Source organism: Puccinia triticina, chromosome 6A (genome assembly GCF_026914185.1).
Source record: "Puccinia triticina chromosome 6A, complete sequence".
NCBI classification, from domain to species: Eukaryota; Fungi; Basidiomycota; class Pucciniomycetes; order Pucciniales; family Pucciniaceae; genus Puccinia; species Puccinia triticina.
In genome coordinates, this window is record NC_070563.1 from 6,111,289 (window position 1) to 6,181,135 (window position 69,847).

At 45.7% G+C, this 69,847-nt stretch overlaps 6 protein-coding genes across 6 annotated transcripts; 3 read left to right on the top strand and 3 right to left on the bottom strand.

Annotated features, from left to right (window-relative positions):
- Positions 1–2,668: 2,668 nt before the first annotated feature.
- Positions 2,669–7,290, bottom strand: PtA15_6A693 (uncharacterized protein; the record flags this gene model as incomplete). Its single annotated transcript, XM_053170425.1, has 14 exons — positions 2,669–3,088; positions 3,148–3,283; positions 3,352–3,568; positions 3,691–3,749; positions 3,817–3,847; positions 3,940–4,016; positions 4,097–4,164; positions 4,237–4,259; positions 4,349–4,565; positions 4,645–4,689; positions 4,787–4,841; positions 4,905–4,968; positions 5,074–5,232; positions 7,266–7,290. The coding sequence occupies 14 exons, from the start codon at positions 7,288–7,290 to the stop codon at positions 2,669–2,671; spliced, it is 1,596 nt and encodes a 531-aa protein (XP_053021618.1).
- A 9,890-nt stretch (positions 7,291–17,180) lies between these two features.
- Positions 17,181–17,429, top strand: PtA15_6A694 (uncharacterized protein; the record flags this gene model as incomplete). The annotated part of the gene is made up of 1 exon (XM_053170426.1): positions 17,181–17,429. One exon carries the CDS (start codon positions 17,181–17,183, stop codon positions 17,427–17,429), a length of 249 nt encoding a protein of 82 aa, XP_053021619.1.
- A 13,989-nt stretch (positions 17,430–31,418) lies between these two features.
- On the bottom strand, positions 31,419–31,931 carry PtA15_6A695 (uncharacterized protein; the record flags this gene model as incomplete). The annotated part of the gene is made up of 1 exon (XM_053170427.1): positions 31,419–31,931. The coding sequence occupies one exon, from the start codon at positions 31,929–31,931 to the stop codon at positions 31,419–31,421; it is 513 nt and encodes a 170-aa protein (XP_053021620.1).
- Positions 31,932–34,670: 2,739 nt separating this feature from the next.
- Positions 34,671–41,734, top strand: PtA15_6A696 (uncharacterized protein; the record flags this gene model as incomplete). Its single annotated transcript, XM_053170428.1, has 27 exons — positions 34,671–34,815; positions 34,898–34,923; positions 35,000–35,067; positions 35,153–35,229; positions 35,322–35,352; positions 35,422–35,480; positions 35,560–35,776; positions 35,866–36,001; positions 36,074–36,227; positions 36,369–36,496; positions 38,607–38,920; positions 39,008–39,027; positions 39,111–39,269; positions 39,368–39,410; positions 39,499–39,553; positions 39,638–39,682; positions 39,740–39,959; positions 40,042–40,067; positions 40,149–40,216; positions 40,301–40,377; positions 40,457–40,487; positions 40,551–40,609; positions 40,687–40,903; positions 40,993–41,128; positions 41,216–41,444; positions 41,511–41,638; positions 41,711–41,734. 27 exons carry the CDS (start codon positions 34,671–34,673, stop codon positions 41,732–41,734), a joined length of 2,892 nt encoding a protein of 963 aa, XP_053021621.1.
- A 5,450-nt stretch (positions 41,735–47,184) lies between these two features.
- Positions 47,185–48,599, top strand: PtA15_6A697 (uncharacterized protein; the record flags this gene model as incomplete). The annotated part of the gene is made up of 6 exons (XM_053170429.1): positions 47,185–47,302; positions 47,401–47,579; positions 47,661–47,874; positions 47,978–48,117; positions 48,246–48,343; positions 48,410–48,599. The coding sequence occupies 6 exons, from the start codon at positions 47,185–47,187 to the stop codon at positions 48,597–48,599; spliced, it is 939 nt and encodes a 312-aa protein (XP_053021622.1).
- An 891-nt stretch (positions 48,600–49,490) lies between these two features.
- Positions 49,491–52,755, bottom strand: PtA15_6A698 (uncharacterized protein; the record flags this gene model as incomplete). Its single annotated transcript, XM_053170430.1, has 16 exons — positions 49,491–49,970; positions 50,048–50,183; positions 50,272–50,488; positions 50,551–50,609; positions 50,679–50,709; positions 50,802–50,878; positions 50,961–51,028; positions 51,105–51,127; positions 51,210–51,429; positions 51,500–51,544; positions 51,610–51,664; positions 51,742–51,784; positions 51,870–52,028; positions 52,096–52,115; positions 52,219–52,611; positions 52,685–52,755. The coding sequence occupies 16 exons, from the start codon at positions 52,753–52,755 to the stop codon at positions 49,491–49,493; spliced, it is 2,097 nt and encodes a 698-aa protein (XP_053021623.1).
- Between the last annotated feature and the right edge of the window lie 17,092 nt (positions 52,756–69,847).

Genomic DNA, 69,847 nt, shown 5'->3' on the forward strand with positions numbered 1-69,847 from the left:
TTGTGTTGAGACTCAATGTGCAAGTGGACGGGAGGTGCATGGAAACCAACTGACTTCTGTGGCTTCAGGATCAGTTGATAATAGTCTCCAGTAAATGTATGCTTGGTCTCTTATGTCAGGACTGTTGCTCAATTTGGTGGCCAATTACCACACTTTCTGGACCAGACTTTGTGCGCCTTCTGGTTTCTTCAGGAACAACTTTACAATCACTGTGAGTGTTTGTAATTGAACCTTTTTGATCAAGCAAGGAAAAAAAAGTCAGTTGGCTTCAAGTTCATTGAACCCCAGCCAAACGGAAGCTTTTTTTGTAGAAGCAACTGGAAATGGATCATCAAAAAATTTATCCAGAAAGGTAGCATTCCATCTGCGTTGTCAATTTTCTCAGTGTAGTCTCCCAAAATCCAAATCATAGAGACTTTGCTTTCAGGTTCATCAAGGTCATCCAAGTTTGTGCACAGTGTGGGAATGATGCCTTCAACCGTGAAGGATATTTGTGAAAGATGTCCTGCCAATTTCCCAATGATTAGTCAGTCAATAATTATTGGGCAGGCGGATAGACTGGAACTGGAAATGGGACATACTTTGATGACAATGATGGCTTCTTGGACTACGTAGGTCACTCAAGTCAAGAATAGATCAAGTAAAAAAAATTACACACCACTCCGCCGGGTCATCAATCTTGATGGCACACTGTCCAATTGCCCATCCTGACAGGCTGAGCTGATGGTGATTGATTCAAGTAACTGACCAAGTTGGGGCTCAAGATTGGGGTCAGTTGCTGCCAGTGTGGTAGGCTTGGTAGGCTTAGAGAGAAGAAAAATAACAAGAAATTACTGACTTTCAACTGGGTGGGTGATTGTGAGCAACTGATTTTGGAGGATGGCACTGTGCAGTGGTTTTGTGGGCCGGATAACCCTAAAACCTAACCCAAGCACCCAACAGCTGACACTGATGTGTTCCCATCAGCTCCATCAGAGATCTGTGGATGTAATTTTTAGTAGAATTTGAACACTGAGTGAATTTTATATTTGAGATAAGTAACAATCCGCGACAACAAGACTCTGACTCTGAAAACTTGCAACACACCTGCGTTGTACGCAGTGATGATTTTTTTTTATTGATTTGGGATTTGGTTTGTGAAGGAAACACGCAAGAGGAATTGATTAGTCTCTTCTTCACGGTTGAATTGATATAAACATGTGTTTTTTATTTTCATGTTTGAGAGAAGAAAGGAAACAAAGAAAGTTATGAGATAAAAACATAAGTGAACCTGAGTGAATTTTATATTTGAGATAAGTAACAATCCGCGACAACAAGACTCTGACTCTGACAACTCGCAACACACCTAGATGAAGAAAAAGGAAAGAAATGGACAGATAAACAATAGTGAGATACGGGAAATTAGATATTGATTTTGATGTGATAAGAACGGTAGGTAAGATGCATACCTGCGTTGTACGCAGTGTTGATTTTTTTTTTTTATTGATTTGGGATTTGGTTTGTGAAGGACGCGTGCAAGAGGAATTGATCTATGGGGGTAATGGGAGGATGAGAAAAGGATAGAAAAGAAAGAAAAGGTTTTGATGGATAAGATTGGTTTCAGCTGAATTTGGTTTCTTGGATGGGATGTTGGAGGCGGATGAAAAATGGTGCTTACTAGTCTCTTCTTCACGGTTGAATTGATATAAACGCGTGAAGAAAAGACTATTAAGGTGTGCAGATATTTTTGGGTCTTGTAATTGAATGATTAGGTTTACGACCGGTACTTTGTCTGATGAGAGTGAGAATTGAATGAGTTGCTGCATAGTCAGAATGCGGAGCCGGGATATGCATAATCTAACAGTGGATTCCTTGTGTTTTTCTCAAGGGAACAACAAGGGTTTCACATCAAACACAACATCTGTGTTCTTGTCGGCACCACCGGGAATTCCAAGGGTGCTGTGGATTCTTTGTTGGTGGAAACAACGAGGAAATCATGTCAAACACTCTTGCTGTGTTCTTGTTGGCTCCACGGTGTAATTTCACCTTGAGCATTGCACACTATGAATATTCAAGTATCTGACTACTTACAAGTAGGGAAGAGGGAAAGAGGATTTAACATAAAGAGATTGTTAAACTCAGGAGAGTACACGGTAACAGGATAGCTAATTGGAGAGAGGTGAAAGAAAGAAGAAAGAGAGAGAGAAAAGAAAAAAGAAAAAAAAAGTGAAAGTGCCTAAAAAGTGAAACTACAAGAGCGTGCATAAATCCAAGAAATGAAACCGGCCTGTCTTCATGATGATTTTTTTTTTTTTTTTTTTGTATGCACAAACTGCCTTGCCAGGAAGGACCCTTGGCATGTATCAAAGTATATTATTATGCGTTTTGCTTCCTTGTTACGGACTGACCCAAGTACTGGGGATTGCGTGTACCTTCTTTGACTACCCTTGTTGGTCTCAAACAGAAGCATTATTTTTCTTAATTAGTCAAAGTTGGGTAAGATGTTTATATTTCTATCTGGGATTTTAAACTGGAGGTATAAAGAGCAATTCAAAGTCAAGAGCAAGGAAGATACAATTTCCTAAGCAGAGCGGAACGGGTCATGCCAAACGACCACAAAATTATGTATTTGTTTTGCATAACTCCTTGTGCGCCCGACAAATCCCCGCAGGTTACGTGATTGAATCCGCTAGTTGCTTTTCTCATTCTGCCAATCCGTTTTCAAGAAGACTGGTCTTGAGCGCTTACCAGGAAGCCCATCGGCACTCACTCCACGGACAGAGTACCACCCACCCGAGCGACCGCGATCCCTCATGGGTTCCATGGACGGCAGTACTTTCATCGAACCCTCTCCAATCAAGTTACCCAAAAAATCTTTTCTCCTTCCGTCAATCAGTGAGTGAAAACCGTGACAACCTAAGGTTCTCTTCCGGCACCATTTTCTGTCCGTCCAACCTTTGTGAGATTCATCTGACTTCGATTTGAGGGGTGGCATGTTGAGTGACTCGGTCGGCCTTTCGGGATTTAAAGGAATAAAGATCCCGCCTGGTTCGACGTTGTCTGGTATAATGTTTGAAATAAGGCTGAAGTCGCGACCCCAACCTTCAGCCTAACAGAACTGCGTCAGCCTTGGGCCTTGCACTTATTGTGTCAATCAAAGTTCCCCACCCCAAATATTTCGTACCCAGCTGCCCAGGCTTCACCTCTCCAAGAAAGACCCGCGTGTGAGCCGTTTGTAACGATAAATGCTTCTGGGCGGCCAGGGATCGGCTTGGGAGGAGGTTCAACCCCGAGGATCGTGTAGCTGTGCAGTCATGACGCGTTCAAATGTAAGTTGCAAAAATCATCAAGCCGCTTATTCATGTGACCCACCTAGCCTCATAAGTTGAACTAATCACTTCATTCTCATGGGTGTCGAATTCATTTGAGGTTTGCTTGGGCCACCCAGGAACATGATAGCCATGGATGTTGTGTCCTTCTCCATGAGTAAGAAACCCACTCTTCTCCGAGTGCGGCAAAAGTGACCAGGCTAGTGCCCCCGCGCAGGTCATTCTCTTATATACTTGTCTCCAAAGACTCGCATCAGAATCTCCAGTTTATAATCATGTCCATTTCCGCAAATAGTTATGCAGTGCAAATCAAGCCAGATAAGTTTTTAACAATCAGAACGAGAAGTGCATGCTGATGTTTGCTTCGGATTCAATGACTTACAAAAACCGTGTTCCCCGATAACTAGCGTCTTTCCGTAAGCGCGCACCTTGGCATTCAGCCTAATCACAGATCCAAGTATCCCTTGAGCCATAAGACAAGACGGTTTTTACAATTGACACAACCCACATATCGAATTGTTCCGCGTCTCCTCTACCATCTGATCTGGCCAAAAAAAATGTTTACTGAGTAAATAGCCTCGGGAAACAAGGTCAAGATTTTTGTAGATAGTGAAGCACTTCACCGACTAACAAAAGTGATAAGAGAATAGATCCACGTATTTCGATTCTAGTGCCCCTTGTTCCCAGGCGATCTCTGGGTGACGGGAGCTGCATAATCCCCTGTCGACTGAGCACAGCAGCAGACATACATGACTTTACAAGAAGGTATGCAATGAAGTTTGACCTACAAGCTTCCATCCATCACAAGAATCTTTGAGGCTAGCTTTTTGAGGTGCTGGCAAACCTCAATAGTCCACTATTTTTCTCGGGGCCAGTCAGTTACATCGCCGCAAACATAAGCAAAACAAGAAAAAGAATCTAGACTGACTGCCGCGGGCACAGGCCGTGAACCTGAGAACCATGACGGAAATTGGTTAGCTTGCGGCTTCTGCTGTATTCTAGAAAAAGGGAATTTCCGAAAATTAGCTATCAAGACCTACTCAGGTTCGCGGACTGCTTCCAGCTCAATTCATTGCCTGTCTCGAAGGCTAATATGGTGTTGTCATCGCCATATCTATGTCCATTGTACGTATTCACCCGATTGAGGAAAAAAGTTATGATTTTTTTGAAAGAATCGATCATGTTTCTATCTTTGAAGAAATCTGTCTTTTTCCCCGCCTCCTTATAGCCGTATATGCCGTATCTGTGTCTTATCAACTTTATATCGGTTCGAATTTGACCAAAGTTAGCTCATTGCTGCCTTAACTGCCAAGGCCCCCAAGTCTTTGGGGCGTACATCATTGAAGTCTCCAACGTAATTCGAGTCTGGATTTTCGTAAAACTGAAGTATGAGGGAAATTAAATTAGAAATATCCAAAAGTAATACAAAATCTCAGGCCTTTGTTCATTGGCATCAACTTTGCTAAGCTGCTACCTACTTGGTTGATTATAGGTATTATCAGCTTGACACGATAATGTCGGGCTAAATCCAGCCTGTTGATGGGTAAATTCAAAAGAGCTGAGTTGAATCATTAACGGTCGCAGTGGATTACAAACCGGTACAGCGAAAAGCCGCACATCTGGTCCATTTTCTTCCACTGATCCTCATTATATATCCAATCTTTGGTAATGCGGGGAGGGGTGAGGTAATAAACCGCATCAGAATATTATCCAAATCTCCTAGAAAGTAAAAAAAGATAGAATTCTCATGAGAATATTGGTTTACCATTTCCTTTCTTATCCCAACCGGTGATATGTCCGGCAGAGGGCGGGAGTTTGCCGTGTTCCAAGGCATCGTTGGCAATCTGCAAAGTATATGTTCGGGTGACCGGATTACCGAAGGCAGCAACACTTTTCAAAATGTCACGTCCTTCGTATTCTCCTCCTGTTGATCAATCGATTATATCAGAACACATTCTGCAGATTACGGGGTGGTTACACATGTCATATGTTACGGTATACCTTCAAATATCGTCGGGGCGCTTGAAAAATTAGTGTCATGGAGGTTCAATCAAATTAAGGATATGAAATATTAGAAAAAGCATCAGCCCAGCTGCATCAGGAGACTAATGGGTGTATTCAACAATTGCCAGGCTGAGGAGGGAGGTCATTGACACACTTGAAATTTCTGAAATTAAACAGCTTTCCATTCAGATAAAGATTCCCATCACCCGGTGCATAGACAAAACCAGATCCAGAGCGATCAAATGAATCAGAAAGCCTTCTTTCGATTTTTGAGCTGTGATCTAGGACATTTGTATCACATGTTATCCTTTTGGCCCATATCAACGCGAAAGAAATTAGGAGTCTTTTCATTCCCGATAATACGAGTCACGGCGGGGCTTTGCCTTCAGGTGGCAGGACTCTGGCTAGTAAAATGAAATGTGCTCCTCAAAAATATAAAAAAGATCTTGCTTTTGGGGAACGAAATCAGAAGACCGGCGCAGAAATAGATCGAGAGCCAGTATACATATGTATGGACAGCTTTCGGGGCAGGCGGTTGAATTTGCTGAATTAATTCTCTATTTCTGAAGGCTTGATATAGCTTCAGTCAGATCGATATCTGCGTGCCTTGGTCAGCTTTTAACCCGCGGATTCTACATACTGGCTGAACTTTGAAGGAGTTTGAGTTTCTGGGGTATTGTTTAGTTCGGCAAAAGGCAGACGATGTAGGAGTCCAATATGACTGATGGTGGAAGGGATGTTCTTTGGAAAAGGGATTGATTGGGTCAAGATACGAATCGTGTGTGTCTGATCTTTAACGCCCAAGGAGACAGGGGGCCAACAAATGAGCTCTCCAAGCACAAGAAAGCTTGGTGTGGATCGCGGTCTGAATCCCAGAATTGTACATCACCTTGAAAGACTCCTGTGACAAGACCTTGGAGTAAGAGGCGGCACATAACATCAACGCCTGTCGTGTCTGATGCATCCGCTTTTCCTGCCAGACTTATTTGGTGATAAGTATATATCTCTGTGTATTCAATTGCCTCCGACTCAGCTCCGTTGCCTTTGCATCGCAGATGGAGCCGGTCAGCAGGCGTGAAGTTTGTATGCATTGCCGGCGAGATGCCAATGACTTCTTTGTGTACATAACAGCTCCACACATATCATATGCCCTGATAGTGATGCCATTCACTGTTCACTTGGTCTTAAACCTATTGATATACTTATCACTGCCTCATAAGGTAGTTTTGATCTGGCCTACCCTGGCGCATGCTGACACTCAACAAGGCTGCCCGGGGGTTCGAGAGGGGGCTCTACATAGGTCATCCCAAACACTAGAATCTCAACCAGGTGGACCCCGATCAAATCAGGTTGACTTGCAGCATTTTTTTTTGCTTCAAACCCCTGATTTGAGAGGAGTTATGGCCGGGGTCCGGGGAATCTTATCCCAAACAGAAAACCAGAAGGAACAAAGAGCTTGAAGTATGTATTTACTGGGCTTATAGCCAACAAAAGATTTTTTTTGAAAACCTATGAAGGAGGGACTTGTGACTAATGTGTCAAAATTGAACTGGAAGCTTGGGGTTTTTTGGTGGGTAAAATGTTGCTTTAGTAGGGGGATGGTTGCTTTGCTTTTTGAGGTTAATGTTATTCAAGTTTTGATTCATATTATGCTAATTCAGTGTGGCATGCAGAAGCTAAAAAGGAAATTAATAGAGAGGGGAAATGAGAAAGAAGTCATAATGATTGAGTCATGACTTAAAGGTGAGAGAAGTGATATTCTGAGTTACTCAGAAGGTTACTTTTCTTTTCAGATGTTTGGAGGACTTCCCGTCAACTTGGAATAAATCTGTAATTTCAGATTTCAAAGGAAAATCTGAAATCTGGAACTGCTCATCAGACCCAAGTCTCTTGTACTCTCTTTGGGACTGAAGACACTGTCATACTAACCCAGAAACCCAACAACATGTTTACCTGCCCAATGGAAGGCTGTGAACATCAGACAGGCCTTGGGGACCTAGATTGGAGGACTTCCCGAGAACTTTAAATAAATCTGGAATTTCAGATTTTGCAGAGAAATCTGAAATCTGGAAATCTGGATCACTTTGGGGATCATTGGGGACCTAGATTTCCCTGCAAAATCTGAAATCTGTCAGCTAAGATCTGACTTTCCAGATTGACAGGAAGTCCAACGGTGGGCCGCTACACTACACTACGCTACAGGGCCACTTAGCGTTAGCGTAGCGGCAAAAAGCGCCCGCCCATTTTGAGTAGCGTTAGCGCACTGTTAGCGCTGCTACGCTGCGCTACGTTTCAGCGGCGCTAACAGGGCGCCAATTGTTTTTTAGTGTTAGCGCGCCGCTACATTCACTACGCTATGCTACGCTGCGCTACAGCGCTTTTAGCAGAAAAAAAGGCCTTTTTTTCAGCTGAAAGCACTGTGGTGCACCGTAGCGCGCGCTCTTTTGCGCCCTGCGTGTGTAGCGTTAGCGCAATTGCGCGCATCTGCGCTAACGCTACGCTAATAGCTAAATTAGCTGCGCACCCTTGGCGCGTAGCGTTAGCGCAGAGAAGGCGCAATCCGCTAACGCTACGCTAAAATTTAGCGGAATTCCGCTACGCTAACGCTACGGTTAGCATAGCTGGCCCACCGTTGCCCTCATGTACAAAATTAAAGTAAAAGTCAACTTGGTATTATTGGGTTTAGAATTTTGGAATGTGGTAATGTTGCAGTAAAATTAGTGAAACCCATTTTCTTGGAAATTCTGTAATTAATTTGAATTTGGCTAAAAGAATGGTGATAAACTAGGGACCGGGGTTCAAGCCACGCTCTGTGCGCGCGGACTTAGCAGAATGGTTGAGTTAGGACTTTGGGGGGACTCACGGACGGACTGAACAGTGGGGACTGGCACTGGGTGAACTGGGGCAGCGTAAGTGGATGATGTTGGGTCGGACACGCCAGGTACTGGGGTTGGTGGCAAGTCAGAGGGTGTGGGAGAACAAGCGTTGGAGAGGTGCTAGGCTGGAAAGCAATGCATGTGTAGTTTGGCGGGTGCGGGAAAGGAAGGACACGGGCAACGTTGGCTGGGAGTGGAGTTATGCTGGAGGAGGGAGTAGATGAACAGGGACCTTTTGGGGTGCTTTTCTCTCACTTCATGATCTATCATTCCACATACTACTCATCTTATGGTATTATTGTAGTTAGAGCTATACTTGCAAAGCCTTTTGTGTATTGCTATAAACAGAGAGTTTTTACCACCCAAATCTTAATTACTTACAGAGTTTTACTGTGTGCAAGCGGAGCAGCTGAAGCTTACGTAGACTAGGCGGATCATATCAGGCTCATAGCGGAGTGCTGAAGAGATCTTTATGTTGCAGAAACCCAGTGCCGGTAACCATTCAAACCCTAGTTTTCTAGGAAAGGAGGCGTAGCACCACTTCTTATCAGGTAACACACTTTTATTTTGAAAATATTTAGGCTTAATTTTACAGATTTACTTTGCATGCGGAGGGAAACTTGTTGCACACGGGAATTTCCGTTGACTCAATGTTGCTTGACGTTGGGCCCCTCTCTGTGCGCACCACCAGCTCCCCACAAGAAACTATCTGCACACAGGGGTGCCGTGCGGTGACAGGCGGCTGGGTTTGTAAGAGTCCCGTTTGGACTCTTCACTAAAGGCTAAGGATGGCGCTGAGAATTTGTCTCAAGAGATTCTAGCGCCCAAGTATCATGTATTTCAGGAGTAAGAGCTGACTCAGAGAGAATGACAATCAGTTCCCTCCTGACAGGAAGAAGAAAAGGAAAGAAAGAAAGAAAGAAAGAAAGAAAGAAAGAAAGAAAGAAAGAAAGAAAGAAAGAAAGAAAGAAAGAAAGAAAGAAAGAAAGAAAGAAAGAAAGAAAGAAAGAAAGAAGAGAGAGCAGCTTACCTGACTCAGAGAGAATGACAATCAGTTCTCTGCTGAGCCAGGTAGGAGAGGAAGACAGGCTATGTATCTGTATGTGACATCTAATGGTTACTTGTGAACCCCAAGGGATGGAGGGGGTTTACAGGGTTGAGACACTCCGGCCATCCGGAGGAATCAATCCTCTTGATGACTGGTCTATTCCAAACCATTCACACCTGGAGGCCTCCAAGGGGTCTCCGGGTCTGGTTTCTAAGCGGTGGCTGTGAGCCTGAGTCTCTATAGTGACTGCAGGACACAAGAAATGGGGGGGCAATAGTTGGATTTCTTGCAACACTGGGTCGCTACGCTACGCTACGCTATTTCAGCGCTACGCGTTAGCGTAGCGGCAAAAAACGCCCATCTATTTTGCATAGCGTTAGCGCGCTGTTAGCGCCGCTACGCTGCGCTAATTTTCAGCGGCGCTAACAGCGCGCCAATTCTTTTTTAGCGTTAGCGCGCCGCCACAGTCGCTACGCTACGCTACGCTACGCTACGCTGCGCTACAGCGCTTTTAGCGGAAAAAAAGCCCTTTTTTCCCGTTAAAGGCGCTGTAGCGAAGCGTAGCGCGCGCTCTTTTGCGCCCTGCATGTGTAGCGTTAGCGCAATTGCGCGCATCTGCGCTAACGCTACGCTATCAGCTAAAATAGCTGCGCACCGCGTGCGCGTAGCGTTAGCGCATATGCGTGCAATTGCGCTAACGCTACGCTAAAAAATAGCGCATTTGCGCTGCGCTACGCTACGCTAACCGCTGTGGTTAGCGTAGCGACCCAGTGTTGTTTCTTGGGATAAAGAAAATACAACTATAAGAGAAAAAGAGAAAGAGAGAGAGAAACTGAGAAGGATCAGGATAAAGAGAAGTACTAGGTTATTCTAGTGGGAATGCACGTCCACTGGCAATGCTACTCTTCAGAAGAGTGCTGCTAATCTGTGCTAAGAAGTGCTACAGCTTCCTCTCAGGAGGGTATCTGGATTAGATAAGTTTAATCCAGCCACAATTTTTTAGCTTCCTTCTGGATAGTCAAGGTTCTTAAAGGGAAACCTGAGGGACATCCCTGTAACCTAGATTTGAGGCAAAGGCCAAATGATAATAAGGGACAGCCCTGTGATCAAGAGTGAGGCAAAGGCCAGTAGATTTGGAGGGACAGCCCTATGATCAAGGAGAAGACAAAACCAGCAGAAAGAACAAATCAAGCAAGACACAGAGTTGTACCTCTGAGATAAACAAGGTTCAGTGAAAGAGGTTACTTACTGTCAATATCCTAGGCGCCTGTGACGGTAGGTATACTGGGAGTATTGTAAGCTCTTTGGTGGTGATCCTGGGGTTATCTGGGTGGTGGTTCTGGTGTGCTGAAGTCTGTAGATCCGCCTCAGGCAAGGGGGATCCTGACTACAAAAATTTTCACAGTTTGCTTATGTAATTTACATATGTACATGTGGTTTGGCGCACCTGGTAGCGCTGACACGTCACAACTGCGCATGCGCGTCACAACTCAATAACTCAGGGAAGGAGTATAGTTACAAGGAATTGATGAGTTGTAACTAGGGTTAAAATTGCATGAGGAAACAGAATATGAAGTCAAAACAAGGTTATCTCTTAAGATAAAAAAGATATAAATTAATTCATATGTAAAAAGTAGAAAAAGGCAGACTTTAGGTCAGCTGAGTTGACTCTAAGGCTGACATTCCCTGCCACCAAAAGGGTTGGATTTCTGTAAGAAATTAAACCACAGGGGTAGACCTCTTCTCACTTCTGAATTTCCTGAGAAGGATAGCAGAGTCTGGAATGTCCTTCTCAAGAAGCCATTCATCATGATCAGCACTCATACCTTTGTATCTAGCTAAGTACATCATAACATCTCTGTTCTCCACTCTTAATCCCTTGTCTCTGAGAATCTTCTGTATGACTTTACTCTGAGGAGTCTTATCCATGGGGGGAATAAAAACTTTAACTTTCTGTCTCAAGGGGAACTTATCTGGATTGGGGTCTTTGTATGGTTTCACCAAGCTGACAGGGAATGTAGGATGTTTCCTGCTGAGCTCTTCAGTCAGAATCACTTCTACAGCATTCTTCCCATGTAAAGCTTTCACAAGGAATGGTCTAGTAAAGGAGTCTCTCATCTTCTTAGGGCCAGACAAGTTGTTGAAGTTTGCTGTGGATATTAAGACTTTATCACCAACTTTAAATGATGGTTCTTTGTGAGTCTTGTCCCATCTTTCTTTTTTGTAAGATGTAGCTTCTGTTGTGCATTTCTCAGCATGTTTTCTAGCTTTCTCAAAGATCTTCCCATAGGCAAGAGCAGTAGGATGAATGTCTACAGAGTCTTGCTTCAAGAAATTTCTGGGAAGGTTTGGGATCCAGCCTTTCTCCAGGATGGCAGGAGGTTTTCCAGTGGTAGAATGTATGCTTGTGCAATATGCTAGTTCAAGGATTGGAAAAAGTGAAACCCAGTCATGAGTGTAACCATCATTGTCTTTGAATTCTAGACCATAAGCACAGAACCTCCTGATCATATCTTCAAGTGTTTGAATCATCCTTTCAGCTAATCCATCAGTCTGAGGGTGGTAAGCAGTGGAGAAGGAGAGTTTTGTTCCTAGCATACTATGTAAACCAGTCCAGAATTCAGATGTGAACTTAGGGTCTCTATCAGAGATGATGATTCTGGGGATGCCAGTTCTAGGCATTACTCTGTTCCAAAACAGTATGGCAGTGTCCATGGCAGAGTCATCCTTAAAGCAGGGTACAAATATTGGGGTCTTAGAGTATCTGTCCACTATTACTAGACAAGCATTGAAGCTAGCAGCTCCTCCAGGGGATAAGGAAGTTACCCAATCCACATTAATAACATCCCATGGCTTTGAGGGCTCTTCAATTTTCATCAGCAATCCAAATCTCTTGCCTGTAGCTTTATTTGCTTTCTGGCATCTATCACAGGAAGAGCAGTATTCACCAGTGTCTTGTCTCCAGTTAGCCCACCAAGCAGTATCAGCTACTTTTTCTAAAGTCCTATCTTCAGAGAGATGACCAGAGTAGACACTGTCATGGCATTCATGCAAAATGGTGTTGATGCTTTCTTTGTCAGCTAGGACTAGGACAGAGTTGTGTTTCTCTCTGAAGTAGATGAGGCCATCAAATATAGAGAATCTTCCTTCATCATATAGCTTTCTCCAAGGATCTTGTAAAGAGTTTTTTAGCTGGGCATCTTTAGCATCTTTCAACAAAAGCTCTGACAATATGGTAGTGTTCTTGTCTTGCTTGTAGCCTTCTCTCACTGAGTCAAAGAACTCATTCTTGAAAGTAGAGACATGTATGCCCATGATGGGGAATCTATCATCATCTTTGTCTTCTGGGTCATAAGCAGGGTTACTAGGATCATTTGGCAAAGCCCATCTGCTCAGTCCATCAGAATTTTTGTGAATATTCCCATCTCTGTGTATTATGGTCATATTACCTCTGTACTCCTGAATAGCAATCTGCCACCTGAGCATATGTCTGTTGGGAGTCTTCATGTTCAGCAGTGATCTCAAAGCTGTGAAATCTGTTACAACATGAAAGACACTGCCATCTAAGTAGTAATGGAGTTTTTCCAGAGCCCAAACTAGACATAAGCATTCAAGTTGACTAGCACCATATCTTGTTTCACTGTCCTTCAGTTGTCTGGATATGAAAACAATGGGTCCTTCTTTTCTCACTCCATCAATGACTTGGACTTGATGTAAAGCAGCACCTAGACCAGTCATTGTCAGCCGGGCTACCATTCTAGAATAGAGCCCCGCCTGCAGCTCCGGTAGCGCAGCCAAGAGCACAGTAAATTAGGTGCAGAGTAGACCGCAGCGCGGACCTCCGCACAGGTTAGATTAGTTTAAACATTTTTTTACAACAAATAGCTTCCTAGAGAAGCTAGACACGAAAAAGACCGCTGCGCGGTCCAGAACCTCATTGTACAGCAAATCATAAAAATATACATGTAACAAAAAAGGAACTAAGTAGAGAAAGACCTCCTTAGAAGACCCAAGTGGTTTACAGCATCCAGCCACTGTTAGCTTGGAAACAGGTTGCGCCGGGTAGCGGCAAAAATAAATCAGCCATGTAACACAGAGTACTACAGTACTCGATTGTGTAGAAGCTACCGTCGCCTGTAGGCGGCTAAACAACAAAAGCCACGTGAAACAGAGTACTTCTGTACCTGATCACGTGAAGAAGACAGCCGCCTGGAAGTTAGCGCCAATGAAAACGAGTTTCCAATGGCCATAGCACCTCAGAGACGGTAACTCCAAATCCCAAAGGTTCTGGAGTTCGCCGCATGTATACCGACATTTATCCATCCTCTACGCGAGAGCGGAGGATGGATGGAGCGTCAGGTTGAGTAGGAAGGTTCCGTAGAACCAGCGAAGAGGCCCCGTTGCCTATGACTCGTCTCCACAAGATACGGGTCCTACGAGTATCATGAGCAGTAAAATTGCTATGCTCTCCGATGAGATGTATTGGGAGGATAGCTAGGAGTTTACCAAGCCAAAGAGCTCGCCAGAACCGCATAAAAGAACGGGCTCTGGAGGACTCTTGCTCCCCAGAATTGTCAACTGTCTTAAACCGCACATCAGCGCACACCCTCGCCAACCAATTGTTTGCCGACCTGTTTGCTGTCCTGCTCGTGTTAGAACCGTTCTTGATTCACTGTTTTTCTCGCTGGACTCTCAGTAAGTCCAGTCTCTTTTCTCTTTATCACCTTGGGAATTATTCCCTATCTATCTATTTGGGGATCTGTTGAACTACCCCCGCTTGTCGGACCCCAGACAACACAGGATCCACTACCCCTGCTCGTCAGGCCCTGTAAGAGCCGCCCCAGAGGGCACCATAACCATTCCGCTGCTCTCGCGGCCCCTCCGTTACATCCCATTAGGGATATAAAAACTTTAGAGCATCTCCAGCGGTCCCTGGATCGCGCAGACCCTGGGTCACGGCCCTGGACCACATGTAACGGGGTATCCCAGGCTCGGTCCACAGCGGACTCGCCAGAAATCGAGACCCGACAAGAGGCTGGACCAACTCGTCGTCGGCAAGACCACACCTTGCCCGTCAAGCCACACAAGTAGATGACCAGCTCCTGGTCATCCTTTCGATCCTCGGAGTCAAACGCCCGGTCCTCCTATTGATGACCGGCCATGCATCGATCCCGGTCATCGATAGGATGACCGGTCATTATATTGATGCCGGTCATCGGTCTTGATGTCCGCTCATTTATGTTGATGCCCGGCCATCGGCCTCGATGACCGGTCATGGGATCGATGACCAGTCATGGGTATCAATGACCGGTCATGGGTATCAATGACTATTGATGCCCGGTCATCGATAGGATGACCGGTCATTGATACCCATGACCGGTCATCTTATCGATGACCAGTCATATGTGGGTATCAACGACTGGTCATCCTACCAATGACCTGATGTGAGGATGGGCCGGTAGGTGATGTAGCGTTTGGTGTAGCATGCGTGGGGTGCGAGGTGCGGCCCAAGAGGGCCAAGTGTTGGGTTGGTGCAGACTCGCCACAAGTGGAGGGCTGTGGCGAGTTGAGGCGACTCGGGAGGCATTTGGCGAGTCGTATAGCGAGTCCGTTGGACCCCAAAAACTCGCCCGACTCGCTAAATTGGGGTCGCGAGTCACGCTTTAGCGAGTCCGTTGGAGATGCTCTTAACACCATCATCCTACCGCGTCTACCGACGCGCTCACTCGCCGTAGTCGCTCGTGTAGCTAGAGGACTTCGTGTCTTGGCATCACCAAGCCTGACAGTCATGCTAGCATCTACATATAGTGTGAAGGGATGTGCCCAATCAGGAAACAGTAGCAATGCAGCTGTGGTCAGTTTCTCTTTTAACAAGTTGTAGGCTACTATTCTATGATGAGTCATCTCATATATGACATCAATCCTTGCCAGTTCAGTTAGAGGTTTTGCTATCTCTGCAAACTTCTCAATGTGTTGTCTGTAGTAACCAGCAAAACCAAGAAATGATTGCATTTCTTTCTTGCTACTAGGCACAGGCTTTTGGAGGACAGCAGCTACTTTATTCTGATCTATCCCTATGGCAATGCCAGAGACAAGATGGCCCAGAGCTTTGATCTGATCAAATCCAAAGTTACACTTCTTCAAGGAGATTTTCATGTTCATGTTAATGACAACTTTCAGGATCCTGTCTATCCTATTGAGGTGTTCCTCCCAAGTGTTGGACATAATGATGATATCATCAATATAGATAATGACCCATTTCTCATCAATCTCTTTTCTGAACTCAATGTCCATCATTCTATGGAAATGAGAGGGGGCATTCTTGATCCCAAAGGGCATTCTCAGGTATTCATAGATTCCTTTGTGCATAATAATCCTGAGTAGGTGTCTAGAATCTTCTGCAATGACATTCTGGTGAAAACCTTTGAGTACATCCATACTAGTCAGATACTTAGCTTTGGCCAGGTTGTTCAGAGTCTCACTGATCTTGGGAATGGGATACCTGTCTGAAGCAGTGTAGGAATTCAAAGCTCTGAAATCTCCTACCATTCTGGACTTCCCATTGTGCCAGGCAATGATAACAGGAGTAGTGATCTCTACTACTTCATTATGACCAACTTTCCTTAGAACATTCAGGTTTACTAGCTCTTCAATGTGTTGTTCAAGAGCTTCTCTGCTTTTGGGGCTGGCAGGATAAGGAGGTCTTCTGAGCAGAGGAGGATAGGGTCTCTCAGTTTTCAACTTGATATGAACTTCATGACCCTTAATGGCACCAAGGGGCTGGTTGGTGTTGGAGAAGGCAAGGTTGTTATTGTAGAGGACTTCAAACAATTTCTCCTTTTGCTCAATAGTCAACTTATCACTGAACTTGGCTTCACAGAGTTCTTCTATAATAAATTTTGGGGCATGCTAAATGCACCCCAAGCTTTTGCTTCATGTACACCAAAGAAATGGGGTACCCAGTTGGGTACCCCAGTAAGCTTGGGGTACTGGTAAATACACCCCAGTTTGCATGGGGTATTCACCTGAGCACCCCAAAATAGTTGGTGTACCGGGACACAGAGACTCAATCTTGGGGTAAAACCTCTTATACCCCAAGTAAATTGGTGTGCACAGTGCGCGCACCCCAAAAGCAACCGCTGGTCAACAGATTTGCACCCCAATTCAAAAATTAATGGGGTGCATCCCCGAGCACACCAAGAACTTGGGGTGCATCTTGGGGTGTGATTGAATTTGTGGGGTAAATTAGGGAGAAAACCATGAGTGGTGTACAGGCTTTCATTGTACTTGAAAAAGTTCAAGTTCTTGAGACAATTTTTATTTATTTATATATGCATGTATAGTCAGCAAGAAAAGAAAAATTAAACACCAAAAAAACAAGAAAAAAAATCAAGCACGGGCAAGGGACTTGCAGAAGAGAGCAAGGCCCGCCTGGATGTGAGTCAACCAGCTTTTGGCATTTTGTGAAGTCACCCGGGTTGCCAAGACGGGAGGGGGGATGGGTTTCACACCATCATTCCCTACCACATTGGCCAAAACCCAATGATTATCATTGATGTGGAGTAGATAAATTGAGTCTGATTGGCCTGAGGGACCAATGCGTAACGGAAGGTAGGTGCGGCAATCTTTCAGAGAGAGGAAAATGATTGGACGTCTGTAAGTGTTGGCGAGTATCTGACTGTGATCCAAGCTGGAAAGCCATTTGTTGGGCTCGATCCTTGTTGCCTCTTTTTCCACCTGAAGGTTTTGAACAATCCTTTTCATGGGTTTGTTGCCGCCCTGTAGTTTGGAGTAGACCGCTTGGTATTCCGTCGCTTCCTTGAGCATCTCCTTCCTGACACGGAACCACCCATCTTCTTGGTAACCAAGGGCTTTGGCCACACAGTGAAATCCACAATTCCCATCGCCAGCGGGATTGAAAATATCAAGAATGAACTCTTGGAGATGTACGGGAATCTGGGAAATGTAGTCAGGCTGATCAAAGCTCACATCAGTCATTTGCAGACACCAAAACATCAGACAAATGATAATGAAAAGCTTTACCTTCACAGACACTGTCACTCCTGCATTGGACGCTTTGACAATTTTGCCTTTAATGCTGTCACCTTTATTGCTGTCATTGTCATTGACGTCATCATCATCGTCGCCATCACTGCCATCGCTGGAGCCGGACTTGTTGCTGTATTCAAGTGATTCTTCTTGTTCGGAAGATCCGATATCATCGCCGCCTGTTATCTTGACTCTTTTAGATTTCATTTTTGTGGATGCCTTCAACGCTCGTTTCTTAGCCATGTGTTCGTGTTTTAGCTTAGCTTCAATAATCTCAAACCCCAAAGGATTTCTTGTCGTGGCAGTTGTAGATCGTTTTGATTGTTTCTTTGCAGACGGACGACCTTTTGTGTTTGTTTTGATCTCGGGTGCCTGGATTGCAACGGCAGTATGAGTTCCAGCCACAATTTTGTTGATTTGATCGATTAAATCAACGAGTTTGCTGGGCTGTTCGTGCGAGAGCGAAACCATAATTAACTTCATTTCTTCATCCAAATCGAGTTCAGGCGTGTCCGATTTCTGCATGGACACAAAGGTTTTGAACAAAACAGCTAATGAATGGGCTTCTTACGGAGGAAGAAGATGTGTACCGTTATCTCTGGATTATATTTCAGGTGCCACTGAAAGTGGAAATCTTTGGGAGCCAATGCATCCCCCCGTTTGAAAATCTCAGCCATGATGTGCAGGCATGGTATGCCAAGTCCAATCAATACTGTATGCAAGCACGGCTCGCTGCGATCAAAGTCTTTGAGACGTTCAAATTGCATCAGGCACTCCCTGAGTGGAAACGTCGAGATGTTTCCAAGGAGTGGGATGAAGCTCTTGGGAACGTTGACCAGCGTCTTGACCGTATCTCGACCAATCGACTCGTGAACCTGGTTGATTTGGGTGTCAACTGCCAAAACTAAAGATTTGAAGACTGAGAGCAAGTCGCCTGTCAAATTCTTGATGAACGATTTCAGATAGGCATGGCCCGATTTGACTCGAGAGGTATTGAGGTTTTGCAGATGGGGGTACTGACAAGCCCATGCTACGATAAATTTCTCTTTGAGCGGAAGAATCGTTGATTCAATGTATTCTAGGACAGCGGGGCGAGATGAGAGGTGCTTCTTCAAAGCGTCCAATCGTTTGATATAGATTTCCAGAGTTTTGGCTTGGGTGACTTTGCCCCACACGGACATAAACTCCTTCCATGGATCTGGTTTGGGTTTTTCCGGGGTCTTGTCCTTGGTCAATCAAGGCTTGGGTTTTTCTACACGAGCCGGGAAGTGCTTCTTGCAATGTGTTGTGATGTTATTGTTAAGGTGCCAAGTACAGAGATTGGCTTGCGAGTCAGGAAAAATTTGAGCCAAGGCGCCACGCAAGGCGTTGTTGCAATCAGTGACGAAAACTTTGGGGATGCGTTGAGGTCGCCATACGTGCTTCTTCAGGCAGTTGACCGCCCATAAGTAACTTCCACTGTCTTTGTGAGCCATGAAACAAAAGCCAATCAAGAAAGTTCGGTTTGAAGCTGCTTGGCCGATGATATGAAGCAAGGGCAATTCATACTTGTTCGTTTTGTAAGTTGAATCCAAAAGGGCGACATGGTGGTTGATCCGAGCTAGGTGGATGGAGCCGGGGTGAGCAAAAAAAAGTGTTCTGATTGCCCCGTTATCTGCCACCTGAACATTGAATGACCAGTTCAATTCCTTCAAAATACACAAGAGTGCCTCGGTTGGTGATCGACCGTCCAAATCCTCCCGGCTTATTTTTTGAAGTGTGTTGCTAACTGTCTTATTGGTCGCATAGGTTTCGTTATCAGACGTTTGGAGCTGGAGTAGGATCTGTGCTGGCTTGAGGTTTGACTGGGAGAGCTTTCGAATTTCCTCAACTTGTTCGGGGAGGAGCTGTTTGTGAGCGGAATGAGAGGAGGGTGCAGCCGATGCTTCATGGTTGTGTTGGCCATGTCGAATTTCTAGACTCCAAGTCTTGTTGGTAATTTTTTTGCTGGTGGGAATCAAGCCTTTAAGTTCAAAGGGGCACCAAATTTTTGAGGTGGATGTTTTTTGTCCAGACAGATTAAGGATTGAGCCACAAAATTCACCAGATCGATCACACCGAATGTACACGTTTTTGTTGGCGTTGGAGCGGGCTTTGAAGATCGCGTATCCGTGCTGTTTGGCCCAGTTTTGACAAAATCTGACCAAGTCGTCCATTGAGATAAACTGGGCGCAAGGCGGAGGATCCAACGGTTCTGAAACGCAAAAAGATAGAATAATTTCAGCTTTGGTATTGTATCTATGGGAGAGGGGAGAGTAAAAGAGCAGAGAGATTCTTACCTCCAGTGGTGTAATTGAAGTCTTTTACATCAGTCACCACACCAATTTGAGAAGACTGGCCTTCGAGTTTGTTGGTTGCTTCGTTTTCATTCATTTTCAAATCTGCGGTGGTGGCGGTCTCACAAGCGGGAGAAGTCAAATCCTTGTCTGAGGATGAGGACTCATCGGATTGTTCTGATTGGGCCAATGGTGCAATAATTGGAGGCACTTGAGCTGGAGCCAACGGAGGCATGATTGAAGCCGTGGGAGGGATAATTGGAGCCAATGGGGGGATGATCGGAGCCAAAGAAGCAGGGGGGACGATTGGAGCCGAAAAAGCAGGGGGGATTATTGGAGCCGAAGAAGCTGAGGGAGCTGAAGGGCCAAAACTGGCCAGAAGCTGTGCCATCTGCGCCCAAACCTCTGGAGGTACCGTGATACCAGTGGTTGATGGGGTGCTGGCGCCGGTGTTGGACATATCTGTTGTGAGAGGTTGATATCCTGCTTCACCGTCGCGGAGTGGTGTTAAACCGGAGGGTTGGTGCCTGGGTGGTGCTTGTTGGAATTCGACTCACCCTCATAAGAGGAGTACCCCTGGTGAGTAGTACTCTAGTACACTCACCAAAGAGTTCATAATGAATATTAATATTCATTATCCTCTGCAAATCTGTGACAGATCCCCTGCACAACCCAGATCGCAAGAAGCCTCGCGCTATTGCACCAAGCAGTGACAACAGCAACGTCACCGCTCAAAACTTAGTTGATTTGCTATCGACAAGCTCCTTGTGAGTTGCAGACTTCACAAACTCAGTCGAATGAAAAGCTAATCATCTTTTCATTCTTCTTTAGATCAACCAATCCCGAAGTCCAAACCAAAACGAAAGATCGAAGCAGTCAAACGTTCACGAAGACATCGTGAGTCGTCTGACGCTTTCTTTCTTCTAAATCTCAACCCAATGAAGAAGTCTCTGACTCTTTGATTGTCTTAAAACAGATACACGAGTCTCGCGGACCGTATTAGCTCGTCGATCATCGACAAAGATTAAATAAAGACTAGATCGTTACAAATATGTAAAGTTCTTTTTTATCTTCTTAAAAAGAAGTTAGCCAGCTAAATTAGAGTACTGACGATCAATGTAATTGTTTTAATCTTTAGTGCTTTTAACCAGATACATCTCAATCTTGTTCAGTTGCTAGTCACTCGACTAAGTTACGGACACAGACAAGCATCTTTGAGCAGATTAAGCATCTGCCTTCAGGTAAACACCTTTGTTATTTTAATAGAACATTACTATTATATCTTTGTATTTCTTTATCAGTCATACTTATAAAAGAAATACATCTTCAGCTTTTACAATTCTCTCAGTGCTGTGTCAAGCTTGAGAAGCTCGGTACCCCAGGAATGTCTGGTTTGGTGTGACACCCCAAATATATCTGGGGTGCCCAGCAGCACACCCCTTTCACAGGGGGGTCACTTTATCAAGGCTGGGGTGCGGGTTATATGCACCCCAGCGGGATGGGGTGCAGGGGCTTTGCACACCATTGATTTTTATGTGTTTGGGGTACTCCCTGACACACCCCAACTTTCATGGGGTTTGAGGGTATGTACCCCAACCTCACTGGGGTAAGCGCCTGTACACCCCAATCAATTTGGGGTACATATGGGATGCACCCCATTTTGGTGTACATGGAGCAAAAGCTTGGGGTGCATTTAGCATGCCCCTAAATTTTTGCAATGGAGGATGGGACTTCTTTACAGCAGAAATTTCATTGGAAGGACTCATTTTCTCTAGATGATGAGTTCTTCCTCTTATTTTCATTTCCAATGGTAAAGAATCTCTCTTTTCTGTTTGTGATGTCAAAGCCATAAAGAGACATGTAATCATTTCCAAGGATAAGGTAGTTTATTCTTGCATTTTTCATAACTACAAATTCTGCTAGAATTCTAATGGAACCTTTAGTGTGAGGAAAAATCAAAGCCATTTCTATTATGCCCATTGGCTGTAATTGATCACTACAGCTGTGAAATTTAGCATGGTTGATTGGCATGAGCTTGTTTTCCCATCCTGGTATTATAGAGTCCAGCAATTTGTTGCTGATGATTGAGCAAGAAGCTCCACTATCAAGAAGACATGAGTGTTCTCTGGATTCAATTAGGACAGTAGTGAGATTTGCTTTTCCAGTAAGATGAGCTTTTCCTCTATCAGGTTTACATTTCATTAGTCTAGCATCTTCTATGTGGGAGGACTGGCAGGATTTGTCCCAGGTCTGAGGTTGATGAGTTTCAGCTTGAATTTCAGCAATGGAGAAGTCTTGGTTTATCTCACACTCTACACATGTTCTCCAAAATCAAAATCAACTAAAGGATCATAATTGGCACCATTTCCATTGTCCATGGCAAGAATCATGTGGTTGGTTCTATGATTCTCTTCCTCTTCATCCAGTTCTGATTCAGACTTATGTGGTTCACCTTGATTTTCTCCATTGTCACTCTTGGGATCATCATCATCCTCCATTCCTACATTATTGATTCTGTTCTTCTTCTTAGGGCATTCCCTGGAGAAGTGGCCAGTTTGTTTGCAGAAATGACACATAAGTTTTTCTTTCTCAGGGGCAGAGACAGGATTCTTTTTGGTAGAGGAGTCAGATGGCTTATCAGCTTTCTCAGGGGCAGGATTGTTTCTCCATTGGGATCTGTTAAGAGGGTTGTTAAGAGGGTTATAATTGTTTGTCACAGGCTTGTTCCTTTTCATGACTCTATCTATGACTTCTTCAGCAATTATGACCATATTCTCAAAACTCATTTCAGTAGCATCTCTTTTGTATCTGCTTTTAATAGCATGCTCAAGGTTTGGAGGGCATTGCTTCAAGATTTTCTCACAAATAAGATACTCACTGAGTTCAGGTTGATAAGCCTTCAGTCTTTCTCTCTGATTACCAAACCATTTATGGATTTTCCTTCCATCGTAGGCAAAGTGATCATTCTCAAACTCTTGTTGCATTTTCCATTTCCAGTTCTCAGTGCCAAACTTGTTTCTGATGGCATTCTTCCACCAAGCCCAAGATTTGTTTCCATACTGGTCTCTGATGCCTAGGTACCAATCCCTTGCAGTGTCAGTCAACAAGATTGTTAATCTACTGATTATCATGTTATCCAGCATCAAGTAGTCTCTAACCAGGATATCCGTGTTTTTAATCCAAAGTTCATGATTGTAAGGCAATTCTCCAGAGAATTTCTCCCAGTATCCATTCTTAGGGATACCTTTCCACAATTCCTTCCTCATTTCAAAGTCTATTGCACCATGATCAATGTAGGGGAATTCCTCTTGGGCCTTTGCATCAGGAGTATTGCTTGCAGGCTTGGGAAAGTTATCTCTTGGAGGTCTCTGGGGTTCAGGAGTAGGAACAGGAGGAGGGGCTCTGTGTTCCTGTTGTTGCTCATGGTGGACATTCTGGAAGGGATTATTGTATAAGAGATGAGGGGGTTGGTCTCTGTCATCTGGTATTATCAAGGAATCCAGCTTTGAGCTCACAGAGTTTATTACAGAAGATATGTCACTGAATCTTCTCTTAGATTGCTCAAATCTGTTGTGCTCATTGGCATGAAGGTCATTGATCTGATTACCTATGGATGTAAGATTGCTGCTAACTTTCTCTTCAAAATCTTTCAGATTTTGACCCATTGTATCCATGTTAGAATGACATTGGGATTCATTTACCAGAATTAAATCTTGAACTGTCTCAAACTTCTCATCTATGTGTTTCTTCAGTTGTTCTAACACATTGTTATTCACTGTGGACTTCTCTCTAGCACTTTCACCTATGTTGTTCAGGATTTGATCAAGCAAAAAGGGAATGAATTCATTTTTAAACAGATGAAGAATGGAATGATTCAGGACATCTTTAAAATTGCTGACACAAGATTCAAGAAGAGTACCAGGAATGGTTTCAACAGTACCAGATAATTCAGAGAGAAATTTAGAGAACAGGACTTGTAATTTTTCTTCTAGAAAAAAAGGACCATTTCTAGACATTTCAGAGTTAAGATTATTGAGGAAAAATTCTCTATTTGAAGGATCAGAGAGATTGTCAATATCTAAGCTGAGGCCTAGTGGGGAATCACTACTTAAGGAACTTTTAGGCAAAGATTCATCTAATAAGGGCCTCTCCCCCTGGCTCTCCTGCGTCCATAGCCTCTCCTCACTCCTCTTGTGGCTCTCATTAGGTATTCTCCTATTTCCAGAACTCTCTGAGTGTTGTCCTGAGGGCGTCTCCAGTTCCTCCCTGATCCTCTCCAGTTGTTTTGAGGATGAGGGGGGTTGTGGCCTACGAATTCTTGTGGCATTTGAGGATAAGGGGGTGGATTGTAGCCGCCAGTTTGATGATGCGGGTTGGGGCGGAATAACTGAACCACCTCTCGCTGTATAGAAGCTGGTGGCGGCCTCACTTGGAGCGTCTGCGGCGGTGGCGGCAGCGGCAAAGGAGTTCCTTGGTAATGCTGGCTCTCTAGGCGCGGCTGGGATTGAGGCTGTGGTTGAAATTGAGCCTGGTTGGAGGGGATAGGACCCTGGAACTCCTGCGCTATAGCCCGTAGTTGAGAACCTGTGGGTTCCAGCGTTGGTGTCACTAGAATAGGTTGCTGACTGGTGTGCGGCACTATAGCTAGCTGTGAATGAGGCTGGTTCATTTGCGCCGTGGAGTTCTGCAGACCTAGGCCGTTGTTCTGATTCATTAGAGAAGCCTCCAGGTTGTGTAGCTCGTCTCTGGGTATCCATTCTTGACAAAGACGGATACCTTTGTTCCTCCCAACCAGTTCTATTATCATCTCTTGCGTTAGAGAAGCTTGGGAGAGAAGGCGCCTCATGGTTAACGTGTTCTGCGCCTCCCTGGCGCGGACAAAGAGGTCGAATTGTTTGTTGAACATGCTGATGAGGCTGAAAAGCTCCTCCTCTTCCGGGATGAGGTCCATGGGCCCGGAGGACGCCTCCCGTTGAGGGCTCTGAATGTACGGAAGGAGGGCTAGATTGGGCGGCGCCGTGGGTCTCATGCCCTCTTGGTTGATAGGCTGGGAGGGCGGTTGACTCGTCTGAGGAAGGTTCACCGTCAAGTCTATCTGTTCCCTGTTGATAGGCTGCGGAACCGGCGTGGATCTGCTCAACGCTAGGGCTATGGATGTTTCCCTCGGCTGGTATAGGGCCGGAGGGGTCCCGGTATCAGGGGGGAGCGGCTCCTCTTCCGGGAGCTTGAGGAAATCCTCCTGTAGAGGCGGCAAGGCTGCTTCTAGCCCTTCGAAGCCGTTCTTTGGCGGCTGGGCTAAGGCGGTACCGGTGGCGCAGCTCTTCGGAGAGGTCTCTGCCATTTCTAAGGTGGGGAGGCATGATGATTACGTGTAAGAAAGGAGAGTAATTAAGCGGGAAAAGGAGGATTAAGAGTTGAGTAAGGTTAAATACCTGAAGATCTGGATTTAGCGGAAATCCTTTTGCTTTTCCTAGTAGTAGAAGACGCTTTCTTCTTGTTTTCTTTTACGCTTGACTTTGCTGAGGAATTAGAAGTCCACTCGGCTATGTTGACGGGAGCTACGGTCTTCTTTTGTCTAGTTTTCGGCGCTTTTGCGGTAGCTATAGGGGTCCACAACATGCTACTGATTAAGTTGCCGTTACATGGATTTGATACTATTTTGTCGTCGTGGTTTTCTTTGTCTGCGCTAGTCTGCGCCGTCAAGAATTTTTTTACGTTCAACTGCGGTAATTTTGAATGAGAAGCAGGAGAATCTTTTGAGCCTACTCCGTTTTTCGCTATCTCTTCTTGATCCGAAGATATAGAGGGTTCTGGGGAGGATAAGTCCGACGAAGGGATAAATAGCGGCGCGGAGGAGTCGCAATTCTGCACTTTCACGAGTACACAGGGCGTAAAAAAATTTTTCAAGGGTTCAGTTAGGAAATTTATCAGTATAAAAGTAATTTTGGATAATTTTAGAAGAATTTTAGCGTTAGTAGGATATGTAGAAAAATTTTTAAAGTGATTTTTTCGAATTTTTTCGAATTTTTAAGAGTTTTTTGTTTGATTTAGTCAGGATTATCAGTGCTTTGGCTTTATAGCAGTCTAGAATTATGAAAAGGTGAGTAATTTTCCCGATGAGGCCCCCAATTGTGAGCCTGAGTCTCTACAGTGACTGCAGGACACAAGAAATGGGGGGGCAATAGTTGGATTTCTTGGGATAAAGAAAATACAACTATAAGAGAAAAAGAGAAAGAGAGAGAGAAACTGAGAAGGATCAGGATAAAGAGAAGTACTAGGTTATTCTAGTGGGAATGCACGTCCACTGGCAATGCTACTCTTCAGAAGAGTGCTGCTAATCTGTGCTAAGAAGTGCTACAGCTTCCTCTCAGGAGGGTATCTGGATTAGATAAGTTTAATCCAGCCACAATTTTTTAGCTTCCTTCTGGATAGTCAAGGTTCTTAAAGGGAAACCTGAGGGACAGCCCTGTAACCTAGATTTGAGGCAAAGGCCAAATGATATTAAGGGACAGCCCTGTGATCAAGAGTGAGGCAAAGGCCAGTAGATTTGGAGGGACAGCCCTATGATCAAGGAGAAGACAAAACCAGCAGAAAGAGCAGATCAAGCAAGACACAGAGTTGTACCTCTGAGATAAACAAGGTTCAGTGAAAGAGGTTACTTACTGTCAATATCCTAGGTGCCTGTGACGGTAGGTATACTGGGAGTATTGTAAGCTCTTTGGTGGTGATCCTGGGGTTATCTGGGTGGTGGTTCTGGTGTGCTGAAGTCTTTAGATCCGCCTCAGGCAAGGGGGATCCTGACTACAAAAATTTTCACAGTTTGCTTATGTAATTTACATATGTACATGTGGTTTGGCGCACCTGGTAGCGCTGACACGTCACAACTGCGCATGCGCGTCACAACTCAATAACTCAGGGAAGGAGTGTAGTTACAAGGAATTGATGAGTTGTAACTAGGTTTAAAATTGCATGAGGAAACAGAATATGAAGTCAAAACAAGGTTATCTCTTAAGATAAAAAAGATATAAATTAATTCATATGTAAAAAGTAGAAAAAGGCAGACTTTAGGTCAGCTGAGTTGACTCTAAGGCTGACGGTGGCTCCCTTGGGCCCTTCCACTCTGCCGCGCCCTAGTAGGCACTGCGGTGGATCCACCTAATTTCTCTACGTCTAGTAGCCCTGGCACTACTAACTGCTTACATGGTGAGAGTTCCAGAAGTCAGGGAGTGACTCCCCAAGACTCTTGTGTGTGGTTTGGCGGAAGGATGGTCCCCGATCCTTTGTGCTGCGCTCTTGTGGTGCTTCTCCTGGTACCAAGTCTCCCAGAAGGGGGGACCGGACAGGGAGGAGAAGGCAGGGGACCGGATCCTTCCGGAGCAGAAAGTCCCTGGAGGGTGTGTGGGCAAAGGCGCTAGACCCCACGTGTGAAGATGAGTGCCTAGACCTTCCTAGAACTTGAGCAGGGTGGGCGGGTGGTTGCAAAAATTAACTTTGATCTGGGCAAGGGTGAGAGCAAGTAAGATGACACTGATGGGGGTCTGGATGGAACAGCATGACGCTTGGATCAGGTGGGGAAAGCTCTGAGGTCTTACTGGCCTTGAGTCTTTGGTCTGGAAGCTGGCAAGGCTGAAACGCTGCGCTGCGCTACAAAAAAGCGGTCTTTTAGCGCAGCGCAGCGGGGAGCCTCTGCGTGGTCAGCCCAAAAAGCGGTAGCACAGCGCCAGTCCCGCTACGCTACCGCTGAAAATAGCAGGGGCCCGCTTTTTCCCCGACCCAAAAAGCGGTAGCGCAGCGGACGGGGCCGCTCCTTTCAGCGCCGCGCAGCGGCCACCAAAACAGCTGCGCTGCGCTTTTTTGGCTGGCAGCGGGGGAGCGCTACACGGCCAGGTCAAAAAGCGGTAGCGCAGCAATGGTTCTGCTGCGCTACCGCTGAAAGTAGCGGGTTCCCACTTCTTGCCAGACCCAAAAAGCAGTAGCGCAGCGGGCGGGGCCGCTCCTTTCAGCGCAGCGCAGCAGCCATCAAAACCGCTGCGCTTCACGCTGCACGGCGCTTTTTGAAGCGCAGCGCTTTCACCCTTGAAGCTGGCAACCTCCCCTAGTCCCTGTACGCCACTATCTCCGCCGGTGAGGTGTGCAATAAATTGAGCAGTTGTCCAAGCCACATACGTGCTCTGGACTGGCGTGTACAGAGAGTGGCTAGATGTCTCCATGGACTCTACCCACCTCCTGTTACACTCCCGGTAACACAACATCATTGATATGAATGACTGGCATTCCGGTCATCAAGAGGACAAATCCCTCTCAATGACCTGACCGGCACAGACTGGTCATCCAGAGGGCATCGGGAGTGATGTGCCTTCTTGATGACTGCTCTATTCCCGTCATTGAGAGGATACATCCCTCTCAATGACCAATCTTCTCCGGTCATTGAGAAGATACATCCCTCTTGATGACCGGAACAGACCGGTCACCAGGAGGAATCAATCCTCTCAATGACTGGTACAGTCCGGTCATCAAGAGGGCATCAAAAGGAATCACATCCCTCTTGATGACCGGAATAGACCGGTCATCAAGAGTACAAATCCCTCTTGATGACCTGCACAGACCAGTAATTGATAGGACACCAGCCTCTTGATGACCAGAACAGATTGATCATCCAGAGGATTGATTCCTTTTGATGCCCTCTTGATGACCGGTCTGTACCAGTCATTGAGAGGATTGATTCCTCCTTTTGAACAGCGTTTTCTGGTCATTCAAAGGGTGGTTTCCTCTCAATGACTGGTCTGACCATTCATTGAGAGGGATGTATCCTCTTGATGACCGGAACAGATTGGTAATTCAGAGGATTGATTCTTCTCAATGACCAGAACAGACCGGTCACCAAGAGGGTGGTGTCCTCTTGATGACTGGTCGATACCAGTCATTGAGAGGAATGTATCCTCTTGACACCGTTCTGCACACAGACCGGTTGTTGAGAGGATTGATTCCTCTTGATGACCGGAATAGAGTGGTCATTGAGAAGGCACATCACTGCTGATGCCCTCTGGATGAGCAGTCTTTGCCGGTCATTGAGAGGGCACATCACTCTTGATGCCCTCTGGATGAGCGGTCTTTGATGGTCATTGAGAGGGCACATCACTCTTGATGCCCTCTGGATGAGCAGTCTTTTCCGGTCATTGAGAGGGCACATCACTCTTGATGCCCTCTGGATGAGCGGTCTTTGATGGTCATTGAGAGGGCACATCACTCTTGATGCCCTCTGGATGACCAGTCTGTGCCGGTCATTGAGAGAGATGTATCCTCTCAATGACCGGTCTATTCCGGTCATCAAAAGGGATGTGGCCTCTCAATGACCAGAATGCCAGACATCAAGAGAGATATATCCTCTTGATGACCGGTCTGTACCGGTCATCAAGAGGGATGTGTCCTCTCAATGACCAGAATAGACCGGTCATTGGATTCCTTCCAATGCCGGAGTGTCTCAACACGGCCGCCTGTTGCCGCACGGAGTTGGGATTGGGTAGCTCGATGGGGGTGTCAGCCAGGATAGGAGGAATAGGTTGGACAGTAGGGTCTTTGGAGACAGGAGGAGGCTGGGCTTGGGGGACGGGCTCATCAGACGTGTATGTCTTGGGCAACAGGGTGGAGTGGAGAGGCTCATTGAAATGTGGTGTATGGTGGGCCAACTGTGACTCCGAGCCAATTGGCTTCTGGTCCCATGTGCGGATAGTTTCTCCGGGGGAGCTGGTGGCGCGCACGGAGGAGGGCCCAATGTCAAGCAACGTTAAGTCAACGGAAATTCCTGTGCGCAAGGTAAATCTGTAATTTCAAGCAAGTATGTCACCCAGGAGTAGCCAAATTTGGTGCCACAGGAAGCAGGAATTCTTGGTGTGAACCTCCCTATTTCAAACTGGTCATCTACCATTTTCATGTCTTTTTTATCCTCATCTTCTACTAACTTAACAAATTACCCCCTATGCAGGACTTGGTGACCGCCGACAAGAGTAATGCAGGAGTGGGCAGGATGAGAAAATTGCAACTGTGGGCAGTGAGCTCACTTCTCTGGGAGCAATGACAGGACCCACCCCCAATATCTTTTCTTGGTGGAAATTGTGCAGGTTTGGATGTGCCAGTATGTATCTGCAGAACTCAAAATTAACTCTGCACTATTTTAGTGGAGATTTTCCAAGCTTGATATACCCAACCCATTCCCATTTCCATTAATTAGGGCCTGTACCATACACGGCGGGGGTACTTCTTGCCACGCCCGTCCGTGGAACCCACGGCAGAAGGGTAACCCGTGGAACCAACGAGGATCGGCTTGGTAACCCCTTGGTAAGCTCGTTGGTTCCACAAAACGGGTTTTTTCCACGTGGAACCAATGGGCTTCACACTTTTCCCCGTCAGTTCCACAATGTGCCTTCCTGGCACGCGTGGAGACCATGTCAGCTTGTTGCTCACGTTGGTTCCATGGCATTTTCTTTTTTTTTACTTCCAGCCAAGACCACCTCAGGCTGGTCCTGAGGTTTTGAAAGTCCAACAAAAATTGATTTTGAAGAGAGGAAAAAAAATTGAAAAACAAAATTTAACAAAAAACCTATCACAAACCCAATTGCAAACCAACGTTTGGGGGGTTGATAGCGTGTAAAGAAGCAGAGCTCCAGAATGGGAAATGGCTGCGTTGTTTGGCACTCCCTCTCATCCAGGCTCCCTGCCATGAATGTGAGTTCAAGTCCCAATGGTGACAGTTTTTAACAAGCTGCTCCCGCTGAATTTTTCAGGCCTGCCTACGTGACCACGTGGATTCCACGGGTACACATCTGTAAATATCCGTGGAATCCTTGGGGCCATCACAAGGTGCCCCTGTGATCCACTTGGTGGAGATCACGTGAACGTGTGGACCAGCAGCCGCTGGTCCAACCTCACGCAGGGGCACTATGGGGAATCCACGAGGATTCCTCAAGATATCCTTGTCAGAGCACTCCCCGTGTGTAGGGCATGAAAATTGAAATTTTCCAAATTTATTTACCTCAAAATTTCTTGGGACAAAAACTGAGCCTGGCCGAAATGTAGGCTGGAGCCCAAATGTGAAGAATTTTAACATTTGAACCCTCCACTAGTTTTCAATTTTTGTGTACAGGGCAAAAAAAGTTGAAATTTTTCAAAATTGAGGCCCATGGTACAGGCCCTTAATGTAACAACTGTAAGCTACGAGTTTCCAGTACTTTCATTGCCTTGTCCTAGTCCTACTCTGAAAAACGGCTTGGAAACACACCCCTCGCGCTTTTAACACCTCCGACATGCGTTTTTGGTCTTCAATGGGCCCTGCAGACTCAGATGCAGTTACCCACAAAGAACATATTTTTCAGCAAATAAGCAGGTTGTTCAGTTTCAGATGCGTGTGGGTGTAGTTTTTCAGATGTCCTCTCAGTCCAATTTTGAAAAGAAAAGAAAGAAGGAAAAACTGACATCTGGACCCCATACGTGCATCCTGAACCGAGACGCATTTCAAATTGGGCAGCCATGTCGGAAGAGTATCCAAGTCACCAGGGGGGTCAGACTGGCGACCAATCGAGAAGGCATCAAAAAACGGAGCAGGCGGCAGTTCAGACCTCGCAACAGAAAGTTTTACAAGGGATAGGGAGGAGTGTAAGGAACCGGGGGCCGACAAGACAGCCAGCAATAAGCAAGGTTTTCAGCTTTCTTAAGGCGCAGGAGGACTTCATAACGATGTCGAATAGGCCCCGATTTTTAGTAGGGTCATCAGAAGTTTCAATGCTTGCTGGGATCGAGTGCCACGCAGAATCCACATCAATCATCAAGATTTCAAACCAGGGTTGGTGCACTCTGTTAGGGTTCGATATAAGCCGGGCCGGTCGAGCCTTGAGGTTGGACATAAGATTTTGAGCGTAAACAAGCTCTTTGCAGAACTCTTTAAAATCGACGAGAGTTCGATTTCGTCCAAGTCCGGCTCTGTCAAGACAACTGATCGTAAGGCATGATTCAAGATTGGTATCGCCGGGGGAATCGTTGACTCCTCCGTCTCGATTTGCGGGCCCGATAGTATCCTAAAGTCGATTGTATGTAGAAATTTCCACTTTGAGAGTAAACGATCGATGGCCTCATCGATTCGCCAGCTGAGACCCTTCTCGGGACGGTTTGACCAATGCCCAGTGGTTGAAAATTCTTGGATCCGCTGCCGACTTGCTAAGGCTTCGAAGATTGACTCTTCATCTTCACCGAAGAAGAAATGATGAATTACAATGCATTCGATCAGGGGACAGGATCGGATGAGTTCGCTAGTCAGAAAGCTGTAGCCCTGTGTCATCATAGACCTATCACGGCAGTCGAATCGTATCGCGCGAACATCGCGCCAATTTGTTCAGGCAAGGAGGAGCGTCCCCAGACCGCTGAATGCCCCTCATCTCGTCCTCCTGAGCGCTATGCGCATCGTGGTCGTCCTCATCTAGGGATGGCCCAGTAACCGCCTGGAGGAACGAGTCCATCCGCCAGGAAGTCGACAAGGTCACATCTCTGAAGAGCCTCGCCTGGGCAAGTTGTCGAAAGGTGCGGTTGACTATCGATAGATGTAATAAGGGATTTATGCAGAAACCTGCAGAAACAGATTGATGAATGTTGAGTTTTCATTCATCTTCATTTTCCAAGTGTTTGACAAGTTAAATGACTTACTACCGCGGTTCCATGATGGGGCTGTCTATCATTTAAAATTGAAATAAGTTCGAGGGTTTAGGCTGGATCATGTACTCTTTGTGGCTAAGGAACACGTGAGGCAAGAAAACGTGTAACGTACATGTATTTTCATCTGGTTGAGCTCGCTCTGATAACACCGATAGCACTCTCCCAAGTGTTCGCTATCTGGCCTGGCGATCTCGTCATGGTCAAGCTTATGATGGTCATACCCACCACAAGGGCCCTTGAATCGCTCCCTGATCGCTTCTAATTGTTTGCTGGTGATAATCCGAATAGTTGAAATAGATTATCTTGTCGATCAGCTCGGCTGGCAGGTCGCTTAACCTGGCCATCTTGAGAAACCTTCGAGTAATCTTATGGATATGGATATGTAATTTTGAAGCGGTTAACGGTGGGACAGATTCAAAGAAGCGGTCAGCTAGGGTTAGGTAGATATCGAACTTACAGGTTCCGGCTCGGGAGGCACCTCTGCAAAAAGTTGGCGCCGACATGACGCTGCCCGGTCTGTGTACACAACACCTGCAGGCTGCCATGGTCCGTGAACAACCATCAAAGTGAACCAACAGATTGCAAAAGCATTCCATTCCAGACATTCAGATTCATCCGTCCATCAACCGTCCTCCCAAGGCGTCCCAGCCTATCCCAGCGAGGTGACCTGATGTGACACATGAGGTCACATGCCAACAACAGTCTGAACCACTGGAGACCACTGGTGTGTAGATTTGTGAATGGTATCATTTTGTATGTATTTACGCTGTTGCAATCGGTCACAATGTCAATTGACCTCCATGAGATTCAGAGAGACCTCCCATCACTGTCCACTTCGTTCCTATGAATTTCATTCGACAACATCTCGGCTCGAGGAACTCCCTGGGCAAGAACAGCCCAGAAGCAACAGCCAAGAATCTTTAGAGGTTCAGTTCCAGTAAATGCTCATCGTCAAATAGACGCACTTGCCGTGCGGAGCCCTTAGCGTTCAAGGATCGCATTCGCTCTATTACAGAACACCAGCACATACGAGACATCTTTGCGGCGCACCTCTTGGCACCGCCATTAAAGCTGACTCAGTCGACCCTAACAAGGCCCTTCCCCGACTTTCATTACCTACCTTATACGCTCTTTAATACCGGCTCTACATACCAAGCGAGATTCGGCAACAACGAAGCGTACTTGCCTCTCAACATTCACTTTTCATAGAATTACGGCAATCTGAGTCTAGAACGATGATCCAGACACCGGCAAGATACGTGCTATGGGGGTTTTGCGTTTGGTACTCAGCAGTTAGCTCAATGTCAGAAGCGAGAGAGCCCTTTGGTTTTCCTACTGGTTCGCCCCTAAATGACACCCGTACTACTGCTACCAAACTCGACCGGAGATACCTGCCTAAGCCCAGATACACCTCGGCGCGTGGATCTAGGCCTGGGTTTGTCTCAGCGCCCGGGGATGGGCATTTTTATCTTGATGGAGAGCTGTTTGATTTCAGAAGCTTCAAGTGAGCAACATTTTCCGATGCAAGTGCATGTAATAGATGCCGAGAATTGGCTTGTCCTGATACACATTTTGCATTTCCATTGTAAGCACCCCCACTCTACTCGATGGTGCGTAACAGGTCCCTCGTTATGAAATAGTTTACGCGAAATGTGTTGGATTCCATGCGACTAAAACCCAAACAGGTGTGGAGTTCCGCGCACGCGATTTAGTCGAAACCATATCAGCATTTGGAAGCCCGGTTTCGCGTACATACACTTTACATGTGGCCAACAGCAATTTCAAGGGTGGCAAACAAAATCCGTCTTCGTCACACATCCTTGGATGGGACAATTCCGCTAGTGGTATGTACCATCTGCCTCATTTGCTTAAATTTCTCGGTCGCAAAACAATTGTTAACTAGAAATTGAATGAACCATGTAATGATGACTCCGCTGTGTAAAATTAGATTGGATATATAACGAAACAAATTGGAAGAATATAGATCAAGCGTAAGGATACATTTAGTGCCATGGTCATGTTAGATGCCTTTCTTTATCTCACAATTCTTCTGACCTGCCCCACCGTGCAGATTGGACCTGGCGCGCCAACATGGGGTCAAGCTTATCATCCCAATAATTAATCAAGTAGGCAGGCCTTGTGGGAGCGTTTTGTGACTAGTTAATTAGACTAATGGTGGCATCCAAATTTAAGGACTACGGGTCTGACGATTCCAACTGGGTCGGAAATTTCAATGATGTATGTTCCAATTTTGTCACTTTTTAGCGCGCTCCCGTCCTCATCAATTTCTCCATAGTTGGTTCGACATAGATACAATATCGAAAACTATACCGTGGCACAACAGGCAGTGGATTGGTTTACAGACCGCGAAATGATTAAGTGTTTTAAAAAAATCATCTCCTTCTATTTAAACCGAATCAACACCTTCAACGGAATCCGGATTGGTAGTGACGAGACAATACTGGCGTTTGAGACGGGAAATGAAATGAATTGGGGATATCAAAACGGGTCTGACGGTAAGCACCACTAATCCGTGATCTCGAATATGTGCGACCCCGTAATTCATATTCTGCCATCCAATGATGAATCATTTGATAGCTCATGATAGGCCTGCTCCGGCAAGCGTGAGTCTATTTTTTATCTTGTTTGTTACAATCTTTCCCTGAATGGAATTGAACATAATTGGATACAAAACTACAGTGGACGATTGAAATCGCGCAGTTCATCAAGTCACTTGCCCCAAAAACTCTAGTAATGGATGGCAGCTAGTATGTCACTTTTTTCCTACGCTTGAGGCTCTCAAGTTTTGTGGTTTCTCTCATTAAACGACTATAATCCGTGATTTTCGCTCAGTTCCCGCAACCCAGACCTAGCGTGGGAAGAAGAAACACTCGCTTCGCCGCATATAGACATTTATTCTTACCACTTCTGTGAGACATTCAATTCTATCCTATTTTAGTAAGGCTGGGCGCTCTATCGGTTTTAAACAGAAAAATACGAATTCTCCTGGTTGAATATGCAGATGGGGAGGGTGACACTCAGGCTTATCATGCGTAAGAAAACTGTCATTATACAAGACTTACTGCCTTGTCAAACTCACTGACTGCTAAATGTTAATCCAGCCTGGAAAACCAGGTGCGGGCGCACGGGAAGACGTTCATCGTCGGTGAACATGGCTTTTGTGAGACATCCGGATTTGCCGTGAAAATTGTTATTCAATTTGCGTTGTGGAGCGTCTTACTATTTTGTTTTGACAACAGATGACAAAGTCGCAGTATGGGAGGCATTTTACAAAAATGTCACCTGCCCTGGTGCTCTTGTCTGGTCAATGCGTGGACATTCCGAAAATGGGGGCTTTGTCACGCACGGCGAAGGCAATAACATCTACAGCTATCACGCTCCGGGATTCAGGAATCAGACCTCCGAGAACTTTGACACCCAAGAAGCCGATGTCATTTCTTTGACTTATGATGCCAGGTGCGTATTAGATGATTTTAACTATATCGTCATGAACCATCAACGCGATAGCTCACATCAAACATTCTGATCATGGTGATATCACGTAGCTACAGAATCCTTGGGCTGAGCCCTCCTCGGAAACCAATTCCTGCGACCCCAGACGCATTCCTCGTTAGCAATGGCACACATGCAGGTATTTCATGGAGAGGAGCAGCTTGGGCGCAGGAATACCAAGTGCTTGGTGTAAGCACGTTTTGACAGAATACCCCCACAGATCTTTGGATTTTCATTAGCTGACGAGCTTGCTTTCACCAGGCTGTCTTCCAAGATGCACAATTTAGCATTATCTCAAGATACACGCCCGACAATTTTGACGACGGCCAACTTTTTGTACCACTCGATCCCACGGATCCCACGAAGCCCATTCATATCAAATTACCAGAACCGATACCTCATCAATCACATGCAGGTTGGATTGACACCAAGTGGTGCCCCCCGGGATCATCTGCTCCGTGTGGAGACATCCATTTTGACAAACAAGATGGTGATTTTCCGTACTCACTTTTCTTGCAGAAGCTGACTGCCTGACTATAAAAGGTTTTTTTTGCAGACATAAAACCTCCTATCACGTACCGGCGTCTGATGCCCATGACTGCCCCAGCCGGACAGATTTCAACGAAAAACCGCGATCTAAACCCCGCCGCTAACAACAGTTTTCCATCCGGTGGTTGGTTCTCGGTGCGTGCAGTTAGTGCCGATGGCATTCTGGGTGGTGTTTCCGAATCCATTTTTCTCAAATCACAATGGCAGGGGTATCTGGGAGAGAACGAGTGGAGTTGATGCACTTACTATAACCTTATCTTTCCAAATTGAGTTTTGCCTTTGGCATCGCACACTACAAATTTATGATTTCTACCTAGAAGGTTCAAGTTGTAACAGTTTTCAATACATTGTGAGGACTTAAGTTCTGTAAATAGGTGTTGACTTGTGGTGGGACTAATTTGTTTTAAATATTAACTTCCACAGAGTCATGGCTAATTCTTTGGAGAAGCTATATCTTTTCATTATATCTTCGCTGTTATGTACATCACTTTACTAAAGCGTTAGGGGAGTATTCATTACCTTTTATCGAGTTTTGAGCGCGAAAGCAGACGCGAAACACTATTCCACAGCGTGAGCCATTTGACTCGATCTCGGAACCACAAATACATACCTCATAGATGGAGCGGATCCGGTCATCTACCCTGGGACCTACTCTCACTCTGTCTTCCACAGCGGGCTTGTTATTTGCTTGTTCCACTCTTGCCTGCCCTCTGCCAGCGGTGGACCAGCCGGACTGCTGAGTGTTTGCAGTTTAGATAAGAATATTTGCAACTTTTGCGAAGAGGCAACTTTGCTCTTCATCCATCAAAATTATATCCCATTATATCCCATGGCAAGACATAAGGGTTCATCCAAGGCCAAGTGACCCGGGTGTGGCGAGAAAAAAGAGGTGGAATGGTAATGGTATGGCATGATCATTGACATAGACTTCACAACTCCTTTTTTATGATTTTGGCCTATGGTATTGCACACTATGAATCTAGGTAATATCTTTGTGAAAGAGGAGAAACACAATTCTCACCCAACACAACTATGCAAAACACGCTGGTGAGATAAAGGAAACTGAGAGGATTTCGGAACATCTTGAGAAAGAGAAAATGAGGAATAAGAGAAGGGGAGGAAGGGGCAGAGTCACCAGGCCAAAGCTCGGGGAATCAATGTGTGTCTCGTAAAAACCGTGCTGAAGCCACCTCAGCTTTCCGCTTGTTGAGGGTTTTGTCGAGCTGTCCCGCATTGAAACGGATTCTGAGATGTCGCAAATGTTTCCGGAGAGTCACCCGTTGGGTATTAGCCTGTGGACAGAAACTCATGAAGTGGAAAACCGTTTCCCTAGCCCCATATTGGGGCAGACAGGGTGGAAAGTCGCAAGTGCTTAAAACATGTGTGTGGTTGAGGATTACTTTTTCGATGCGGAGTTTATAATGGCGTGATGAGAAAGTGGTATGAAATACGTAGAGGACACAATTGTAGCGGGCGGCCTCGTCAACCCAGGACTCAGTTTTGTCGGAATGCCATGTCCTTCCTAATTATTCTTCTACATATTTATTTACAATCCGAAGTGAATGGGGCAACCTATGTACGACCCTTCCAAGGAGGCGGGCATGAGTTGGCCACCACATACCTCCAACACTCTTCCCGCTCTACCTGCTGTCCGTGACCAACCATCCAAGCGGACCAAACACAATTGATGATTGCAAAAGCACTCCATTATTCATCCCTGCACTTCCCTGCACGTATTTCCATCGGTCATCCCAGAGCATCCCAGAGATGTGACCTGATGTGACACATGAGGTGACATGCAAACGGGCTGGACCACTGGTGTGTAGATTGAGTGGTAACATTTTGTATGTCCATATTTATTTAAGCGTTTACCAATAGGTCACAATGTCAATTGACCTCAAAATGATCTCGGAGAGACCTCCCATTACTGCTGCTTCGTTCCATTGAATTCCCATATGCACATTCCGCAACAGCTCGTCTGAAGAATTTTTTTGAGTAAGCAACATTCCGTCAACGAGATTCAGTTCCAGCGAGTCCTTAACGTCAGATAGACAGATTCGAAAATACGAAATCCCTGGCGCTCCAGGATCTCATTCGCTCTAGAAGTTTGAAAACAGTACGTGAAATTGCTATCGGGCACTTGCTCCGCCATCAAGCAAAGTGAGTCAACGGAATCCCACCAAGGCCCTTCGCCGACATTAATCAACCATCACATACGCTCTCTAATACCGCCTACACTTTTCAGACGAAATTCGGCAAGAACGAAGCGTGTTTGCCTCTCAACGTTCTAACTATGATCCAAGCACGAGCAAGATGCCTGATATGGGGGTTCTGTCTTTGGCGATTAGCAATAAGCTCAATGAAAAATGCGAGAGAACCCTTGAGTTTGCCTGCAGGTGCGCCGTTGAACGACACGCGCAGTGATACCAAACTCGTCCGGAGATACTTGCACAAACCCAAGTACACCTCGGCGCGTGGATCTAGGCCTGGGTTTGTTTCAGCGCCTGGGGATGGGCATTTTTATCTTGATGGAGAGCTGTTTGATTTCAGAAGCTTCAAGTGAGCTACGTTCTCCGCTACAAATGTATGGAATAGACGCTTGAGAATTGGATTATCCTAATTTACGTGTTACATTTCCATCGAAAGCACCCCTACTCTACTCAATGGTGCGTAACACTGAACAGGCCTCTGGTTATTAGTCGACACAAAATTTGTTTAATGAATTGCTGGATCCGGCCTACTCAACTAGGTGTGGAGTTTCGGGCACGCGATCTAGTCGAAACGATATCAGCATTTGGCAGCCCGGTTGCGCGTACATACACGTTACATGTGGCCAACAGCATGTTTAAGGACGGCAAGCAAAATCCGTCTTCGTCACACATCCTTGGATGGGACAATTCCGCCAATGGTATGTAGGATCTGCCTCAGTTGTTTGACTTTCTGGGTCGCAAAACAATTGTTAAGTGGAATGAACAATGAAATGATGACTCCGGTGTGTAAAATTAGATTGGATATATAACGAAACAAATTGGAAGAATATAGACCAAGCGTGAGGATAGATTTAGTGCCCAAGTCCAGCTAGATGCATTGCTCTGTGTTAACATGGCAATCCATATGACCTATCCCCACTCGTGCAGGTTGGACCTAGCGCGTCAACATGGTGTCAAGCTTATAATCCCAATCATCAATCAAGTAGGCAGGCTTTGTGGTTTTTTTTTGCGACTGTTGTTGAGGTAAATTGACTAATGCTGGTGTCCAAATCTGCATACCTTTTAGGATTACGGCTCTGATGATTCCGACTGGGTCGGAAATATCAATGATGTATGTTTCAATTTCTCGGATTTTAGCGCGTTTGAATTCTCATCAATCCCTCCACAGTTGGTTCGACATAGATACAATATCCAAAGCTATACCGTGGCGCAAAAGGCAGTGGATTGGTTCACCGACTTCGAAATGATTAGGTGTTTTAAAAAAATCATCTCCTTCTATTTAAACCGAATCAACACCTTCAACGGAATCCGGATTGGTAGTGACGAGACAATATTGGCATTTGAGACGGGAAATGAAATGAACTGGGGATATCAAAACGGGTCAGACGGTAAGGTTCACCAATCCGTGAGCTTGGAGGTGTGCAATCCCGTGGCCCATATCCTGACGCCTGATGCTTAATCTTTTGATAGCTCATGACAGGCCTGCCCCGGCAAGTGTCAGTCCAAATATTTATTTATTTTATTTGCTGCAATCTCTTTGTGGATGGATTTGAACAGAATTGGGTGTATAACGGCAGTGGACGATTGAAATCGCGGAGTTCATCAAATCGCTTGCCCCCAACACTCTAGTAATGGATGGCAGCTAGTATGCTACCTTACTTCTAGCATTGAGGCTCCTGATTTGTTGCGTCTCTCCGGGTCCTGAAATTATGTATGATTTTTGCTTCAGTTCGCGCAATCCAAAGTTAGCGTGGGAAGCAGAAGCCCTAGCTTCCCCGCACATAGACCTTTATTCTTTCCACTTCTGTGAGGCAGTCGATTCTATTTTAATCTAATCAGACTGATCTTTGCGGGTAAAGAACTGAAGGTTTATGAATATATGCAGATGGGGAGGGTGAGATCCAGTCTTATCGCGTGTAAGAAAAATGGCTCTATTCAACTGCATTGTAACACTCACTGATTGCTAAATGTAAATCCAGCCTGGAAAACCAGGTGCGGGCGCACGGAAAGACGTTCATCATCGGTGAACATGGCTTTTGTAGGATACCTGGATCTGCCGCGAAAATTGTGATTGGATTTGCTCCTTAGAGCTACTAACTTTTTTTTTCCCCACAGATGACAAAATCACAGTATGGGAGGCATTTTACCAAAATGTCACCTGCCCTGGTGCTCTTGTCTGGTCAATGCGCGGACATTCCGAAAATGGGGGCTTTGTCACGCACGGCGAAGGCCATAACATCTACAGCTATCACGCTCCGGGATTCAGGAATCAGACCTCCGAGAACTTTGACACCCAAGAAGCCGATGTCATTTCTTTGACTTATGATGCCAGGTGCGTATTAGATGATTTTAACTATATCGTCATGAACCATCAACGCGATAGCTCACATCAAACATTCTGATCATGGTGATATCACGTAGCTACAGAATCCTTGGGCTGAGCCCTCCTCGGAAACCAATTCCTGCGACCCCAGACGCATTCCTCGTTAGCAATGGCACACATGCAGGTATTTCATGGAGAGGAGCAGCTTGGGCGCAGGAATACCAAGTGCTTGGTGTAAGCAAGTTTTGAAACAATGATCTGGACAGAATACGCCCATCAGATCTTTGGATTTTCATCAGCTGACGAGCTTGCTTTTAACAGGCTGTCTTCCGAGATGCACAATTTAGTATTATCTCAAGATACACGCCCGACAATTTTGACGACGGCCAGCTTTTTGTACCACTCGATCCCACGGATCCCACAAAGCCCATTTATATCAATTTACCAGAACCAATACCCCATCAATCGCATGCAGGTTGGATTGACACCAAGTGGTGCCCCCCGGGATCATCAGCTCCATGTGGAGACATCCATTTTGCCAAACAAGAGGGTGATTTTCAGTACCTACCTTTCGCGCAAAAGTCGACTGTCTGACTTGAGGATGAATCTTTTGTAGACCTGAAACCTCGTATCAACTACCGGCGTCTAAAGCCCATGAGTCCCCCACCCGAACAGATTTCAGTAAAAAACCGCCAACCAAATCCCATTGCTCAAAAGAGTTTTATATCTGGTGGCTGGTTCTCGGTGCGTGCAGTTAGTGCCGATGGTGTTCCTGGTGGTGTTTCCGAATCCATATTCCTTAAAACACAATGGCAGGCGCACCTGGGAGATATAGAGTGAAGCTGATTTGCTTACAAAGCCCTGTTCACACAAATCTTAATTATACTTTTATAGCACTTAGCATAAAATTCAAATAAATTTGTTAAATTGTTCAGAATCCTCAAAAACATAGATGATGTTAAATCAGTTTGTAAAATTTCGCCCAGAAACCTTTTCAAATTATGATTCAATTGGAACAGGGCTAATGACAAAAAGAGTCCACCCCAACTTCTATAATTCTGAGGTCCCGCTTGGACGCACCAAATTATACGTCATAAATGTGCCAAATTTATGAGCACGACCCAAAGTTTGGCCCCCGTTGCCACCAAATTTTTAAAACCCCCGGCGGTCGCGCGTCATAAATCCACCCATTTGTGACACACGCAACTCCATCGGGGGTGCTATCTGAAATTTGAAAAACTTCAAAGAACTAAGAGTATTTCATTTTGATCAGACTAAGTAACTATGATTATGTACAATAGCTTTCTGATGCAAAATGATAACATGAGAAGAATAAAAGTAAGGGAATGTACCTAAGAGCAGGAACAGAGCCGCTCTCTACTTGAGATTAAGGGTTGAGATATATTCAGAGAAAGGTTGCGTCGGTTGTCGACAGTCTGCCATGGGTGACGTTTGTTGTTAGCTCATGTCACCTCTCTGATCTCTCCTGAAGGTTCATTTAAGCCTTACTTTAGCTGGTCTTTGAGACCTGAGTGATTTCACTTGGCGTCGGCCAATTGGCGAAGTAGCGACACAACGCAGTCTACAAGAATAGACACGTTGCATCAGCTCCTTGTTTTGCTTTAGCCTCTTCCAATATTGGAACTCAAAACTTTTACCAATATTGCTTCCTGCTCTTTGAGCCGTATCAAAGTTTTTGGTCTGCGTGTCTTCGACGTTTCTGTCTAGGATTGCGGAATAGAGCATTAGCATCTATCTGATCAATCTCGAGTCTCTGCAGCCGCTTACCTTTGGTGCTTGCTGAGATTCTCGTGATGAGAGATTGGGGGCCTGGATTTTCCGTGAGCCTAATCTTGCTGCTTGCGTGCGTCGGACCTGCTTGCATCAAAAGATGATTTCAGTTTGACGACTCCCGCGGCGCTAATTTGGACTGCGGAAATGGTTCGCTTTTGCTTACCAGATTCCGCAGCTAATTTAGTTCACGGCGTCTTCCTCAATTTATGAGTTAGGCGCCGTTCCCCTAAGCTGGTATTCTCACAAATTTAGCTTGTGTTGGGAGCCTTGGGAGCTCAGGTGATGCCAAACATGGCAACACCTGGGCTCCTCAATAGCCCCTGTGATACCCCAACTTTTGTTGACATCTCACCACCCCAAACACACACTCCCTCAAAAACCCAGCCACTGATTCAATTAGATGCACTTGGGGCTTGGTGAAAGCTGAGTTTAGCTCTCAGGATACCTCATGTGTGGTGGATGCCACAGCAAGCCACATCACCTTGGGAGCTAAACATGGCAAAAATTGAGCACTGCGGAAAGCTCCTGCGGTGGAGCTGCTCTAATGGTGTATCCAAACGGGAACACCAAATTTTACATAGATTGCCTTTGAAAAGATTGGATTTGATATTATACCGGACATATTTGGACACTTTCAAAAACAAAAAAATGGTAGAACCTTGCAGATCCCATATCTTTATGTTTGTTTCAAGCTGTGGTGTCCACACCGTTGCAGAAGTTTTAGGATCACAGATGTCTCAAGAAGGCAGACTTCAAGATGCAGAAGGTGCAGCGGGATATTCAAGGTTCCGCCCCAAAGTTCCAGCAGTGGGTTGGTTTGCAAGGTCCGCCGTAGACGGAGTTCAACATTCATGGTTTGATCTGAGCAATAATCAAGTTTTCTGGCTCCAACATTAATGTTTCTTGTTTTTGACAGTTTTTTGCTTTATTTTTGTTTGTGTTGTTGTGAGGTCTGTGTGCTTTTCACGGAGATAATGAAACCTCCTGTGACATTTTCAGCCCAGAGTTCAAGTGTGATTCCACACTTGGAGAATGGGTTGGCATGGGGAATTTCTGATCCAAAGAATAACCATCAAACTTTTTATCAATCTTCATTGTTTGAGTTTTGTGGAGTCTGCTCTACCATTTTTTTCTTTGTTTCTGGACCTCAAAAAACCATCCAAACCACCATCAGGCTTCCAACCTTGGAATATCTTGTGAAACCTACCCAACCCAAGCTATACCTTTCAATTCCTTTTGTGCATCATCTGGACCAACACAGAGGGCAAATTAAACAGCACTTTCTTGCCCTCTCCCAACTGCCTCCGCCTAGGATGAACAGAGTCCCATAATTATTAGTCTTGAAAGGTGTTGCCCAAGGATAAATCTAATCCCTCAGAAATCATCCTCTAGACAATGGTCAGGGAGTATACTTCAAAAACAAAGCTCATATTTGGAACCAGAGAGAGCTTTTTACCTTTCATGCCACTGATGGTGGTGAGATAATTCTGCCCTCTGCCCAAACGGAGGGACAAAACAAGCACCAGACTGTTACACAAGCTGCAATTAATTGTGGGCTGTGGAATATTGAAGCCCAAAGTATATCTGGAAACTGAAAATAAATCCATAAAACAAAACAGAAAGAAAATGAACTGTTCAAAGCTTCCTGGAAAATCCAATAATATAATATGCCTTTCATTTGCGCACCAGAAAATTATTTGCGCACTAGGATTTTGGTGATCCCACACGCTCAAAACAGCAAGGAATCAAATTCCACATGGCAATTTCCAGGTTAATTTTCCATAGCATGTGCCAGGAGTGTCCTGCCTTGGGAGAGCCCCCCAAAAATCAGCACATCCTTTGCGCATGAGAAAACTTTACTTCCCGGCCAAGAGGGAAACTGTTGAGAAGTTTGAGTATCCTCTTACTGGATGACTTCTGGTCAAGATCTATCCTCTTACTGGATGACTTCTGGTCAAGATCTGTGGGCCTCCCAGAAAAAATCTACAAAAGGTAGATTTCCCTCCAAAACCCTAGACCTTTTGCCAATGGTGATTGGTGGGTAGATATGTTACCAATAAAGGTTACATAACAGTTTTCAAGCCTTTAATGTCATGTAATGTCAAAAGTGGAATTATTGAGGTTTCTACGTGTGTTTCAAGAAATCCATTTTTTAGTCTCTAAAGGGGCTTTGAGGGTTGTGAAAGGGGTGTGATGGTGGTCTTCCCCTGCAAGCAATCTGGAATCCCTGTGACATATTGACCAAATTTACAAGTTATTTCAACCTGATTGGTGGCTTTTTTTGTAATTTTAAAATTTCAGAATACGTAGGAAATCATCAGGATTCTCAAGCTGCCATTGGACTCTCAAATTTTGGAGAGTTTGGGGGTCATTTGAGGGGTTTCATGGTATTTCCAGCCTCTGAGGGGTTTTATGGTCTTTCCAGCCATTTTGCTGGTACTCATCACGCAAGAACTCCAAAATTGTGTGCAAGTCAGAGGGGTGCTTGCATCCTAACTTATCACAATCACCTTGCTTCAGGGCCCAGGGGCCAAGGTACCCGGTGCGCCAAAGCCGCCTTGCAAAGCAAGACTTGAAAGAGGGGCTTGTGAGCAATTTCTAATTGGTGGCCTGAGAGTAAGGTTGAAAGTGGGTTGGGTCAACCTGCCAGGCACCTGACCCGTGTTGTGTCTGGGGCCGGGTTTGGCTTGGCTTTTGTCTCAAAAAATGGTTTTGGTTTTTGACCCAACCTGCCACAGATCACCCACTAGGTTTTGGGTAGGGTTTGGGCAGCCTATTTCCTAATTGGGTCAGCCAGTGACCTAACTATGACGCCTCCAACAGTCAAGTTGGGGGTTTTTGGCGCCTAATAGGTCGGGCCAACCCAATACCTGTTGGGTTATCCCATGCCCCAAAACCAACCCAACCCAAAATATTATGATGTTGGGTTGGGTTTGGGCAGCATATTTTCAAATCTGCCCTGACCTGACCCGACCCACACTAAATGTTGGGTTGGTTTTGGGCACTATTTTCCAACCCAAACCCAACCCGGTTTCATCCCTACCTGAGAGAATCCGCATCAGGTGCCAAGTTAGCCCGCATTAGGGCACTTACTTTGACCCCGCACCTGCATCAGGTTGGATCAACCGGTGATCAACTTGACCCAGAGCTCCATTTGGAACTAGTGGGGTCTAGATTTAGACCCCGCTAATTCTGGTACTGATCCCAAAATGAATATTCATCATGCTTGTAAGCATGAGATTTGTGTGTTTAGGTGCCAAACACATAACCTCTGACAGCCTTGGACCCGCTAATTCCCACCCATGCACATGGCCAATTGGAATAGCCTATTCCAATTGTAATCCAAGCTAGTTATCCCAGGCTAATCTATCCACTGATGCAGATGCTCTGAGAGCTTGGGCTTTGTGGCTTTTTTGGCCTCTTGGGATCTCTCAGGCTTATAGCTCCCAAACCATCAGGACAATCAAAATGCTGTGAAGTTCCTCATGAAGGCATCCATCTTGCCTCTGCAGAAGTCCTTTTTTTGCATATTTTGAAGAAATAGTATCCCTTCCCTGGTGCGTTAGTGAGAGTCTCTCTCAGCTTGTATTTGGCAGTTATTCCATAATCAGTGGTATCCCTTATACTGCGGGTTGTACAGATTGACCATTTGGCACCTTGTTCAAATTGTACAGGGGTCGTAGCAGCCACACATCCACACTGATGGTCCGATGGATGAGAGGAAAGGTTGCAGAAAAAGTAAGATTAATCCCAGGGCCATCTCTTGGAAAAATAGAAATTTCAATAATTTATGGATGGCGAAGTACACAACCCCTAGACATCTGTTGAGTGCAGAAATATGGATAAAAATCAGGCCTTTCGGCTGGTCTATTAGGCTGAAAGAATTTCCTCCAGGAAGGTGGGGCAATGTTAAGGGCAGGTTTTTCCCTGCCAAAGCGCCTCAAGCTCACAGGCTAAAATTCTGACATTAGTCACAAGTCCCTCCTTCGGAACATTTAAGGTGTTCAAAGTTGAAATCATAAAATTTTCATTACATAAAATCATAAAATCATAAAACTTTCTAATGATGATTCTATATGTACCATTTTAGAAATGTTGCTCTAATTTGAGTGTTTGGGTGTACATATTTTTTTCACCTCAGAATTTTATGATTTTATGGTGTTATGATTTTATCAATGTCAACTTTGAACACCCTAATTGTGTTAAGTTAGGCTCGCACCCCGCGAGCACGGGAACTTCTGTTGATGCACAATTTAGTTCGGGCCACCCAGTCGCTGCAAGATTAGACAAGGCAAAAGGTCGGGGATGAGCCCCGGCCCTTCAGGGTGCTAAGCGGCTTCCGGGTCCCCTGCACGGGGCTCCGGTTAAGCTCCTTTTGGGCACCAGGATAATTTTCTCTTCGCTGTACTCCATCTCAACTACAATTTCCAAGCCATTTTCACGACCAAAACGAAGAACGGCAACGAATTAGAAGAAGGCCCTCAAACACCACCGACATGTCCGCTGAAATGACCGAGCTGCACCATCTGCTCATCCATGCCATGCTATTACGACGCGTGGCTCCTTACGAGAAATGGTTGGAGGTGTGGAAGAAATCGGCTGGTATTCTTGGAAGTGAGCGAAATTTGATTTGATTCTGTCAGAGTATAAGCTATAAACAACCTGATCCTTCTAATCTTTTTCACTTACAATGCTCCTGTTTTCCTCCATAGCTGAAGTGACAGATGGTGCTTTTATTTCTTTTTACGGAGAAATCAACGAGCGAATCGAACGATTTGGTTTCCGTATCGATATCCTTTCCGACGAAGGTCTAGGACCAATCGATATGGATGAAATCGAACAAGAATCCAGTAGTACTCGACGTCTAAAGACGAAACGTTGGATGGCCATGGTAAGCTCGTCCCAAAGAAGTCCCCAAGAGCACTTCAAGCTAAATATTAAGTTTTCGGGTCTTATGGTTTTGGGGGCTAAGGTTAACACTAGATCAGATGGGACTGCAAAATTTGGAACTGATTTCAATCCGACCGAGATTAGCTTGTATAAGAAGATGGTCGACCGGATTATTCTTTCAGCAAATTACAGATATTGCATTTCTCATCATGACTGCTTACGACTTACTTCTACCTTGAAACCAGTCATGAAAAAGAGTGATGCCGAAAAATTCTTATGCGTATTGGTCAACCGAGGTATGCCCAAATTTGAACCTGCCGCTCTACCCGACTCGTTCTCTATGATCTACTTGGGCAAGGACAGGTATCAGCGCATCTTATCATGATTTGTGTGATATAGGCTGGTTATCAAAATCCAGAACTGGCTGCTATTCCCTCTCGATCCGATCAAAACTAGAATTGAAATCGTACATCGATGAAAACTACAACGAGGAAGACAGGCCACCGCAATGTGCTGCATGTAGAGAAATAGTCATGCGAGTTAAGTCATGAGGATTCCCTTTCCCATTTTCATCGTCCAAAGGCAGAGTAGATTGATTTTTATGCTTTCTATATTTGATGTTGTACCCTCGTTGTGCCATATCTTGCACCATTTCTTTCGTCAAAAGGGGTTCAAATGTCCGAATTCGGAATGTCCGAAAGCAATGCATGTAATGTGTATAGTTAACCAAACGAAACAAGCCCACGTATGTCCATCATGCAAAAGGTATAATTTTCTCATCACTCCGAAGACATCTGGAAGAAAGATCTCTAACCTGATTGCTTTATTCAGCCCATTCAATTACAACACTATGATAGGAGAAGATGCGCCGAAAGGAGCAAGTCGAGCTACTGTAGATGAAGGCGATGCGGAAAACACATCGACTCAAATCACGATCGAACGAAATGAAAGACGACGGAGTAAACGGTCTCGACTTCAATCAACCCAAGAGCTAGATGAGGAAGATGAAGATGACGGTTGACCTAGAAGGCAGGCTTTTCTTCGAGTCCAACTCCACCCACCCGGCAACCTGGCTGCGATCAAGAAAGCTTTTTTATCCCTTCGCACCGGTAATATTTTATTCGTCTAATAACCACTTCATTTGTACCAGAAATTTCTGATTTGCTATGCCAACGCTGGCTCAACTTACGTTTTCTTGACGCTTATAACAGAAGATAATTCTTGACGCTTATAATATGTGAGATTGATGAACCCTGCCGTTGAAGTATTTGGTTTGGGCTCTGTCTTGCCCCCCACAGTACCATTTGTTTTCGTTCATGTTACCAAGAAATCATCGACTGGCCCCTTGCACACTTCTTAGACAGAATGATACTAAGCCAGGTAGCTTCAGGATTGCAGCCAGAACTATTGATGATGAATAAAGATGATGATCAGAATGACCAAAACAATAACCACATGAGGTCAAGAAAGCATCCCAATGTAACAGCAATGATAAAAACAAAAATAACAATCATAATCAAACCCAAAATGATGCCAAAAAAACGATGCTAATAAAGGTTGTATTGGTAATGAGATAGGGAGACTTGCTACCAGCGGGGTTCATGAAAGGAATCTACAAAACTTTGGGATTGACAAGACATGTTATCATAAAATATCAGAGCTACATCATTACGGTTTGGGTGATTCAGAGTGAACCCTACGAATAAAATGTTATGCATGTGTGGAGAATAAATATGCTTGCTAATAGATTTAACTATAGGACATGAAGGATTGACAGCTGTGTTATATGCAATGAGACATAGATGCTATGAGTTGAGGAAAATAAAAAAATGAAACTCTTCAACACGGATCTATTTGTATCTTGGATGAAATGGTAGTTGAGATAGAATTTTGTCCACTTCAACATTTGACTTCAATGATTTTGATTTGCATTCCATTCTGTATTGAGGAAAACAGACTGAGAAATACCTCCGGGAATCCCATCGGCGCTAATTGCGCGAACGGAGAACCAACCGCCAGAAAATGAGCCCTGAGGTTGTGGGATCGTTGGAAGAGGTGGACCCATAGGAAGCAGACGCCTGTAAATGTCTTGAGCAGCACCTATTGGATCGGAGAGGATCGAGGGCTGGGTCTGATTAGAAAGCGGCTTTTGAGGGCCGTCATCTTTTTTTGCGAAATTGACGTTGATGGGGCAAGGTGCTGGCGATCCTGGTAGACACCACTTGGTGTCAATGTAACCTGCATGAGATTTTTCAGGCAAAGACTCAGGCAAAGTGATTGTGATTGGTTTTGTAGGGTCTGATGGGTCGAGTGGAACGAAGAGTTGGCCAGCTTCAACATTATCTTGCATGGCTTGCGAGATAAGATTAAAGTGCAAATTTTGAAGGACGGCCTGAGAAAAGAGATCATCAGTTGATAATATGGCACCTTCGAAACAAACTCTAGGATCAGATATAAAAGTCTCCTTACACCAAAGATTTGGTATTGTTGCGCCCAAGCTGAGCCTCTCCATGACAGACCGGCATGCGTGCCATTGGTAACAAGGAATGCTTCTGGGGGGCCAGGTACCGGTTTGGGTGGTGGCTCTAGCTCAAGGACGCGATAGCTGTTTGGTGACCACGGCGAAAAATAAAAATCCTCAGTGAGCTGTCTACGAAGCGCTATTTTGTATAAAAAAAGTAGGAAAGATCTACCTAGCATCATATGTCATAGAGATGACGTCAGCCTCCTGAGTGTCGAATTTCTCTGAGGTTTGATTTCGAAATCCCGGAGCGTGGTAACTAAAGATGTTGTTACCTTCGCCGTGTGTAACAAATCCGCCATTTTCGGAATGTGGACGAAGTGACCAAACAAGGGCACCGGCGCAAGTAGCGTTTTTGTAAAAAGACTCATACACCTCAACTTTGTCATCTGTGTTTAAAGAAAATACGAATTAGACGGCTGACTGAAGTAGCAGTTTACTACAAACGCACAAAAGCCGTGTTCGCCGACGATGAAAGTTTTTCCGTGCGCCCGCACCTTTTCCTCCAGGCTGGTGTTTCATGTCATCGTCAGCTCATTTCGCAGCCATTTGAATAAACATAAGTAATCAGAATTATACCTCGGATAGGCCCGAAGATCGCCCGTACCATCTGCATGTTAGTTCACGTGAAGTCAGCTCTCTCTTCTTTCTATCAACAAAGTCATTAGCCTTGCTGAAGTCCAGTAGAACCGAGAGGCTTACAAAAATGATAAGAATACAAGTCTACATAAGGGCAATCCAACACTTCGTCTTCCCACGCCGCTGCTGGGTTCCGCGAGCTGCACAGAAAACGTGCCATGGGTTAGTGGCTTCTAGTTTTTCGGAACGACAATAATGTCCCGTTTAGATTGATTGACGTACTAGCTGCCATCCATTACCAAAGTCTTTGGAGCAAGTGACTTGATGTGCTTCGCGATTTCAATCGTCCACTACGTTTTGACCGTCAACACCGGTCAGATATAACTTAACCATTTCTTCATGTATTGAAAAAAGGGTTGGACTGACGTTTGCCGGGGCAGGTCGGTCGTCTAGAAACATGCAAGTTTGCCAGTTTGGGCGTCAGAGTGTGCACAAGAAATTTCTGGATATGTAGTAAAGAATTGGACGTACGAATAGTTTGATTTTCCCTGCCCCAATTCATTTCATTTCCCGTCTCAAATGCCAAGATCGTCTGGTCATCTCCGATACGGATTCCATTGTATGTGTTGATGCGGTTGAGGAAGTAGGTAATTATTTGTTTATAGCCCACTATCATTTCGCGGTCGGTGAACCAATCCACTGCCCGTTGGGCATCCGTGTAGTTTTGGATATTGTACCTGTGTCTTATCAACTGTGAATTAAAACAAAAGCACTCAACAGCCTTGAAATATGGATAAAACAACGAGGAAATTTAAAAATACATCATTAAAATTCCCAACCCAGTTGGTGTCGACAGGCCCATAATCCTGATTGGCATGATAAGTTAGCCTCCAGAAGAAGTTTAATTTTGCTTAACCTATCAAGTACTTACTTGATTAATAATGGGGATTATAACTCTGACACCATGCTGGCGCGATAGATGTAGCCTGTGAAAATGGATTACGGGAAGGATCCTTTCAGCATCAGAGAATGAGGATAAATTGACAATGGCGCTGGATCTCACGCTTTATCTATACTCCTCCAATTGGTTTCGTTGTATATCCAATCTGATTTTGATTAGGAAAATCAGTTTGTTAGCATTGCTTTGTCCGTCTGAAAAGATGGAGCTGATACGTAAGGTGAAAATCTTACCATTGGTGTAGCTATCCCACCCAAGAATGTGTGACGAGGACGGTGGCTGCTGGCCGTCTGAGAACATGTTGTTGGCCACATATAGCGTATATGTGCGGGTCACTGGGGTCCCAAATGCCGAAATCGTTTCTACATAGTCACGTACTTGAAAATCTACACCTGTTTGGATACGGCATATTTTCAGCATCCAGTTATTTGGGAAGAAAAATCGACGACTGTTCCGCACCGCCTAACAGAGTGGGGCAACTTAAAGACAAGAAGGCATAATTAGTTCAACAAAATTCTTTAATTCAGCACACAATGGCAAGGTATTCCAAAGCACGCAAGGGAAAGAAGAGATTGAATTCACTTGAAGCTCCTGAAGTCGAAAAGCTCGCCATTGAGGTAGAGATGTCCGTCCCCAAGTGCTGAGACGAATCCGTGCTTGGACCCGAGTGCCGAGACAAAACCTGCCGGAGACGAGTGGGTGCCTGGCAGTCGTGAATTGACAAGGGTGCTGGTTGAAAAGGGCCCTACGGTGGTGTTAAAAGGAGTTTGTACATTGGCCATCGAGTCCACCGCCAATTGCAACAGGCAAAAAGCCCAAGATAGGTAGCCTGCTTTCGCTTTTAGTGCCATCCTTGCAAATGAGTGCCTCGGATTTGGAAGATAGTGTTTGTTAAAGGACGGTGTCCAAAAGAGAAGGCAGGGATGTGCTTGGTATTTATTCACATTGATCAGTGGAGGGCAATCAACAAGCGGACTGATTGCTCAAGGCGTCAGGGTGAAGGGGCAAGTTGTTCCAAAGTGTGCTTCATGGAGCTCAGGGACAATACCTGGTATAACCGAGTGGATAGGATTGCACTATGACTCTCATACTGAAAACGAAACTTCCCAAAGCAGACATCGATGCCAAACCCCGCGGATGACGGGTTCGACTTGACATAATCTCCCTGGAGCTGACAGGTTTTGAGTTCGATGGAATGTTTCATTTGAGTCGAAGCAATAGGAAGCAATTCTTTGCCGACCTCGGTGGCATCCTTCGTGCTGAAGAAGTTACAGCGAGCCTCAGTTAAAGCTGTTACCCAAACCCCGCGCCTCGGGTGTTTTCATGGGTGATAACACCCGGGTGTCGGTCCAGTGGACTCCACGGGATTGTCTGGAAACACCCCCATACCCGGATGGTTGTCACATGGGGGGAGGGGGAGACGAGCTCGAGCTCGATTTTTGAGGCTCAGGCCTGATGAGGCTTGCATTTAGACATCCATTTGTTGTCGACCGCCCGGGTCGGTGCGTCAATATTAGTGCCAAATTCTGCTGTTTAGACGTTTAAGCTTGTCGGTGTGGCTATGTATGTATCTCCAGCAACTTCACTGACGGCTTGGATGGTCGGATCCGGCGTGGCTGGCCTGCGGCCCTACAGGTGGGTTGCGGTAGTTTTTTATAGAGCAAAGAGAATAAGATTATCGGTAGAGAATATTCAAGGTAGAAATACAAAGTATTTATAGTAGGTACAAAGGGGAGGATGAATCCAGCCTAACACTTTTCTGCCGCGAACCACAAAAAACACCACCCCACGCGCCGAAAATTCCACAAATCACCACCCCCTCCCCCCAATAATCAGAAAAGCTCTCTTCCCTTCCCCCCTTCCTTCCGGGCAGCTCATGCTTCCCGCCCACCGCCCCCCCGACCCACCTCGAGGCGCGCCAAACGCAGGCGACTCGGAGATGATGGACGACCTGGAGGTCCGACTTCCGCCCCGCCCGGTCACTCAACCCCCCGCATCCAGCCTTCACATCCTGCTCACCAAGGCACTTGGCGAACGCGACGCGAATGGCGCGGTTTTGTTGGACGCGAAATTCGTGGACCTATTGCTGGAACTCTCGACGAACAACGAGAGGATGATTCACCGCCTCGAGGCCACCATCGATCAGCTCAACGCCAAGATGGATGCCAAGGTTGATCCGATCATCGAACGCATGGCGGCGTTCGAGAAACTCTTGAAGAGCGGGCCCAAACCCGGGACAAGCTTAGGAAAGTCCTTCGCGTCTGCCGCGTCGACCAATCTTGATGGTTCTATCCACGCGCCGCCGACGCTTGCTGGTCTGATCGCCGCGCCAACGACGCGTCCCCCACCCAAACAAGTTCTGGCATCGCTGAAACCGAAGCGGGTCATCATCCACTCCAACCCGGCGAATACAACCTTGAAAGATGTACCCAGCGCCTATTTGGTTCAGAAGACGAACGAGACCCTCCTCGGTCTTGAAGCACGAGTTGATGGGGAGGCTGTCGCGGTCCGAGGAGTCAGCATGCTCCCATCCGGTGACGTTTCATTTTACACGAAGAACAAGTCTCACCAGAAGTGGCTCATGGACAACAAACACGTGTGGTCCAAAGCAGTTCACCCCGATCTTGAGGCAACTCCTAGCACGTATTCGATCATGGCGCACGGAGTTCCTAAGTCCTTTGACATCAGCAAGCCTGTTAACCTCGCCTTGCTGGCCTCCGAAAACAATTTCCAGGCGACCGACTTAGCCCGCGTCCGCTGGATGGGATCGAACGAGCCGTCGGCCAAGAAGGCCGGCTCCTTGGTGTTGGCTTTCACCAACAAGGATTTGGCTCGCCGACTTCAAAATTCAGGGATCTTCCTGAACTACGACTACCATCGAACCGAGTGTTTCAAGCCGAGGCCCCCTCAATGCTTCAAATGCCTGAGAATGGGACACTTCGGTAAATGGTGTCGTGAGCCGGCGCGATGCGCTAAATGCGCGTGTAGCCACCCGACAAATGAATGCCCAGAAGGCATCGGCGGCGTCAAGACTTGCATCCTCTGCCAAGAAGGCATCAAGAACAAGCTAGAAGGCATCACCAACGCCGACCACACCCCTTTCAACATGGCCTGCCCCTTCAAGAAGGCCTGGTTCGACAAAAAACGCCCCCCCTCTCAATGATCGGTACAACCTCCGGAACCCCCGATCGTCATCCTCCCCAAAATGAACCACCTCTCAACCCTGCCCCCCTCCGGCCGATTTCCTTGATCCCCTTCGTCAAGACACCTTGGCGGCAACCTCTTTCCTTCACCCTGATGCTGACTCATTTTCTTTTTTACAGTTAAATTGCCACGTCGCGAAAGCTGTCACGCTAAGTCTTCTCAATTCCTCCTCTTCTTTTGATTTCCTCCTCATCCAAGAACCCTGGGTTAACCCGATTGATCTTTGCCCCCCGCAGCATTTGGCTTGGCGCTTGTTTGTAGCTTATGAGCATACTCCGACATGCTGGCGGGAGCGGCATAAGGCTGTTATTTACGTTCGGCGATCAGTTCCATCAGAGGCCATTAGGCTACTGGAGGGTGGATCACAGAACATGATTGGACTGGAAGTGACCCAATCCGGGAAAGTTTTCCGACTTCTTAATATTTACAATCCCCCGTCTTCATTCTCCTCAGTAGGGGAACTGCAAAATTGGCTGACATTGCACTACTCCAGGCAACACGCGACAATCATTGCGATGGATGCAAATCTGCACCATCGGCACTGGAACCCCCCTGGAATTCGGAAGGTCGAACCGGAAGCAAGGCACCTGCTAAGTTATCTTTCAGCTTTTGGTTTTCGTTTGGCTTCACCTAAACATGTACCAACCTTCTTTTCGACAAAAGGAAGGGGATCAATAATCGATCTGACCTGGGCGAATTTCTTAGGCGCGAAGCTGGTCAGAGCAGTGTCAGTCTCGAGCGAGAATTTTGGTTCGGATCATCAGGCCCTCCACGCTCTCCTCTCGGTCAAAAAGCCCACCCCGCCTTTTTGTTGGTGCCCCCCCAGATGGGCGGAACTTGATGGCAATAAACTTAAATCTATATCTGCTAAGTTATCTGCTTTGAACCCCCCAGCAAGTGATGTGCCGGATGGGCAGGCCGAACAGCTGACGACCTTCCTCAAATCTGTGCAGGAGACGTTGGGTAGACGAGTACGAGCCGACAGGACCAAGACCAAAAATTGGTGGTGCAGTAAGACGCTGGACCCCGTCTTGCGTACCCGGAACAGCGACCGAAGGTGGATGCTCATAGCTAAGTCGCCCGAGTCCATTGAATGTTACCGTCAATGGAACAACTACTTCCTTTCCCTCGTGAACTCCCTTAAACAACGCAGTTGGTGGAGGTTACTGGAGGACCCTTCAGAGGGCGACCTCTATCGGGTCCTCCGTTTCTCCGCAAAGTCGGCAGGAGGAGAAGTCCTCCCACTCAAAGGCCCAGGAGGCTTGGTTGTTCATGAGAAATCACAACAGGCTAAGTTACTTTTTGATGGCACTTCAGTTTCACAAGTACCCATAGACATCTCGGATACTCAGTTTGATTTATCTTGCAGGTTCGTTAGCTACCCCCCAGTGACTACGAAGGAGGTTCTATCGGCGATCCGGCGAATCAGACCCAAGAAGGCTCCGGGAATAGATGGATTGGCGAATGAGCTTCTTAAGTCCCTTTCTGAACCCCTATCAGTAAAGCTGGCCGATTTGTACAATGACATTCTAATCAAGAGCAAATATCCGCGTTCCTGGAAGATTGCGGTCACCGCCATCATCCGGAAGCAGGGGAAGCCCGACTATACAAACCCCGCAGCTTATCGTCCGATTGCGCTACTGGGTTCCATGAGCAAGCTATTCGAGCTTATCCTGGCCAGAAGACTCACGGCATGGGCTGAAGGTGCAGGCGTGTTGGCCGATGGACATTTTGGTGGCAGAAAGGGATCTGGCACAGAAGACGCTTTATTTGCTTTGGAACATTGGGTTAAGAATAAGTGGAGGGAGGGAAAGGTGGTTGCCGCACTGTTTCTTGACGTGAAGTTGGCGTACCCCTCTGTCCACCCCTCCAGACTCATCCACTACCTTTTCCAGCTGAGATGCCCGACTTACCTTGTGCTGATCATCGCAGACTTCTTGAAAGACAGGTCGACAACAATCAGACTCGATGACTTTGTGTCCGAAGCGTTCCCTATTGAAATTGGCCTCCCCCAAGGATCTCCCCTCTCGGTAATCCTGTATATTCTATACAACAACTCCTTGCTGAACAAAACATTCTCTAATTCTTCAGACACAGTGTCAATAGGCTACGTGGACGATGTTGTCCATCTTGTCGCGGCAAACACGGCGGATTCAGCAAGGGCGTCGTTGATTGAGGAGGGTCACCGCTCCCTGAAGTGGGGCGTGACCCATGGTGCAATTTTTGATCAGGCCAAGGCCCAGTTTCTTTGGTTAACCAAGAAAAAGATAGCTGCTGATGTTTTGTTCCCTTTTGGCAGTCAGACCCTCAAACCGGCAAGCGAGGTGAAGTGGCTAGGAGTTTGGCTCGATAGCAAACTCCTGTTCAATCGGAATTTCAAGGCCTTGGAGGAAAAGGCCCACAGAACAATAAACCAGCTGAGGATCTTTGGCAACTCTCGCTGGGGCACTAAAGAAGCGGACAGGGTTAAGCTGATTTGATGTGTTCTCTTCCCTAGGATTTTGTATGGGGCTTCTCTCTGGGCGACCATTCCTAACAAAGGCAAGGTTACAGCATTGGCACACAAGATCAACCGACTAGCGGGTATCTTCACCCTTGGTGTTTTCAAGTCAACCTCAAACAAATTCATTCAAGATCGATCGGCTGTACCGGACTTCGCTAATGAAATTTCAAAGACCTGTTTTGCCTTCTTTTTCAGGAAATGCATTACACTGAAAGCAAACAACATTGTGCGCTCCTTTGTTTTACGTAGCAGATCCGATCCTGCGACACGCCTTGCAGACTCGGCAAGAGTGGGTCTGGCGTCTGACTTGGTGGAAGAGGCGATGGGGATGGACCCGGAGATGGTCCATCTTTACTTTGATTTCGGCTCCTTGGTTCCGAGAACGCTGGAATTCATGAATCTGGAAGCTTCCAAGGAGGAAGCAATTACCGCGGTTAAGTCCCTTGTTTCTATGTATCAGTTTGACCCGACAAGATTGCTAGTTTTCAGTGACGGGTCGTTCCACCCTGAGAAGGGAGGTGCGGGGGCGGCTGTTTGCCCGGCCAAAAATGCATTTAGCTCATTTGCATTAGGAGGCAACAGGCTTGTGTCTAACCACGAAAGCGAGGTGGCAGGTGTCCTGGCGGCTCTGGGATTGGCTAAAATGATCGTGGATTCATCGGTCCTTCACCTATTGATCTTCGTGGACAACCAAGGTGTACTCATAAGAACCGGCGACTTGGGAGCCCCTAAACCAGGTCAATGGCTTTTTGAGCAAATATGGTTGGCATTGTCAGAGCTGCCAGGGCATTTGAAAATCACTTTTGTGTGGTGCCCCGGTCACAGGGACATCTTGGGTAACGAACTCGCGGATGAACTTGCTAAGGATGCATTGGAGTCCCCCTCCACACAGAATCTAGCCGTCAAGGGAAATTTCAAAAAAGTGCATTGGACTGCAACAGCAGGCCTCTCTCCCAAACCCGCAGTCTCGTTGGGTCTACATATTGCCATTAGTTCTTTGATAAATCAGTTGGCTTCTGGTCATAACGCACTGAAAAGCCATCTTTTTAAAATTTGCAGGTCATTCGATCCACTCTGCCCCAATTGTGGAGCAAGAGAAACAAGTTTCCACCTTATGAACTTCTGCCCGAGTGCTCGAGTTCAGAGGAGGGCATTGCGAAGGCACCTGCGGCTCTTACGAATCCGTTTCAGAGCGGATAGACTCGACTTGGTTCTTGGCAATCAAAGAGCTGAGGTGGCATTGGCAAAATTCCTCATCGACTCCAACCGATTCTCTGAACAACTCCCTCATTGATTCAACCTCCCTGGTTTCCCAGACACAACCCCCTCTCTTTCAATTCTCCTTTCCCCTTCTCTTCTGTTATCTCGTTTACATCAATATCCACCCCCACCTCTCATAACACTAGCAATCCTGTAGTTGTGTTTGTCATAAGTATTGTGTACACCCCATTTCACGTAGATGTTACCTAGATTCATAGTGTGCAATGCCATAGGCCAAATTTCACTTAAAAAAAAAAAAAAAAAAAAAAAAAGCCTAAACAATTCTCCTTTTGGAGACATCCCCATGGTTATCGGACTGAAAAAAAAAAAAGTATTTACATACTAGATTAAGTACGTCTGCTGAATATCCCAGGTGCCCAAACTCCCACCCAGCCGTGGGCGGACCTCATCCAGTATGACCGATGCAAATCGCCGGCGCTTGTATTGGTCATACTGGCACGGACCAGTCATTGAGGAGGGGGGGAAGTACCCCTTATGCCCCCCTGCTCAATGACCGGAACGAAAAGTCCATCAAGGGGATTAGTTTTTTCTCCTCTTGATGACCGGTTGGGGCCGGCCATCGAAGACATCGTGAGTTGTTCTTGAAGGCCAGATGCCAGGTCGTTGAAGGCAGTGTGCACCCGTGACAATGACCGGCCAGTACCTTTAATCCGGTCTTTAAGAGCAGGTTACAAACTCCCTTCGATGACCGGAACAGACGGGCCATCGAGGGGAGTGTGTACCTCCTCTTGATGGCTGGCTATTGAGTAGAGTGCGTTGCTCTCAATGACTTGTACAAACGCCGGCCATTGAGAGGGCATTTTGCACTCCTCTTGATGGCCAGATGTACAAGAAATTAGACGGTACACACCCAACATCAAGAGGTCAGCCTTGATGACCGGTACGGACCAGCTACCCGGCCATCAAGCAATATGTGAGGAGTACTTCTTCCCCTCAATAACCGGTCCGTTCCAGCAGTTAAACTGTGTTCCCGCTTGCCAGGGAGACTACTGCCGATGGGCAGCCGGTGATGATGCCTTGCCAACGGCAGCATGCGCTCATCCAATTATGTACCTACCTGTGTTTTTTTAGTTGTACATAATTTTTAGCCCTTTGTGCAAATCAACAACCATATTCATTTATGATTGTTTAGGCTACATTCAGGTTCGCGGTACAAAGTGTCATAGCGTACAAGCACGATTGAGCATTATGTAATATCATGTTAGGTAATATTACATGGTAGTATGGGGTAATCCCAATAGTGGATTACACCGTGCTACAACAGTTTTTGCTTCCTCTCCATGAGCCATTTGGGGGCTAGCAATTTGCAGTTGATCTCCTGGCAGCGGCGCAGTGCGCGCCCAAGCGGGCGCCGATCCAAAATTAACCAGATTTTGGTGAGCGCGCTGAGGCGCGCACTGGCGCCGACAACCGGATCACCTGCGCTGTTAATTAATTCAAATTTCCTTGCCGGAAGTCCAAAGAGCCCACTGCACACCTTGAACAGAGGTATGCTGTCAAAGAAGCCTTGGCAGCCAAAAATGAGCAAATTGCTGGGGAATTTCTTTGGCCACTATTTCGGTCATTTTGGGTAATGGAGGACTTCCCGTGAACTTCGAATAAATCTGGAATTTCAGATTTCGCAGGGAAATTCAAATCTGGATCACTTTGGGGATCTTTGGCTAATTTAACTAAGTCCCTCCTTGGGGGAGCAAAGCAACCTCCAAAGGAGGGACTTATGACTTATGTCACACTTCTTGCCTGAGAGATTGGGGCTTTTGTGGCTTTTTGTGCCAATTTTTCCTTTCTACCTTTGCACAGAAAGAACTAGGCAGCCTCTGCTGGAGCCCTGAAGGGTCAAGAGAGCTGAAAATCTTTTCCCTCCTTCTTTCTTTTTTCCTTATCAAGATATTCTTTGTCTTTGTTTCCTCAAAAACCTTTATCCAAGAAATAAAACTCTTATTATATACAAAACATCATTTCATTGCATTCAAGGTTCATTTGCATTCTGCAATAAAACATTAGAGTAAAGCTACTATTCAAGCAATTGGCAAGATATCCTCTTGGATTATCTTCATAGCCTATATATAGCAAACTGAGTAGTAGCCCAGCCCTCACACCATGACCCTCCAAAGTTATGGATTTTCAGGTTTCTTGAGCTGTATGACCTGTGCGGATTGAACTACTTCTTGCCTGAGAGATTGGGGCTTTTGTGGCTTTTTGTGCCAATTTTTCGTTTCTACCTTTGCACAGAAAGAACTAGGCAGCCTCTGCTGGAGCCCTGAAGGGTCAAGATAGCTGAAAATCTTGGCTTCATGTCCCTTTCCTCATGATGAGGATTGGATGCAGGAGCTGCAGTGGCCAAGGGATCTTATTTTAACCAGAGCAAGGAGAGCCTGGTTCCTGTGTAATTGAATTGAAAAACCATACTGTTTTCCGTGGTCAGTTCAATCTGCACAGTTCATACAGCTCAAGAAACCTGAAAATCCATAACTTTGGAGGGTCATGGTGTGAGGGCTGGGCTACTACTCAGTTTGCTATATATAGGCTATGAAGATAATCCAAGAGGATATCTTGCCAATTGCTTGAATAGTAGCTTTACTCTAATGTTTTATTGCAGAATGCAAATGAACCTTGAATGCAATGAAATGATGTTTTGTATATAATAAGAGTTTTATTTCTTGGATAAAGGTTTTTGAGGAAACGACAAAGAATATCTTGATAAGGAAAAAAGAAAGAAGGAGGGAAAACAATCTTCAGAGTCAAAAGGTAACAACCAAAACAAAAAACAATCTGATGACAACATATCATGAAAATGATTGATTCTAATTACTCAGATCATAAGCAAAACTTGATCAATAAGCATTCTGCTGCCCAATCAAAAACCAAGTCTGTTATGAGCCGTAGCATGGGCTCCGCAGCGCAGACTCACATGTACATAGACTACATATACATAGACTACACGTACATGTCACAAACCATGCTCAAGGTTAGAGAGCCTGGAGATCCAAGCATCTTCCTCATCCTGCAATCTACCAAATTGGATCCAGAAACCCCAGAACTCCAGACCCCTGTACTCATCTTCCTCTCCACAGAACAGACCATAACAAAGTCAGCGGCATAAACTTTCACAACAAAATCCACATAACTTAAAGAAAAAGTTATGAAGAGTTCATCCTGATTGTTACACATGGGAGGAGAATACTTGGACTTCCAAGAACATGTGTAGGGGCAAAAGATAAGTAAGAGTGGGACAAGTTTCCTGATCCAAAGGGCATGCATGGGGACCTTTGGGGACAGGGTCAAAAATTGAAAGGCACAAAATTGCCTGCAAAAAAAATTTGGAAGATTGGAATCTCTCAGGCCAAAATGTGGACATTAGTCACAAGTTCCTCCTTCAGAGGTTCCGCTTTGCGCCATCCCAGGCTGTACCAGGGCCCTCCAAAGTGGGCAACTTGTGTTAAGTTAGGATCTTTGGGGACCTAGATTTCCCTGCAAAATCTGATATCTGGTGGCTCAGATCTGACTTTCCAGATTGACAGGAAGTCCTCCAATGGGTATAAAAACCAATTTTCTGTAGCCGGGAAGTGTGTGGGTTTGAACTTTGAGGTTCAGATGTGCTACATAAATACACACATTAAATTGGAGTTCAACTGATTGACAAGTAATACAATGTCCGATCATTTTGAAATAAGTTTGCAGGCGGTGACATACAATTCAGTGAGAAATTCCTGGACAATAATTACTCATCAGGAATCATCACACACATACCTCAACTTTTCCAAACTGGACTGACATTTTGCTTCCTGCTAAACCTCCATCTGTGATGCATACAGTACCACAGCAGCCTAGAGTCAACACAATTGTTTCACCAACTTCATTTTGCAATCCACCTAGAAAATGAGGATGGCCTCAAGAAGACAAGCAAGGATCACATCTTGCTAAATGGATTTATTCTCATGGTGAACCAAAGCAAAATGAAAAAGGCAAGGTAGCCTCTTCTGTTAACAATAGGTAAGTCCCCCCAACATTCTCCATTTATGGCTGTGTATGCTGATTGTTTCAGTTGGTCTAGCTATCCTGAACCAACTCTGTTATCTGCACTGTCTTTGTCAGATCCATTGCCTTTTCTAGCTGTGTCAGAGGCCCCAGCCACTTCCAGAGTCTCACAAGATGATGCCACAGATCAAGCACCAAATTCAGCAACCCAATCAGGTTCACTGGGCCCAAATTAGAGATGGCCCCTGTGAACCCAAGTACCTGTTCGGATGCGGGTACCCACCAGCTTTTTTGCCAAAAGTTTGAAACCTGCACCCGCACCCGCACCCGCACTGCCTGGGGCAGTCAGAGCGGGTACTGGCGGGTACCTGCCCCTCAAAATTGACCAGAAGGATTCCTTCCAGTCAAAGAGGTTGCAAAACCTCTTTGACTGGAAGGAATCCTTCCACTTGAAGAGGTTTTGTAACCTCTTTGACCGGAAGGAAGGCCTTCCCAGTCCTTCCGGCCGTTGTGGCAGCCGCCACCTGCCCAAACAAGAGCGGGTACCCGCTTGATTTCTCCCAGAAATCCAGCATCCGCACACGCTGGCGGGTCCCCTGTAAAGGCCTTCCACTGCAAGAAAAACTCTAGAAACTGCTTTCAGTTGAAATGCAGCAAGATTGAATCAAGCCTCAGCTCAAGCTGGAGTCAAGCACCCAAATTCCATGCTGGTACACCTTCAGTGTGTACCTTGTTCAGCATCTCAATGCTTAACATGCTGTATTTCTCATGCAGTAGGCTGAGACAAATGTTCAACCTTGCAAATGAGCATCCCCCTGAGCACCCTTTTATTTTCTTTTAGAAAACACTCCATGTGCCATTGAATCCAGCCATAATAACATAAAAAGGGTATGTACACATGAAAGGGATATGTACATATGAGAGGAATATGTATGCATGAAAGGGTAATGTGAGAAGGTGTATTAACACATAAAAGGGATATGTACCAATGATGAAAGGGGTATGTATGCATGAAAGGGGTATGTATTCATGAAAGGGGTAAGTACATGAAAGGGGTATGTGCAGTAAGGGGTATTTGCACATGAAAGGGATATGTAAACATCAAAGGGGTATGTAAACCTGAATGATGAAAGGGTTGAAAAGGATGTAAAAAACTCAAAGGGGACATTTAAACATGAAAGTGTCATGAAAGCATGATGAAAGGGGTATGCACACATTGTGAAAGGGATACATGCACGTGAAAAGGATACACGCACATGAAAGGGATACACACACATGAAAGAGATACACGCACATCAAAGGGATACACGCACATCAAAGGGATACACGCACATCAAAGGGATACACGCACATGAAAGGGATACCCACACATGAACGGGATACCCACACATGAAAGGGATACACACACATGAAAGGGGTGAAAACATACAAAAGGGATATTTGCACATGAAAGGGGAATTTGCACAGGTATCAACTCCGTATTTTGGAGCCTGTACTCAGTTTTTTTGTACCTTAGACTCACTCTTGCATAAATTATGCAATGTGTATGGAAATTGAATCAACCAGTGCTTGATTCTTGCATGAGGCACAGCTTGCCTTGAGCTCTTGCATCTCAACTGCAAACAGTTTCTAGAGTTTTTCTTGCAGTGTTCCTGAAGGGAATGCTTATGCAGTTTTTTTTTTTTTAAGTTTATACAGGAAGCGTGCATGAGATTTGAACGTGAACCCCTATTTGATGCATATTTCCTTTTCAGTGCACAAGGATCAAAGATTATGTCATACCCAGCCATGTTACCATCACACATCTTTGGCCAGTCCATGGCAACCAGCAGATGGTTCACAGTGTACAAAGCAATCAAAGTGTTTGCCAAACCCTTTGTGTAGTTTTGGATGTCTTTTTAAATCAAGTATTCCAAGCAGCAATGCAACCCCAAGATTTGATTATGCAATTTGAATAACAGAAGTTTTGATTTTAGCATTTCAAGGTTGGAGAGCCTACATCCCCCCACCAATGGAAAATAGAACAGGTCAACAGCAAAGCATGCTCACTCCCCTTTTCAATCAAAGGCGTTGATCAGATTAGCATTTCAAGGTTGAAGAGCTTCACCTAGGGCACAGAGCCTTGCCACGTTCACCCATGACCCCAAAATAAAAAAGCTCACCAGCAAAGCAGACACACTTGCCCTTTTTGATCAAGACCATTGATTGTACATGTTAGCTTTGTGCTCTTGTTGGACATGAGATGTATAAAAATATAAAAGAATTTGAGCAACTGAAAAGATTTTATTTCTTTATTTTAATATTTTGTATTTACAATTTTAATATTAAAATAAAGAAATGATTAGATTTTGTGTTCACCTGAAAGCAGCACGAGATTGTGCGCTAGGGGTTTTTCTGGCTAAGTTGCTGAGCTGAGTCTTGAGATGCGAGTTTGGTCGAGTCTGATAGTGCTGGTTCTAGTTAATCATTACACTATTAGCTCTCCCGGCTCGCGCATAGCTTTGGTTCTGGTTGTTTCTGTGCTTACCCATGCAGGGACCGGTTATCTGAATAACCTGGTCTTGTCCTGTCTATACAGGTGGGCTTCTGGGGAATCTGCTTGTCGAATATGATTCACTCAAGTCAGTTTTATCCCTGTTTCTCTCTCTCAAATCTCAAGGGAGAGAATTGCTCACCTTGGTGTTCGATGCTGCCCGTAATCCTGTTAAGGAGGGTGGTTCTGGTCTGATCCGCTATGCAATCGGCGAGGTTTCTGCTGAGATAAAGTAGGTTAGCTTGCGCTCCAACTTTGATCTCTTTCTCCTGCTGACTTACCCGGAGGCGTGCTTCAGCTGATGTCTTTCTGTTGCGCTGACCGTTAAGGTTGTGGCATCTGCAAGCATCAGAGTCAAGCTCGTCAGTGGCTGTCTGGGTTAGGGTTATGAGGTCTGGACTGCGAGAGGGCTTACCTCTCTTTGCAGCTGGGCTTTGGTCTGGGTCTGGCCGCGCTAGCTTCCGCGGAGGTTGCTGCGGGTGGTCTGGGTCTGTATTCCTACAAAATATAGGGTTTGAAACACGCTTGAAGACCGAGCAACAACTTTCTCCTGGTAATGGCCCTTGAGCTCTTGGCTTCGAGGGCCCGATATGTCTGAGTTATTTGGAGGGATCAACCGCCTCTATGTCTGTCGATCGCCAATCGCGCTCTTTGGTCCAAGTCCCAACGATGAAGTTTATCGGACTAAGCGGATGATGAACTAGGCCAGGAGATGATTCGAATTAGAACCTGTGCTGTCCTGTGCTGTCTCGTGCCGTATCGAAGTGGACTTGGGATTGAAACTTTCGAAGTGGTCAACTTTTGATAATCGACGCGCTAAATCCAGGCAGGTCTATACCATATGTTCAAATATGCAAACGGCCGTTGCACGTCATCGAAAGTATTTACATAGCTATGTCTGAGAAAGCGAAGTCGAAGGGGCCTGCAAAGAGAAACTGCTCACAAGTCTCGGGTGGAAGGAGTTGAGGAAGGTCGCGGAAGCGCGACCTGCTGGCAACTTTGCAGGGCACGTCTGAAGCTTCCGCAAAACCGCGTTGAGACTCGCAAACATGTGCTTACAAGAGTTTGAATGTAATATTTACATAAAGTAACACGCTTTTGGGGTGGAGCCCTGTGGACCTTTGGAATCTGGAGTCCGGACCCTCGATCTGTTTTGGAGCGCCAGGGAGTGCCATGAGTAAACGAGCGCATCAGCAGACGGATCCATTGAGGCGTCAAAACTATAACATCGGAGCTCCGCATACATACATATCAACATCCATCTAATGCGAAGTGCTCGGGTCACCCTAGGTCACCCTCCACACGCCTCGGTATAAAAGTAAGCCATCCAGTCTTTCGAATTCGAGGATCTCCTCAATGAAAATAGTAGGACTGTCGGCGAAATCATTGGACTCTCTTGCTCTAATTTCTTCCGGGTGAAACCAGTAGGTGTTGATGAAAAGAAGGACAGATTACAAGCCTCCAGTCAGGATTGGCTTTTCAGACTGGAGACTTGATAATTTGCTCTTCTTTTCATCAACATCTAGTGGTTCTACCTTGAGGAAATTAGAACAAGGGATCTGGCAAAAGATTTCAGCTTCCAGTACTTTCCCCGCATTTCAGCTTCCAGTACTTTCCCTGGACCATACACCCTCTCCATCTTCCAAAGGTGCAGTTTGACTCGATACTTTTGAAGGTATGCTTCCATGGCAGTAAGGCAAACTGTAAATGTGAATTTGATTGATGTAACACACTTAATCATGGTCAGAAGCTCCCTTGCTATTTATTTCAACAACAATAATTACTGAAGAGTCTCTTTCGGTATACATAAGTCTCTTGATATACCGCCTCGTTGCATTGGACGCTCTTCCTTAGACATCTTCAACCATTCTATCGGACGGCTTCATCGGCATCCAGCTAAGAAAACATTGAAAGCCTCAGTTGATTAAGTTAATAAGGATATAAGGGAAACTTCCTTGCCTGCGTTACGTTCCGCTAGCCGATACCGCTCCTATCCACACTATTTTAATATTTGGTCAGCCGCCGTCGAGCTATCCCTTTTTAGCCACTTGGATTTTCACTGAACTGTTAGAAATCGGTTTTGGTTAATGATGAAGCGTGTTAATGGAGTGCCACAGACGGGATTTCGATCAGCACTCTTGCGTTCTCTCACCCAGAATGTCGATATAATTAAATGTTTGCCTCATCCTCAACGATCTAGAGGCCGACGGGCATTTTGGTGAGAGACTGGCAATCTTCCTCTCTTTCTAAACATATAGCAGTCAATCCATAGCCTTACTCGTAACTATTTCAATTGCCTGCGTTCAGCAAATTGGTCGAACTCGGCTTCTTTTGACTTTGATCGCGACAAATAATAGTGAACAGATCGTCGAATTTGCTGACTTACTTCCCACTCGTAGAAACCTGCATGTGGCCTCCCACCCATGGAGTATCACGACTTGCGCTCGGGTTGTCTTGCGCGAAATGCCTGTTGGCCCGAAGCATGTCCTGGTCAATGAGGCGACGCTTCCCGAGAAGGTCAGCTTACTAGACAAGATAACGATGAAGGTACTAATTGACACATGCAACACACGTTCGTCCGAAGTCCTTATTCCGCTTGCAAGTGCAAGTCATGCCTGGCGTTGAAAATTCATGGAAAACTCGATCAAGATTCGTGAAGCATAATAGCACTTCATGGCGGGCTTCATGCTCCAATTCGGTATTAGCGGAGACTTCGAGTAGTCCTGCAATCCTTTATGTTTGAGGACGCCGGCACATGAAGGCTTGAATCTTCGGCCGGGGGGGTGGGCTGAGGAGAGCCAAAGCAGATCAAGCGCTTTAGTATCAAGATATGTTCTGACAAGGCGAAAAATCCGGATCATAGCTCCAGGGAATCAGTCAAATCAGTGTTGAAGGGCTGCGAATTCGATGCTGAATTTTGCCAGATTGATCTGAAGCCAGTCCGGCTCCAATCTAACATTGAGTTCGCAGCGATCTGGGTTACATCTACCGCACGCCAGTGGGGACAAATTTCAATGGTACTGATTTCAACCCGTGTTCTGTAGGCTTCATCTTTATCCAGCCTCTCTGTAGTCCAAGCGTTCTTCGGCTCACAAGTTGCTGACCGGTTGATACATGACGATTTCTTGCAAATGGAAGCTATACGACGACTTGTTAACCTTCCGACCTAACGCATTGCATTCGACCTGCACAATTAACATCGAGAGATGTCGGGTCCGTGCCGTATCCTAGGTGCCCCAGTGGGGGGGATTTTAAATGATCTTCATTCTTGGACTTGAATGGAGCACTACTGACCTGTTCCCGGGTTATTTGCTTCTGAATGTGGAATTAAATAGATGCCGGTGGAATTGTTGGCCTTTGACTCTCTGACATGCCAGTTGATCCGAGAAGCAAAATAGTTCATTCAGAGGCAAGTTCCTTGGTAGTTGTGGAAAAGGCGTACTGATTGGTTCATGATTCCCTGCACGATTCGAGATTAATCTAAAGACAGTGTACCACCTGGTTCGATATTTCATTGACTTCGCAGCTATTGGTGTCGTATTCACCGCGCGCCAATGCAGCCAATTTCGAACGCTTCTGATTCTGACTCGATCTGTGGTGGAATGGATCTTGAACTCAATACTACAGTGCACCAGGGGACGCAATTCAGCATGATCTCGACTTTGGAGCTTCCATAGAGTGAGATTGATCCGTATCCAGCGCGTCTGCTTTTTTCTGTTGGTCTCTAGGATCCTAATATGGGCGGGTGATTCAAGAAGCAAAATGAATTAACTCACGAGCAAGGTTTATGGCACTTATCGGATGGAACGCGTGTACTGATTGCTTCATGATTTCCAGGTTGATTATTTCGCCTTTCAAAACCTTTGGACGAGGTGCGGGAATTTCATGTGGATAATTTTGTGCAGGTAATCAGCAAATCGCGAATAGGCCAATGAGATCGTCTTTGATGATAGCAGCAAGGCGCAATTCGGGGCCAGTGGTTTCATTGCGCGTCTCGGTTTTCCGTAAGACTGGAAGGATACAGTGCGTACGATGCAACCGCTGTTGGCAGAATACGATGTCGAGAAGATGATGGCATTCTTGAAGATTTTCATCAGATACTCTTTTTGGCTCTCAAAAACTAATCCAGATCAAGCGCTGGGCGATATTTTAACATATTTGAACCTAGAGGGTAGGGCCAACGACTCTGTCTTTCAGCATACGGGACAGGGGCAGGTGCGTGCGGGGTTTCTGATGCTGCTTTCCATTTCGTGATGGAATGATAGATAATATAGAGTAAGCAACGTACGATACAAGTGGATTTCGGTTCGAATGTGAGTCAGACCAGCTGTTAGTGGCTTAAAACCTGCATAATAAATGCCAGTTAACTGTTTAGTTCCTACGTGGATGGTCTGAGATTCCCGTCTTTAGGGTCCACCGTTTATCTCGAAATTGTTGCTGATTCCCATCTCTGCTTGATAGATAAATTCGGAATAGACATCTGTAGTTTCCATCATGATCGCATGAGAAGCGTTCAGGTTGCTGCTTTCGTAGGTGATTCGAGGTGCTTCGAGTCGGGTAGCCTGCAGTATTCAGGTGTTGTATTCTGAATTTTCGAGCTATAAATTCGACCTATTTATGGTTGCCGGGCAGTGACCACGCGTGCACCGACCTAAAAGCTTTAACGGGTGACATCCAGTTGTCCCACTGATGACTGGTAGACTTGGTTGCCT